The 72,089-nt window shown below is 39.9% G+C and overlaps 1 protein-coding gene across 2 annotated transcripts; it reads right to left on the bottom strand.

Annotated features, from left to right (window-relative positions):
• Positions 1–21,026: 21,026 nt before the first annotated feature.
• SP3 (Sp3 transcription factor) lies at positions 21,027–56,950 on the bottom strand. Of its 2 annotated transcripts, XM_034065208.1 has the most exons (8): positions 56,678–56,950; positions 56,226–56,350; positions 55,929–56,045; positions 45,710–45,821; positions 44,459–45,625; positions 32,299–32,491; positions 25,314–25,510; positions 21,027–22,787 (listed from the first exon to the last, which is right to left on the bottom strand). In XM_034065208.1, exons 1-8 carry the CDS (start codon positions 56,682–56,684, stop codon positions 22,471–22,473), a joined length of 2,235 nt encoding a protein of 744 aa, XP_033921099.1. In that variant the 5' UTR covers positions 56,685–56,950; the 3' UTR covers positions 21,027–22,470. The 2 variants fall into 2 exon arrangements, with proteins under 2 accessions (XP_033921099.1, XP_033921098.1); XM_034065207.1 differs by having other exon boundaries at positions 44,459–45,821.
• Positions 56,951–72,089: the final 15,139 nt, after the last annotated feature.

Here is a 72,089-nt window from a genome sequence, read left to right as displayed (position 1 = left end):
AAGATCCTTCTACGATGCGTAAAATAAGAACAGTAAAACCCATCATCCTACCCTTATAGCTATCTTTTCCTCAACATCATGAAGACGTAGTAAATATTTACATCCTCATACTTCATTCCACTCCCCTGTATAATGATATGCTGCCATACCTACACTGTCTTTATCTAAAGTCTGATTCATTAATGATTGTAAGGCACAATGAGGCTCACTTAAAAGCGTAATATCAGAAACAGCTTTTGCAAAGAGCATCATAAATGAAGTGTCATAATAAAATTCAACTTTTCTATAAGAAAAGGTACAACTACATCCATATGTATTTCTAAACACTAGACAGAAGAATACCAAAAGTTTTTGATCAACAAAATTGCACTGCTATCTATGTTTAAGTACAGAAGTGATCATTCAGTAATGATTCTATTTTTACCATCTCATATTCGTGATCTGGAACCCAAGCATAAGAATAGGCTGAAGCAGATCCTTATCAGACACCAGACAACTGAGGGTTAAAATCTGCATCTCTGCTTTGTTCCTGCTCTCCTATGGCAAGGTGCAAAAAAGAGGCCCAGCTCCAGGTGATTCAATGTGCCATATGTGCCGCATTTCCTGCACGCTCTAGGAGTTGAGAACAGCATTTCCAGGTTTACAGCTAGTCTGATTTTCTTGCTTTTCATCAGTTTAAGCCTGCCCTCTCCTGTTGTTTGTACATTTTATTTAATTTGTGCTCTTTTCTTTTTCTTTTTTTTTTTAATACCAAGGACAATTAAAAACATACAACAAAAAGGCACAGGAAAGGAAAATGGAAGTATTCCCTGAATGACTTACAGCCAAATTCAGCCCTTTGGAGAATCTGCTCACAGAAGCATGAAATTTTCACAGATGTCTGTGTAGTGCAAGGGTAGCATGACTGATATGTTCTGCTGCCCTTGCTATTCAGAATATTTTTGTGGGTGGCTTGGGGTGTAGGAGGGGCTTCTCTTTCACTGTGTTTCAAAAGACAAATCAGCATAGCCATTTTCTAAAGGGGAAGACATATACTAAAAATGCTGAGCTTTAGCCCCTGTGAGTGGTCCTGCTGACTTTGAAGGGGCCATTCACATGCAAAAGGTACAGCATTTGGCATGGGCTCAGTTGTATGGTCAGATTTTAGGATGTATGCCAGCTTTGTTGAGGTACCTCAGACCACTAACTGATTTTGAGCTCTGTCATGGAGGGCAACAACAAACACAGGAGGCAGAGACACTGTAGTTCGTGCTGCAGCCGTGCTGCTACAAACCTTCAACAGCATTGATTGCTTGCTAAGGCAAGAAAAAGAACAGGGAAACAAGACCATTCAGACGACAGTTTTGAGGTCATTATTATAGCTGCCAGGAAGTGTATCTTCTACTAGAACACCCTACTGCAAAAGTAGTTCCTCACACATAGACTCTTAATGGAGCAAGCATATTCACCCAGGTTTGCAGAGGTAGAGTACTGCAATCACTGGCAGTAATTGTCCTCCAGCCACCACTTCTCCTTGGGATTTGGCACAGTGATGGTCTAAGCATTGCCAGAAACAACAGAACAATGAGATTAGTCCAACGCTGCAGACTAATCACGTCTCAAAATAATTTGGAAACTAAAAGTCTACAAAAGCAGCTAACATTGGTAAACATTTTGCATTTGTTACAAGTACTGTGAACCAGATTTCCCCTCTCCAAATAACTCTATTCAAGCCTCCCGCAAAAAAGACCAAAAAAATTTAAATAAATTCCATGCATAAGCCTATTTTTAGCAACCAAGTGATATATCTACAAAAACAGGACTTAGGGTCAACAGTACTAATCCAAAAAACACTGCTTACAGCAAAACCATATACTTAATATCACAATCCTATTCTAGTTCTGCATTCTGTTTTCTGACCACATTCATGTAATTACATAACAATGAATCTCTTATTAAATACGAGGCCTGATTCTCATCCCACAGGAATTGATGGCAAAGTTCCTAGCTGAAGTTTGGAACTGATCACACTATTTATATCTAATATATATAACATGCTAAGTTTTTGTTCATTTGGGGTTTTTTGTTTTGTTTTTTTTTTCTCTACAGGAAAAGCTCTGGCATCATACATCTGTTTCACAGTAAAAACAAGTTATTAATATTACCCAGTAATTCAGCTGCTTCCCAGCCTTTGGGCAAACTTTGGTGAAGTAAGCAGACTCCCTGTTTTCATACTTGTTAATTCTGCCAACTTCCTCATGAGGAATTTACATGAGAATATGTTCATTTTCATGCAAGTTAAAGTCTGGGGTTATTTTTTTTCCAAATAGCTTTCCAGAGTAATAAATATCATATGGTTTTAAAGCTACACCCTGCACTAAGAGTTAGCTGCTGAGTGCCTGTTTGGTAAAGAAAATGTAGTAAACCAATATCGTAATTGCATAAAACGGAATCCAGATACAATACCAGTAGGTTATATTAAATGTCGATCACTAAGGGGGAAAAAATAAAATCTTTCAGATAGTGTATCAGTAACTCACAGCAACACTGGAAAAAAAATAATAAACTGTAAATTGCTTTCTGTATTGAACACATTCACCACCAAAAGAGGACGAAGAACTTTCTTTTTATAGAAACTTACATTGCTGTAGGAAATGTACCTTCTGGAATTCCAACTGAAAGGCAGAAAATGAATTATATTTTCTATTTCTCCTGGGAGACATCTTTAAATTATCAAGGTAGGGACTCAGCAGGAAGCTATTTAACATATGAGTTTTATTGATCCTATCTGCCCTTGGAGTGAAATTTTTATCCTCAGCTGCCTTGATTTCAGCCACTCCTGGCTCTCTTTTTGCCACTTCTCAACCATTCTTTCAGTGTATCAGCACAAGTCGAAAGATGAACACAGGTTTACATGCACTACTCCCAGAATTCTAGTTCAGAACAGGCTAAGCAAATGCAACATTTGTACTGCCAGGGCACTGGAAAGGGGCCTCTGTGGAAACGAAATTCACGTCTTTAAGTTATGGCCTAGGGAAGACTTAAATAGCGGCTGACACCTCTGAGATAGCCTCCAACTGTTGACTGAACTCTCAATGTCTTGTCCCAGCATGCACAGGATTCGGAGCTGGCTGCCTGAGAAAACAGTTGTTTCAATCTTCTAGTCAACAGTTTGGAAGTGACTCTGACACAGCAATAGATCCAGATTCACTCTTTCAGTTGAATGAATGAAAATCACTTCTTGAAACAAGAACTACAGATAAGCTAAAACATTCATCTCTCTCAAAAAGAAAAAAATAGTGTTCTCCTTTAAATGTGATGGTGCATACAATAGCAAAGAAAAAAGGGGGGCAGGGAGAAAGTTTGCATGTGAGAGATTCTGGAATACACAGAGTTAATCGCTCGACAAGAAATTCTATCACTGTTCAGAGATGATCTACATAGTTCAGAGTATAATGTAATATGCTCCTCTTAAAGGAAGTTGTCAGTGTCTGATGGGTTTTTATTACAATTGCTCACTATAAAACGCACTATTTAATTACTAGCATGAAAGTGATTCTAGCATAAAGGAAGAAGGGGAAATGAGACCTCTTCACCTTTTCAACAGTTAATGCACTTGTGCACATAAAAATACAATGCTTTTTCATACTTATTTTTAATGATGCATTGCACTTTTTTACATCTATGGGATATAATTTCTCTGTTGATGTCTTTAGATATGATGCAATACCCAAAGCAATATATTATTACAATAGATATTTAAAATAAATCTAAAATTCTTAAGATATTCGCCAGGAAGAGATTAGTGATTTTGCACCCCACTTGACAGTCCAGTAAACGGCACATGGCTAAGTGCTCAGCTTCTAAAATACGCCATCTTTCCCAAGACATTTCATGTTGAACTTCTAAGATCAGACAACTTTCCAAAAGGCTGAATTAATATCTCTGCAATGTGTAGAATCTGGAACTCGACTTTCTTTTTTTTTAACCAGCCAACCAGATTTCAAAAAATCCCTTCTTGGAGATGATACAGATACTGTAACAAGGTAATTGTCAAAATAAACAAACTAACACAGAACATAATGACAGAAAACACAAATATTTTCAACTGTGAACACCAGGTTCTAAGCAAAGCAGAGCACAAATCACAGTTTCTGACGAACAGAGGTTTTCTGTTGTGCATTCTGGAATCTACAAACTGTAAGTGTACACGGCCATTCAACATGTGGATGCACTCTCAAAGAAGTAACTGATCACAACATGAATTTTCCTTACCCTGACTGAAAACTCTTGTACCAGGGCAACCATATCCATTGGGAAAGCAGTATTATTTGGAAGGAGGCCAAATCAGACAGATGGCAGAGAAAAGGGGATCAGTGAGATGTTCAGCATTTGGAAAGTTTCAGTAGCAGTGTAATATTTTAAAGGACAAAGAAACTGGTCAGTCTCTTTGGCTTCTGATATTACTGAAAACAAAAATGTATGGCATAAACAAAACACATTTTTCTAGATTAAACCAAATAAATATAATCACCTGTGGTTTTGAGAAAACGATGTGAAATATTTCTCAAAACAAGGTGTAAAAATGTATATATTTTATATAATATATAATTCATATATAATAAAAAATATTTTCTTGTGCTTTCTAAATGAGTATACACTGTATTAAGAAAATTTTACCTCTTAGCTTCCTTGATTTTAAAGATTAATTTTGAAACTAGGACAATCTGATTACTATTTTCATGCTCTGTATGACCATCTGTAACTTATAACATTTTAACTATGATAAAAACGTGACAGATACAGCTCAGGTATGTGATCAGCAGGCTATTCACTTCAGGTCACTGCTCTTTATCTGATGTAGTGCTGCTCACCAAAATCTGAGATAAACAGACACTGTCTTCATGTTTCATGCACTCAGTTTATAGATACCCAGTGAAACCCTAAAGATTTAACCAGATCTAATCAAGCTATTAAACAATGATTTGAGCAGATCTGTGTCTGTTGCCAACAATCAAAACATTGCTGATGTGGTTCTATAATCCAGTCAATCTGACTCCCACCTGAGTGACTCTGGGAGATCAATAAACTCGGGAGTGAAACTCTGACTCCTACAACTACATCCATAGTGCTCAGGGAAATAGGTGGCAGCTAATAACGCAAGAAACATCTGCTCAGACATTGGGAGAATCCTGGTGAACTACAGCGAAATCTTTTACAGACCCTCTGAACAATTCAGAAAATAATTTAGATAGCTACATTATCAGGTCTCTTGCAAACATTTTTGTATTAAACCCAAGTCATGTATATTTACATATTTTTTGTATTGGCTCCTATCCACCTCAAACACATGGGCAATATAGAACCCACTGTGACAGCCATCATGCTATACAAATCATGCTATACAATTATTTTCACTTGTGCTGCCACAGATAAAGGATTAAAGATAGAAGTGGTACCTCTGGTATGAAATCTAGCTTTTGTTGTTAAGATTATTTCCTTGCCCAGTGACATAAAAGTGATCAGTATGCCATTATGTGGATAAAACAATTAAAAAGTTTCTCAGAACTAACTCTGTCATCTTGGACAACAAAATTACTGCTGCAAGGAGCCACCAGCACATTTGTTTTCATTATTACCAAATGTACCATCCTCATCAAAATGATAATTTGACAGGGTTTTTTTTGTTCAACTCATGACAATTTATCCATGTCAGTGTTTATTATCTTACTGTCATGAAAGCTCCTCTACAGACTGCTAGTTCATTATCTATACATGAGTTTAAAGCAGTATTTTGCCTGATCAGAAATGCCAAGCAAGTTCTTATTTTTCATTTGCCAAAATTATTTTGTAACAGGCCACTGTTTTTTCTTAGAAAGCAATCTATACTGAATCATTTCTTAAAACATCAGGTAGCAAATACATATACTAGATTAGTATAGTTTCATTGGAGTACAATGCCATAGTTTCAATGGGATGTATCTTGAAAAAAAAATTTGCCTAGTTGTAATGAAAATACATATCAAATCTTAACCATATTTTCTATTAAATTCTTTAATCAATTCTTAGATGTCATGCGTTTTGTCCACTTAGAAGAATATAAAGCTGGGATTAAAAAAACAGGTTTACTACTAGCAAAACAGAAAGATTCATAAATGCAGAGTCTCAGCACAAATTTGGACATTTTAAATACTACTCTGGAAAATCTACAAAGACATAGCAAAATACAACTACAGGATATAGCCATGTAAAGAAATACAGAAGACTACGTTAGTGACCAGTGCTCAGTTATGAGGGAATTTGATTTCTGTCTGCAACTTGTTCCTTTGAATTTTAAGATCCCCTGTCTTTAAAAAAAAACTCTTATAATCTCTGTTGAACATTTCCTAATCACCACCAACCCTCAGTATGTTCACCTTCATATGGTGTTGCTATGTACTCTCTAAAGTTGTTTTCATTTCTTCTGCCTGATTTTTTTTTTTCTGAGGTACACCAGCCCCTGACTCAGTTGGCCTCAGCTGTCAGCAAGACTTTTCTTGATGCCCTATTCTTTCTTGACTTGAGGTTTAACATTTTCTTTTACTTCTAATATCTGCTTGCCTTTGCAGCGTCTGTATGGAGAAATCCCTGTGACTGTGCCCTCCATCTTGCCAGCCCTCTATCAGGCATTTTGTTTCTTTGTACTCCCCCATTCATGCCCGAAATCTCTAACCTTACACCTATGGTGCAGCTTCTTTGGGCCTCTGTCCTTGGTTAGTATTCCCCCTGAAAACTTCAAACATTACCTCCTTTGACTTCAAACAGAAATTCCTCTAGTGCACACTCCCAACACAAATTACCTCAGTTTTCCAGCACCTGCATCTTTCTGAACATACATTTTCATCTACTCTGAAAGCTTCCTCTGAATTACTAGTGGATGATCACTGTGGCTGAAATAGAGCTGTCACTCTCCCCACCCTCTCTCTCTTCAAGTTAACCTTGCACATCTTCTGTCATAGACACAGTGAATAATACTTCCATCCTGCCCATCACTCAAACACATAATCCAGACATATCTTCAACTTAGACTTCTCTATAGGTCTATAGAGCCTTGATGGTTAGTGCTTGAGAGAGTTTTCCCACCTGTCCATATAAATAAAAGTCTTCTCAAAATTCTCATCATCTTGCATCTTGGCTAGTCCAGTATTGTTTCTTCCAATCCTGCGAAGTGCCACCTTGTTAGACTGTCAAATGAGAACACATGCACTTTATCCTACACCTGGGAGAAGCTTTCCAGAAATACGTGTGCAGGATTCTATCTTCAAATTACCCCCTCAAACTCTCTTTTAGCACAGTGCCAGTTAAATACTGAGAAAACTGCCATGCTATGCTCCCAGACTTGCATTGTCACTGAGTCCTTCTGTTTGCCTGTCTCCATGTCCACTTGCTGTCACCTCATTTTACACCTTCACTGCAAGGTCTTTGGGCCAGGGACAGCCTCTTGTGTTTGTATAGTGCCACCCAGAGCAAAGCCCACTTTATGATTAAGAATTCTGCAGAACACAAACCAGAACTGCAAATCGCAGCAAAGTGTCACTGTGGTGAGAGCAGCTGTCTCTGTCAACATAGCTTTCCTTACCACAGAAGGGAGAGAAACCCCAGCAGACCTTTCTTCCCACACTTGTCTGCTTGCATCTTTTCTTAACAAAACCGTGTCTGCTTGACTCTAAGGCAGTTTCTCCAAGGGACACATCAGTGTTTCACACTCTGAAGCCTGTCTCGAAGTCAACCAGTCCCTTTTTCCTGTTCAGAGAAGGAATAAGGTAAATCTTTAAGAGATACAGCAAACAAAAACAACATCAAAACAAGCAGGAGCCATATCCAGAACCTGTTATATTTAAAAAAATGTTAAATTTACTTTAATGGGCTTCAACAAAGGTCTGATGTTATATAGAAAAACAGGGTTTTGCTGAAATTAGTCAAGTCATCACAGTAAGAAGCAGAGTCCCACCACTTCCAGTCCCACCACTAAGTTATTCAGCCATTCCCAGCCACCTGCTGGCAAGTCACATTGCCTCTCTGGGCTGCCTTCCTGTAAAGCTAACATATCCCAGCTGTTCTGTGGTCCCAGGCCTTAACCCTTGCCTCCTCTTACTAAGTACTTACTGTCTTCTTTTGCATCTTCCCTTTTCCCAAGCAACTTCAAGTCTCACTCTTTATTCAACTCTGTGATGAGGCCTAAAAGAAAGGGGAGCCATTTAGATTGCAAAGTAGAAAAAACAAGCAAATGAGACCCAAATTGGGAACTTCTTGCTTTGAATTCAAGCACTCTAATTCCGTAGGGGTGAATAAGATAAAAAATTATCTCTGTTCTGGATCTGAATATTTTGCAACCATTTGGTATTCTAATGGGAACATAAAAATAAATTATAAAAAGGTCTTTAGTATTGCCCTTTCCAATTAATATTTTGGGAAACAAAATTAGTCCTTGACACCCAAGCTTATATACATACTCTATATATACTTTTCATATATGCATGAATATACACTTCCTTGTTCTAGTTCTATAGGAAAACTGCTGCCTTGGTATATTTATAATATGATATTAAAGCAGATACAGCCTTAGTGCTGTTGCTATGTGTTACTGGTCATCATGACAAAAAAGTCAAAGAAAAAACCCTACAGTTTCTTTATGGAAAAAAAAAATCTTATTTTGCTTTCACTAACCTAAAAAAAAAGCATGACAAGAATTTTATATGTGCCTTCTTGTCACACACTTCTGTTCCCAAACACTATGGTTTATACTGATAATCAGATACAGCACACAGAATGAGTACTAATTCTTCAGCTCCATCCGTGGTTCCCACTTACTAGGGGAAGGGTAAATAAGTTCTTGCTGCCATTAATTCTTCAAGAAGATTGCCTTACTTTGTTGCTTTTAAAATACATTTTCACATCCTCAGGCACTGTGTGTGGCCAGCCATCATAACTGTTTCAGTTGAAAGGAACATGAAGAATCTGTCAATAAGTCAAACACAAGGAAATAATTGGGGTTCTAAAATGTGAATCTGGGAGATGGTAGGGAGAGAATGCTTATACTTCTGAAAGAAACCTCTCAGGAATAAGATATACTGTACAGAAACTAAAATAACATGGTAACATACATTTATATGTATAAATATACCCACTCACATTCCAGCTGTTCACATATGAAGAATCAATTTATGTTCTGCCTGTTCTGTCTGTTTTGTGGCAGGACATACACAGTTCATATTACAAAGTCATTAGCTGATATACCTTATTGCAGAACTATTGTACTCTGTCAAATTCCTACAGACAGAAACACTTAAGGCTGTAGTAAATAAAATATCTGTGACTGCTAGCATTGAGGATGTAGAAGTCAATCTTTAAAAATACTTTTTAAATTATATATTACTTCTAATGGCAACAAGAACTGTAGAGCATGGAAAGTAATTAGAGCATTGCATACCCATAGGAAATACTTTAACAGATATAGAAATACAGGGATAAAATGGATTACCCTAAAGCATGCAGGAATTGCTTCAGAGACGTCACAAAATTTCACAATTGAATTCTGAAAGAAGCAATGAGCAAATATGGGAAATCCTATGCAAACCACATAAGCAATTCTGTGGATGAGGACTCCTCTACTGAGCTCATATCCACAGGCTTTTCCCGGCCCTTAAGGAAGATAATCAGTGAGATATGGAATCTATTTTGGATATTTATTTCCAGATTAAATATAAATTATTCCTTGGTTCCTTTCACTTTTTGTAATTTGGGAGCTTTGGGTCCTGCATTTTAAGCTCTCAAAACTCAAGAGTCCATTTGAAATTTTTTGCTGTGATATGAGTATCTTTTGAAAGAAGAAAGACAGTAGTGTTTACCAACCTAAACAGCAACCGACTTTCAAGACAGTTAAAATGGCAGTCACATGGGTTTTGGTACATGCTTCATTTGAAGATGCTGAAATCATGTCTCAAAAGTGGGAATTTGAGGAGAAATACTGATTTTAACCCAGAGTTACCTATCTCTCTGATTTATTTTTCTGTTTGACTCTTAGGAAGATTTATAGGGAAACTGAATACATTAATTTTTTTACTAGAACTTTTTTTTATGGAAATTGGCATCTTAGCAAAATAGCCTTCAATTGCCACACTCTTAAAATGACTGCAGGAAGTCCAAGGTATGGGGACACAGGGCAAGAGGCCTAACTTTGCATGTTTTCTTTACCATTTTTAGTAAATGGTGCCCTTACTATAAGTAAGCTTGATATATAATGATGATTACATTACATGAATACAACAATGAAGTTTAACAGAGATGCTTTAGCAAGCTCTTGCAAAGCAATGTATCAACTTCTAAAAGCAGAAGCTGACCAGTCTATAAAAGCACAAACTGCTACTACAAGTTGCCAAGGGAGGTGTTTAAAAGAGTTTAAAAGTCCTGCTCTCTGGGCTAGCTGGCATTTTTTCTGAAGATATTTTCTAATATTTTTCTTACTCAGATGGCTTCAAATGGTGATTTGGGCAGCTGGAACCTGGGGGCATATTTGCTTCATTACATACATTATTTTGTCAGCTGGAGCTGATTTTTTGTTAATATACAGATGGACACAGAAAACCTTCAAAGACTTTACAAATATACTTTGTTTAAAATGTAAATACCACTCTGGTATCATTAATAGCCAAGCTAGCTTGTTTCTCTTTGCATTCTATGCCTTATATGCCAATAATCTCAGGGCTTTATTTTGCCTGATATAAATTTTCATTAAGCCTGAGGAGGGCTCTTTCTGTCTTTCCTGACTGATTCAGGTTTAATTGGCCTCTAAGGATAGTAAGCTGCTTGAGGGTTCTTTCAGAATCTGTGTTCCTCTGCTGCTTTGCCAAATCTTTTTTTCTTCCTTTTTTTTTTAATTTCATCCAGCAATTTGTTTCTATCAGGTTCTTTTCCCCATTTTCCCTGCAACAGACAAAGCTGCTACATTTTTTTCTGTCATTATATTTTATAAGCATTCTCCCCCATCAGTGTTCTCAGAAGAAATGCCGTTTTCCAGGTAGCTCCACCTTTTATTTTAGAGTCTATTATGATATGTCCTAAAAAAAGGTTTAGTCAGGAAAATTTGTTATCTGTCTCTACTCCAGTCTAACTGAATCTCCATAATAGATGTGTGGGCTGATCATAGAATCATAGAATAGTTAGGAATGGAAAGGACCTCAAGATCATCTAGTTCCAACCCCCCTGCCATGGGCAGGGACATCCCACACTAAACCATATCACCCAAGGCTTCATCCAACCTGGCCTTGAACACTGCCAGGGATGGAGCATTCACAACTTCCCTGTGCAACCCATTCCAGTATCTCACCACCCTAACAGTAAAAAATTTTTTCCTTATATCCAGTCTAAACCTCTTTCCAGCTAAGCAAAACCGACTGTAAGGAAGTCAGAACATAACTGAATTTAAGATAGAGGCAGTATGAAAAATATGGAAAACCAAAAACCCCCTCATACATAAAGAATTGAAAAATACATAGAAAAGCACTTTCTTTTCAGCTCTCTTTCTCTTTCTTAATAATCACGTAGAATTCTTGGAGCTTTTTTCCCTTCTTTTTAACAGTGATGATTAGGTTTCTTACACAATTTCCTTTAAACTAAGAGGTTTGCTATCATTGTGTGCTTTCCTCACTTTTCCTTCTCTTCTGTATAGATACAGAAGTCTCCATTTCAGCAACATATTATTTCCATAAGCAGTACTGGATCATTGTTTGCTTGCTGTACCTTTAATTTTGCTTTCACAGTTTCAGAAATAGTTCCATTCTGCAACTTAAGTAGCAGATTTCGAAGCTCATAGCTCACAATTTTCTTTCTCAGGCTGTCTTTGCAGCCAGTAATCCTCAATTCCTCTATGAAGCTTGCTTTATTTAACAAATTTCCAACCATAAAGTTTGTGACAGCCAAAGCCATCTCTCTTTTCATATGGCTGAATACTCAGAGAGTCAAGCTTAGCCTGAGATGGATTTTGATCTCTCACTAAAGATACTTGGGTTTTCAGTAGTGTAACCTACAAATCTTTAACTATGATATTCTCAAATATACTCTCATGTCTGCATCATTTTCATTGTGTTCAAGAGCCTTTAAAAATGGAAAAGACAACTATTACAGAATTTGGTGAAATTCTGAATACTGACAGCAGAAACTGTAACAAGAGGAGTCTAGTAAAAGTCAGTAATTTACTGTACAACATTTTTTATGTCTACGAACTAAAAACTGCACAGAGAAGCTAAAAACATATACGAAGTACTTTCTGTAACATGGAGAGAGGGTAGAGGAAAGACTCTGGAGAGATAAAGAGAATAGGAGATAAATAATATAGAGGGGATAGAGAAATTTAACATTAAGACAGAGAGAATGACAGAAGCCCTCTGCTTCTGACCCGAATTAAGCAGATGCTTCCCATTAAAGCAGCCATCTCAAATTAACACCTTGAATTAAATTTTCCATCCACTGAACATCAAGGAAGACATGATTCCATTACAATCTTTGAGCTAAAACCAAATAACTGGACAGATGTTTAAGACTGCTGTTAGAAATGTTTTCTGTAGTCTTTCTTGAAATTAAAAGAATGAGAGAGACAAACACAGAAGTAGTTAAACAGTTTCATGCAAGTACTTATGTTTACCTGGCTGAAGAGGAGCAGGAAAGCATGTTCTCCTAACTCAAATGCTTACTTGTTAATAGCCTTAGACCCTTTCACTACCTTTGTCTTCCTAAAAACATGCAAAATTTTCATGCTCCAAGAAAAAAGAATCTAAGAAAGCAAACAATATTTCATTGCCTTCAAATGATTGCATATACAAAGGGTATCTAACAAAGGATACAAGATCTCTTTTATAAACAGTGAAGCCACACATTACCCAATAGCATCAAATGCTGTACCTGTATCTCAGCCTGTTTGGGAAGTCTTGGGGTTGTAGGATCACAACATCTCACTTGTCTGCTATGCACAGATCTTCTGCACACACTAAACTGACAGATCACAAACTGTGTTGCCAGACAGAGAAACTAAACAAGAAAAAAGCAGAAAACTTTTGGCCTCTGTGGTCTTTTCCAGTTATTGCTACTTCAAGCATTTCCTTAGACTAAGCACAGGTTAAAATATGCTCAAAGAGAAATGTCATCTTAAATTGCAGGGATCCCTAAGATGTACTGAACAGTGCACTTGAAAAACAAATCACATTTTGTGTGCACACACCAGTCTTTTAGCATTCAGGTTGCAAACTGTTTCTATTTGACATTTCAAATGTGTGGGGGTTTTGGTGTCATTGGTTTGGGTTTATCCATTTTTTAAAATGATTCTGTTGTAATCTTTTACAGCTGTTCACATGCTCTGGTCCCAAAATCTGCAATTTTCTCACAGTGGTGCTGAATTTCAAAACTAGCCTGATTTTAAAGTATTAAAAAGTCATGAACACTGGGAGAAATTAATTCAAAATACTTACTCAATAAGAGTTTCACCTGATTAAATTTTTGTTGCTTTACACTGAACTGAGCTTTACCGTGGTGATCACCCACTCTTATCATAAAAGTAGATGTAAGCCTTACCATAACAAAAGCATAAAACTTGTTCGTAAGCAATGAATTATTTATGAATTTGCACACTTAATTGTATTTTTTATAAAAGGGGTTTTTCTAATTGTATAGGCTTTATTGCATGAAATTATGGTTTATGACAATTTCATAATTATATCATATCATATATGATGACTGGACAAGAGACATCCACAAATAGCTCTTTTACCTTACTTAACATTGGCAGATGTAAAGGTCCCTCAAAGTGACATCAGGCCACAGTTAACTCTTTTGCCCCTTTTATGTGTTCAACATTCAAGAGCAGGGTCCTCATTTTCTTCACACTGCTCCTCCCATAAGCAGGACAGAATAAAGTTATGAGCATTTCTACCCCAGAGCTTTCTGCCTCCCACAAATAAACAGACAGGAAACATCTGTTGCTCTTGCTCATAAGAGGCAGTAGGAGCAAAGGGGCTTCTTTGGAGAGCTGTAGAAGAGGCACATGTTAAGTGAGGCTGAAAATGAATGCAGTGGGAGGTTTAACGCTGGAAGTGGCAGTTCACCTCCCTCACTCTGCTCCAGAAGTCGGACCTCATCCACAATTGCTCTGTATTCCTGTTGGACATCATACACATACCAAGAGGGAAAACTGTCAAATACGCCAGGTCCCTCAATTCTCCCACATCTGAAATACCTCCCATTGCTATTCCTTCCCCTGAGTCCCAAAATGGCATTAAGTATTGATATAATTTTAAAAGGTGTGCTATTTACAGGAAAGACTTGAATGGCTGCTTTGGAAGCATTTCAAGCTGTCAAACAATTATATATTTAGGGCAAATTACATTTAGTAAAAACAGCTACAGACATGCATGGAAAAATTATGAATAAATCCCATTATCTCAGACAGCAGCTTTGCCACAAATAACCCTAGATAGAGTTACACATTTAAGCCCAAAACACGGGCACTGGCCTGCACATGACACCCCCTCACAGCCACAGTGACCCTCCTCACTGCCATGGCAGCACTCTGACCAAACACCACTTAAAAACAAAGCCCAGCACTGACCAAAGGTCACTTCAAAACAACACCCAACACCACATGTTCACACCCTTGGCCTGCACCCCCACCAGACACATCCCACCCTCAGCCCCACATGCTGCCTGATGAGGGCGATGGGGCAGCCAGGGGGAGCTTGAAGGCCACAGTGCCTGCCCCACCGCTAGGCCATGGATCCCCTGCTGCAGGCGGGACCAGGGCCAGCCCTTTGGACCAGTCTCCAAAATAAATAATGTTACTCAGTTTGTGCTGTCTGTGTGTGTGTGTGCCTGTGGAGGTGGATGCAGCACAGCTGTGGCAGTGTGCGGAGGTCTGTAGGTCCTTTGTCAGGCACAAGCATCCCTGTGGTGTCTGGGCCTATGCTGCTGTCACTGGCCAGCTATGGCCTTACACGGCAAGAGAGATGCAGAAACCAGCTCTAACCACAGCAGGCAACCAAAGCTTTTGTGGTGGAGGGAACTGAGAAACAGCCTTCTCAGACAACAAATGAAGCCAACATGCAAAAGAGCCATAAAAGCCAAGAGGCAAACATTGATTTTGCCACAGGACCAAGTCCCTCTCTCGTATTTAGTTTCCAATCCAGTTCCTAAATGCTGCTATCCCTGCATTTAAAATGAAAGGACAGGATTACCTCATAGCAGCCTTCCAGTATCTGAAGGGGGCTTGAAAGGATGCTGGGGAGGGACACTTCCTTAGGGACTGTAGTGGCAGGACAAGGAGTAACGGGTTAAAACTTAAACAGGGGAAGTTTAGATTGGATACAAGGAGGAAGTTCGTTACTGTAAGGGTGGTGAGGCACTAGAATGGGTTGCCCAGGGAAGCTGTGAATGCTCCATCCCTGGTGATGTTCAAGGCCAGGCAGGACAGAGCCTTGGGTGACATGGTTTAGTGTGAGGTGTCCCTGCCCATGGCAGGGGGGTTGGAACCAGATGATCTTAAGGTCCTTTCCAACCCTAACTATTCTGTGATTCTATGGTTCAGCCAGACACCACCCAAGCAACAGCCCACGGTTCAATCTTCAGCACATAGCCGTTCTTCTCCATCATAAATCGCCTTCAATTGTGTATATTACCAGATACAAGCTTTATTAGTCCTCAAGCAATAACCATATCTGTGGCAAGCCTCCATCAAGCATGTGCTCTCTTGCTGGGTTTATGGCATATGGTGACCTGTCAGGAGAACTACGACAGGAAAGGGAGGTGCACAACAGCAGTATAGAGACAAAAAGCAGTAAAGACCGCTATGGAAACTTTACAAATGCCAGAAAGCTCTTATGTAGCACTCCAAGTTTGCCTTCTGGCCCCTTTCCTCGCTTTATCACATCTCATCTGATCCATCTACAGCTCTCACACTTGTCTGGAACCTGGACCCCAGAAGCAGAGTGTTCAAGGATTAGGAACCATAAACTATACGAACTCTCACTGTTGTGTGTCTCCACAACCTTCTGCAGTCCTACTCCAAATCCCTTGTCTAACACATCTGTTTATAGCTCTTTGCTGCCATCCTCACTTGGTCCTAATGTTTCCCAAGCCTTCCTACCAGCCCATAAGCTGTGCCACAGGAGCACTGCTTTACTAACTTCTTGTTCAGTGGCTGGTACTAACAAGCCCACTTAGCTCTTACCGACTCCCCAGTGCTGCTCTTGACAAACATGGTGGTGCTGCCACACAGACCTGTATCTGCTGCAGCAGGGGTCCCAGCCGGGGTCCAAGGCTTACACAGTAAGGGATACAGACGTGTCAGATTAGCCTGTGCTCAGCACCTCCAAAACAGGCAGAGTGTGACCTGAAAGGAGCTCAGGGCTGGTAGAAGGTCCCAGTACAGGCTGCAGCCAACCTAACAAGACAAGACATCTCTTCTTCCCTTTCAGGAGCCATCATTTTCGCCACTAAATTTTCCAGTAGTACCATCTGCAGTATTAGAACCAGACTCTAATACCATAGGAAAGAAGGGTTCACAGAATGCACACACACAGAGAAAAAGTCTCCAAAACCCACAGAAAGTAGAAGCAATAGGATTTTGTTGCATTCAGCCACCTTCCCTACGTACTGACAATGACTCACTCATGCAGTGGCCTAGACAGAGAGGATAGAAAGCATGAACCAATTTAACCAGTAAACGTAGATGATTCTCATCAGAAACATCACCATGATGTCTCCACCATAGGGTGAGCAGATGCACAGAATCCAAGTGATTTTCCCTGCAAACCTATACTAGGGTGTCACTTCTTAACACAGCAGCCATGGGGCTCGCAACATGATGGAGTAGACTGTTACTCTCCCAAGTGTTTGACTGCCAAATCAAAACACAATCCGATGGAGGGGAAAAAAAAATCCACTTAGGAAGTATCTGTGATGAAGCAATCATTTGTGGGCTTTGTGCATAAATTACGAATAAAGTTCTGTGAATATCTTGCATAGGGGAGTAAGTTCTAAAAAAACAGAAGGGAGAACTTAAAAATGTGGGTGGCCCAACATATGTGAAAGTCAGAGACTCCTTTGAATAACATAACGTTTCAGAGGTATTTTATCCATGCCTGGAACCCAGCTGAATCATCTCTCTGAGGGCTGTTTTCCTGTCAGGGTCCTTATTTGAAAGACCTTTCTGGAGAAAGGTGTGCTGGAATATGATACCACTTATCAATTAATTATTAGTGCTTGAAAATTACTTGCTACAATGATCTAGCAGCCTACAATCCTTAGTATTGTTCAAGTAGTTTTGTGGAAAATGCATGTGTTTTAAGATACATAGAGAAGTAAGTCTTGTTCTATCTGTTAGGCAGGTCACTAGCATGAGATTTGAGCTTTCAAAGGGAGCTGAAAAGCTGTGCACAAACAATAGTTACAAATCTTGCTTTGGAACCTTTTCCTCCTGGCGTCCCCCTCATGTTGAGTTCAAACTCTGCGCAACTGGTCTGAGAAAGCATAATAGGGGAGGGAAAGTTATTTCCTTGCAGATAATTTTCAGAGCATTCTTCTGCCAACTTAGCAATGATAGGGCTTGAGAATGTGTACCAACTTGTCTGGACAGGGGCTTGGCCAGCCTCAGGATGCAAGTCAGTTCTGGAGTTAACAGAGTCTCTGGTTTGAGTCAGAAATGCCTTTTATCATTAAGAAAACCCATGTAGAACCCCTTTTATAAAATATTTCCTTTTGATACAATCTTTCAGAAAACAGAGCACAGAACAACCTGATACAAACCAGCAATACCCCTCTGGTGTGGAAAACAGGTGTGATTCCTCTCTAGTAGAGACACTAAGAGTAGCACAGGGTCTCTCTCTACTGTGTTATCAGAGAAAAGCAGCAGACATTGTTTTGCGTGTTCTTTCAAAATAAGGAAACCTTAAACCTTCTTTGTATGGGCAATTTTAGATCCTAATAAACATTAAACTATGGGATTTACCATACAAAGTTTGCAGCTAACTATAACTGTTAGAGAAGACTTACCACTAAAGTGAAAAAACACTGGCAGACACGTTTCTGACTTCTGAGTGAACAATCTTCAAATAACATACTACCTCCCTACATACACAAAACATATAGAAAATCTTGTATCCAACACGATGCATCCTGTATGGTGAATCTAAAAATCAAGTTATGTTCACATTTTATACAGTTATTTTCCAAACACAGAGTCTGAGGTACTGCAAAAAGCACAATTATAAGCTAGGGGACAACTTGAATCTTTCAACTGCTACAAAACCCGAACATCACACTGAAGAACTTTTTTACTCTTACCTTTTTTTCTTTGCCTATGGTCTGTTGGTGATCTCAGGAACCAGGAAGGACTGATGAATCTAGACAAGAGGTGAAGGCTCCCACACACCACTGCTTCACTACCAGGAAGTGGTCACAGGTTCTTATGATAAAACTACTGGTCCCATTTGGAGCAATACTGCTAAAAGCACCTACACATCTGACTAAGATCCTAGCAGACATCCTACAGATCATAGATACAGATTACATGAAAGATGTACCAGAATACACTGAAGTAGTAATGAACAACAATTCTGGAGCATCAAAAGGTGGTCTTTTTATAGAAAATATCATTTCCTAGGTAAGATTTGAGTCAACCATGTCAGCTGCTTCTGCCCTGTTCTACAGTGCATGCTCCACACTTCTGGTCATAATAATGGTGGTAAAAAGATGAAGACAGCCACCTGCTCGCTACTTCTTTACATAAAGCAACTAAGAACCACTGAGCAGGTGACTATTAGCTTCATTTCCCAGCACCCACAACAACTAGTTAGATGCACATACAAAAGCTTCCCTGAAGCCATTGGGAAGATTTATCTTACAGATTCCGACATCTCAAAATGCCTCAAACCAAAACCTGGTATTTCTTGTTCAAACAAGCTGAAAAAAGAGCTCTGTGGAGTCCCTTCTGGGGGAAAATCTGAATCTTCAAACCAGAAATCCTGCTCCTCATCAGTGTTTCAATGATTATATCATTCTCCTTAGTCATAGTGCCCCTTGGCCTAACAAATAAACCTCCTGTCTTCTACAAGAATCAGTAGTAGCTTCTAACTTGGAAGGATCAACCCACTAGTACATTCAGGAATGAGGCCAAGAATACTTAAGATTATAGCAAGTTACATAAAGGCCTTGAATTCTGAAAGTAAGTACTCAGACTGTTGAAACTGATAACATGGATTGCTCTCAAGCTCACGCTCCCTTGCAGAACCAGTTTTATTTTCTTAATTTGCAATTACGTCAGACTGCAAGATATACAAACCATCCAAGAATCTAAAGACTACTGTACCAAGAAACCATACACATGAGGAAGTCTGACACAAAAATAAATATGCAAAGTGCAATAGAACCTACCAATAAGAAGCAAGAAGCACACCAAGCAGCCATCATCAGGAACACATGAAGACCTGACCCACAGATAAACTCGGAAAGCCTTCTACAGAAAACACAATTTTGTCTTGGTATCATACAAGTTGCTAGAGTGACAATGAAGAAAGCCATGAGGTAGCAACAACACAGATACACCAAAGTTCTAACACTTTGGATGGTGACCTTTGCCCTGGAGGTAAGCAGAGATCTTTCAAAACTTACTATCCCAGAACACAGACACATGCAGCAGTGTTCTCAAATAACACAAACACTATGGCAATGAGTCATTAGGCAATGGCCCTTAGACCACAGGCTTTCCATCATTTTCCTACATATTTCCAGAGCTACTTTCTTCCAAAATTTCTACCTCCTGAAGCTTTTTAACAACATATCCTACCAAAAAAAAGGTGTCACCTAAACAGTAAAGTTACTACCTGATGCACTGAGCCTTAAGATTCTGAGAAACTCAGAACTTGAATCTCATCTTCAGCAATGAGACATCAAAACCCTTGGCACCAAAACACCTTCATCTACAGATTAGCATGACTGAAAAGTGCCCTTCATAAAACTTTTGAAAAGCAGTTTCATTAAGAAAGTTGCCCCCTTCCCTCCCTCTTAAAATAAAGCACAAATATAGCTATAAATGGCTAATGATATGAGGAACAGAACCCAAGTATTAGCAATTGAAGTAATTTATACTAGCACACTCTGCAAACTAAAACAACTTTCAGAAACCAAGCTTACTCACCTGAGTGAAGGAAGTGGAATTAGAGTATATTAAAACGTTGACAACTTCCATGGAACATTGCAAGACTGTCTTCCCTCCCAGGCTGCTGGTTTTGGAACTTCCCAACCAATTTAATTCTCTATTTTATTGAAGATTAAGCTGATAGTGAATTAACTCCCTTTTCTCTGTACCTGTCAATTCCTGTTGCTCTGAGTCCCAAAAGATTTGCATCACTTTTTTTTTTTCCCATTAAACTGCAAATGCAGGAAATCTTCCCTTTTTTCCAGTTCTCTCTTTTCTAGGCTGAATGCTACCATGTTTACCTTAAATTATTCAGGTCTTTCCTCTGGCCATTTGATACTCCAAGACTTCAGTCTTCACAAATAAAAGCTTTTCACTTTCATTGCAGCATAATACACAACCATTGCCCTCTTCAATCTCACAGTTCTCACTGGTCTTTCTTACTCCATGTACAACATTCCTTTCAGCCACAGTTCTCTATCAAGACTGTCTGTATTGTGGCATATAAGTACCAGAGGACTTAAATGCAACTTTATTTTCATATTCTATAGGATATGGACTATGACTCCTGGCACTGCTTGCTCAGCATAAGGTCAGAAAAGTTACCACTTTATATACCAATGTAGTATACAGCAATGCATGTCTGTGCACATACAAATGGGGTTTTTTTGATAGCGAGGAGGTGGTGTATTACCATTTCCTCACCCACAAGCAAAGGAAACATAATTTTTACTTTCCACCAGCTAATGCAAAATAATAAAACATCTCAGGCTATCAAGAGGTATTATGAAATTACACCTTATTAGTTAACAAGAAGTACAGTAAACATAAGTCAAAAGAAAAAAAAATAGTGTTTTATTAACTACCACACTGTTATAATACACTTTAAACGTACAATAAGGTAGCCTTTAAATTTGAGGTGGTTTTAAGAATAACAAATGAACAGATTTCCAAATGTTTGTAAATAGGTGAACTGCAGTAAGTATCATTGTACATTTTTTGAAAATGGTATAGCACTTACAGACTGGCTATATAACTTCATTTTGTACATTTTTCTATAATTGAAAATATAAACAGTAATTAAAAAATAAAAAGAAAATTCAGCATAATAAAAAACATATATGTTTATCAGTTAAATGTACTGGATACATACAATTTTTAAGGGAAGAAGCAAAAAACGAAAGATGGCTGATATTTAAATGCAGATTGACTAACCAAAAACTAAACAACAAACAAATAAAAACCTCATAAACCCCCTAGTTCACTATGACTATATCCATATGTTTGGGAGTACTGTCAATATGGAAGTGATTTTTCTGTTGTATTTGCATATGTTATATTTTACTGGTAATTTACATAATGGCTTTTAAGGCCCTGGCAGACAGATGTTTTTTGGAAAAAAGATTTGATAAAAATCACTGCTGAGACATAATACACCTTATTTTTGGTCCTCCAATGTTCAAAAGAAGGGATATACTTCACTATAACATTTGCCTTACCACCCAAATGCCTCAACCTATACATATTTATTTCTTTAACATTTTAAGCTTTTCAAACATTGGTTATATTGCCCACCTTGGTTATTGAAAGAATATTAACAAGACATCATTTTGGCAAATTAAATCTTAAACATGGCTTTTCAATAGGATTTAAAAGGTGACTATCCCTAGAGTTCCATGTTAAAATGTAGTTTTCAAAATCTTACAAGAGTAATGCTTAAAATATTGTACATAGTTAACCTAATTAAAATAATTAGCTTCAAAATGACAAGTTGATGAGCTAAGTAAAGCCTACACTATGTAACATTTGCTTGGAAACTTGATTTGTCAGTTATGCATAATAAAAATTCCAGTCATCAAGAAAATTACAAAATTTCTTTTATCATAACATGATTTCTTTTCACCCATCAACTTCTTTTATCTTACAATAGATAAATACCAACATGTTCTCATTTTTTACACTAAACCACACAGGATTGATGCATTTGGTTAGACTACCATTTCCATCTTTAAATTCCTTTTTTTTTTTAATATAACTTGGTAAAATTTCATCTCTTCTAGATTCCAAAAGTACCTACAAAACCCATGCAATTTTACCATTTTAATATACTATGGAATATCATACAAAGTAAGGCATTTCAGTGTCATGTATAACCAAGTTACTGTCAATCCAAAAATTTTTGCACATCAATAAAAAGATATCTAAGAACTTAGGAACAATATTCTTCTCACTACTGTATAAAAATAACCACAATTAATAGGTATCTTGTGTAATATTTACTCCATTGTCTCGTTTCCCGAAACTGTGACAAGCTGTAAAGGTATTTCAGTGTTGGTAAGAATATCCTGATTGCTGGTGCCAGATGTATTAACAGTTCCTATTCCTGAAACAGAACCTTGTTGAATATTTGCAAGGATAAGTGTTGTTCCTCCTGCAGTAATCAAAGTATCATCAGGTGTTGCTTCTACTGATGCCAGCACTGTACTGCTAGAGTGAATACCTTTTTTATTCTGATGTGTTTTAATGTGTTTGGCAAGGTGGTCACTTCTCATAAAGCGTTTTGAACATTCTGGACAGACAAATTTCTTCTCACCTGTCACGGAAGATAAGAAAAAATACGTTTTCAAGAACATTAAAAATATCACACATGCATCAAAAGGTGGGATAACTTACTGCACCCTTAAGAGTCAGAATTCTAACAACATCTCTACTGAAGAAAAAAACAATCCGATATGACAAACTTGTATGTTAAATTTCTAGACACCCATACTTTAAAAGAATTGATTTATTTTTCTGTCTCACCAAGCTTGGAGAGATCTTTCAGACAAGCTAAAGACAACTGCCATTTCACATCTTTAAGCTACTAGGTTTCACTGCAATTATTACCAATAAACAATTTTTAAGAAGAGAACAAACCAGGGGAGACTGTATGAGTTCCTGCAGAATCACACTTGAGACTGATGGATAAGATTACAGAATTGTTTGCATTGGAAGGGACCTTTAAGATCACCTAGTTCCAGCTCCCCTGCCACAAGCAGGGACACCTTCCACTACATCAGGTTGCTCAAAGCCCTGTTAAACACTTCCAGGATGGGGCATCCACAACTTCTTTGGGCAATCTGTTCCAGTGTTTCACCACCGTCACAGGTCGTACCACTACATGCCCTTCTAAAAAGTCCCTCTCCATCTTTTTTGTAGGCTGCTGTAAGATATCTGTGAGTCTTCCCCAGACTACCAGCTCCAACTCTCTCAGCCTGTCTTCATAGGAAAGGTGCTCCAGCCCTCTGAGCGTCGGTAATTCAGGGCTGAAGGGTCATGTATAGGTCTATAGTCTGATCTCTCATTAAGCAGGGTCAGCTATGAGGTCAGACCTGGTTGCTCAGGAACTTATCCAGTTTTATCTTGAAAATCTTTAAGGATGGAGACCACATACTCTCTGGGCCTCCCATTCTAGTACCTGATGGTCCTCTGGTCTGAAACTCTCTTGTTTCAACATGCATCTGTTGCCTCTCATCCTCCACAATGCACCATCGTGGAAAGTCTGACATCTTATTAATGGTAGCCTTGCAGGTATTAAAAGGTTGCTATTAAGTTTGCCCCTGCCCTTATTGTTCTCTTTTTACAGCTGAATAATCCCAGTTCCTACAGCCTCTCCTCGTAATGCAAATGTTCCAGCTTCCTGATCATCTTGGTTGCCCTTAAGTGAGCTCAATCCTTGACTGAGTTGATCAATGCCTTTCGTCTACTGGGGGCTGAAAACTACATGAAATACTCTAGATGCCATCTAACCAGTGCTGAGAAGAGGATAATTGCCTCCCTAGAACTAGTGTCCCTGCTTTTGCTCATAAAAGCTCAGGCCATCTTTGTTACTGGCTGTTGTTCATGTTCTGGTTGTCCATCAAGACTTCCAGGTACTTTTCAGCAGACACGATTCCAAACTCAGTGTTTAGCCTGTGTTGCTGCAAAAGTTAATTCCCTCCCATGAACAGTACTTTGTGTTTATCCTTGCTGAATTTCATATGATTGCTCTCAGCCCATTCATTCAGCCTCAGTCCTCCAAAGAGCAGCCTTGCCCTCAACTGCATGGACCAGTTGTCCCAGTTTGATGTCATCTGCAAACCTAAGAAAAATGCACTCTGTTGCTTCTGCCAGGTCAGTGATAAAGATGTTAAAACAGGTCAAAGGATAGATCCCTGCAGTTCTCTACTTTTTACTAGTATGCAGGTACACTAGGAACCACTAATCACACCTCAAAGCTGGATCATTCAACCCATCTCTTTTTTTTTTTAACCCATCTGGCTGTCCATACACATGGAATATAATATCTTGAACACTGGGTTCAAGCATACAACATGTATAGCAAAAGCATGCCATTAGATAAAAATGTGAAGTATTTTTTATGGACATTGAAAAGACATTTTTCTAAGCAATGTTATGCTGATAAGCACTTAACTTATTTATCTATTGTCCCTGGGTTTTTCAAATTGTCCAATTTTAAAAAGTAAGCATCCTGTAGACTATAATTATGGGTTCAGTTTGTAGGAAAATAGGCAACACAGACAACAAACTGCTCCTTGAAAAGATGGTAAATCTAGACTAATTTATTTTCTTCGTATTAGACAAAAGAAGAAATGTGAACCTGGAGTCCCTAATGGGGGGTATAACCATGAAACTAGAAGATGCAGAATGATACAACACCACATGCTCTTCCTTAATTTTGTTAATGATATCTAATCTCTTCGACATCTAGTCCACTTTTTAATTTTTCTTTTTTAATGAGAGAAAACTATTGAAGTTTTAAGCTGGTACAACAGTTGAATCTGGTTCAAATGAATTAAATGCACTGCTGAACCTGAATCAAAGTATTCTGATTAAGCTGTATTAAATATTAGCTTAAAAGTCAGTTCTGAATCAAATAAAGGTAGCCAGTGTTCTTCCTCAGACCTACCAATGACACCAAAGCATGTGCACAGCTCTAAATATTACCTGATTTTAGAAAAGTCACACAACATTAAAATCAATCCAATACAAAGATCTGTTCTCCCCTTAAAAGTTATTTATCCAGGCCCCCTCAATGACACATCTTTAGTTAAATGCACCAGAAAGAAAGTCTGAAAACCTGTGTGCGTTCTTCGGTGCCGCTGGAGCTCATCGCTGCGAGTGAACCTTTTGCCACAGAACATCCAAGTACAAACGAATGGACGCTCTCCAGAATGCCAGCGGAGATGAGCTCTCAAATGTGAGGTTTTCCCATATACTTTACCACACCCTGGTATGTGACAAATATGTTGCTTCTTTTTTCCCAAATTGGAGCCTCTGCAAATAAGTAAATAAACAAATAGATAAATAAATTCCTCCTAAATAACGGTCACACATATAAGTGAGGTAATATAGTCCAAGAGATCTGCAAACAAACCCGAGCAGCTTCCCATTTTTATTTCTAATACAACCAGAGTCCAGTACACTCCATAAGAAGCTGGAACTAAATTCTATAATGCTATCCCGATTCTGCAACAAGCTATAAATTTATCATCATATGAAATGTAAATGATAGAAGTGTAATCTTTAGCAAGCATACATGAAGTTGGAAATACAGTCGTCACAGCAGTTTGCACCACTTTGATGTTGAAGTGTCCATGTTTTAAATTTCTCCCAGTTTCAGTTTTTACCATACACCAAAGACAGTTTTGGCAAAGAAAAACCACGAATGACGGTAATTGCCAATACGGAAACTGGAGATTTCGGCAACTGAGAACAGATGGGATTTTTGGCATCTTGGGGAAACCTGAGAAGCAGTTTGGGGTTGGAGGACAAGCATACTAACCTGACTATTGCCACTAAAAGGAGTGGCAGTGAAACAGCTCATCTTGCTGAAACTTAAATGAATTCTTTGGTATTTCAAAAAAATAAAAATCCATCAAAATGAACAGGTCATTCACAGTATAATCCAGACCACTGAGCTTGACGCTTACTTTCAGATGCTGTCTCACTGATATGGCAGGTGACTGGTTCAGGGGAAGCACCTAACACAAAAGCCTTTTTGTTTTGTTTTGGGGGTTTTCTTGGTTGGTTGGTTTTGGTTGATTGGTTGGTTAAGTTTTTTTATTTTTTTAAATAAAAACAGATAAAAGCCTCTGAAGACCCAGAGAAAGAGCTCAGTCAGGCCAGTGCAGGACATCATGAAGGATTTTAGCCTATTTAAGTGTTTGCTGCTGCTGAAAGAAGCACCCCAGGGAATAGATCTGTCTGACAGCGCAGCTATATGAATGGTGAATGCTGGTACAAGGGAGGAGACTGGAAAATGCAGCCAAGGATTAGGCTATCTTATTCATCAACAATGTTAACTTAAAACAGCTTAAGTGGATTTTGAAATCACAGTCTTGGGAACTCCATTCTCCATGGCTGATTATACAATTTTCAGTTGCTTCCCCAGGGCATTTTTTTGCCTTAAATTGAATGTTCAACTTCTTAACCGTCCAGTGCTGAAAGATTTGCCAAGCAACTATTAGACCTAGATCTGCATCCCTGTATTCAGATCAATTCTGGCTTACATATAATGAGGGTTCAGTGTAAAATGCACATACACTTTTAAGGAGCTAGCACTTGGAACAAGCGTTGCTGAATAGGCACAGAAATTAATTCACTCTAACAAGTCACAGCATCTAAAGGGAATTCCAACCTAAGCACATGTGAACTGAAAACATTACAGACGGTCCAGAAAAGAAGGTAAAATCCAATTAAGTCCTAGAAAATGTTTCTAAGAAGTCTTAATATAGAGTGATCTTCATAGTGCTTCTTTAGTCATTTTGTCTTAGAAGAAAAAACTACTACATAGTAATTATTTGCCATGACAATGTAGGTTTTGACTTCAGAACAGGTTCAATGGCAGTAGAAGTAACAAGTCCAGAAGGCTTTTGATCCTGCTGTGGTAGCAGCAGACTCATATGAGCCTATAGGTATGGTGACATAAGAGATTCTGCTTATCTATCTGTTTCAGTTTGGGTTTTTTATTTTATTGCCACCCCTCAATCCTTAGCTTCACAGACAGTTCACCTGAGCCTGTTTTACCCAGCTTGTTTCTAAATTTCATGCAAACAGTTCTCTGACATCTGACCTGATATGACCTGTTAAGCTATTCCATCATTATTAGTCTTGGCAAGAATACTTTGGACTTAATTTTCCCTTTTCAAATGTCCCAAAAGAAGGTCACTTCTTTGGAATAGCACAAACACTGCCTTTTTCACATCACCTACCTGAGCTGAAACACCCATTATTGGTTAACCTTTGCGACATCTAAACTACCAGATTCACGCTTTTCCATGGCCTTCATTCAACTCAAGGTTAGAAAGCAAAATTAACTGTAATGTCACGCATTTAACTTTGTACTGCGCCACCTACACAAAAGCTCAATATTCGTAAGTTTTGAACATTCAGACAAACTCGGGCACTCAACAAAGCGTTTTCATTCCTCAGCCTCCGCAGATGGCTGGGCCATCACAGAAAACACACTGTATCTATAACAGTTCCTGTGGCATTCATCTACAAGCCCAAAACTCCCAGCTGCTGGGACTCCAAGGAAGTAACTTTCTGTATTCTTCCTTCTGCCCTACTACAACTGTTTCCACAGTTCTCAAGCTCTGTGTTCACCTTCACATAATGATTCAGTTCAGGTCCCCTTATTTGGTGGCTCAAGGCATTCAGCAATTGCAGTGCAAAGCAAAAGAACACCCATGGTCTTTCTCCATTATATAATCTTGGTAACAGAGAGAATTCTCCAGAGGATCCTTCTATTCTGTGTCTTTAATTGCCTGTTCAACTCCATGTGACCCTAAGGAGTGCTCGGCCTTATAACAAAATGTATTTCTGCATTTGAGAATCTATTTCTGTATATAGAATTTTTTTTTATTTGGTGTTTCATCCTCACACCTTCTCCAAACATATTAACTCTTCCTCTCCACAATAATCAGTACAAGGATTTTGTAATTTTTGCATGATGCAGTACATAAATGTAACACTAATGACATGAAATCACATCAAAATTCCCCTAAAATAATTTCATGGCTCTTATGTCCATCACTTGTACTTGTTTAATTGCACCTTTAGTCTAAACTGAAGGAAACCAAGGTTCAACTCATGGTCAGTTTACTGTGCATAGATGGTGTAGCATATGTAGTTCTAAGCACCTCACCTAATTGGTGACAGGAATTCCTTAGTAGACTTCAAAGTTCAAAAAAAACAGAAAGTTAAAGATCCACAGAATGAAATCCACAAGACTAGTGTGAATGAGTAGCTTCATACAGGCATCTGCATGTTTGTTTCATGCGTGCTCTAAACTGACTGGATATGAGCCAAATTCTATCTGGATGCTTTGCAGCTGTGACAGTCTGGCACTATGCCCCAGCACATCATGGTAAGAGGCCTTTCCTGCTGCACTGGCCAATAACCATCATCACTGAGTAAAACAATACAACTCAGGCCTACTCCTCAACTAGAATCTTCAAATTGATTAATATTCAAGTATTTTCATAGGATATTTTAGCTTTATAAAGTTCAGAAACCATGTTTCTCAGTAACCATTCAGAATGCAATGGTTTCAGCAGGAGACGGCTTCATGCACTGAGAAACCAGACTTTCAGTCCAGCAGTACTTCCAGAAGGAACATGAAGTATTTCAAGGGTAAAACACAGCGCTATCAGTTATTTTAAGAATGCGTATTTTAGAGTTACATACCTGAAGTGGTACTGAGAGTACTGTACCTCTATAGGTCCAGACAAGTAGTAGTTACATCTCAATGTAACTCTAGATGTAATTGAGGGAAGGGTGAACTTTCCACCTAACTTCAGACACCTTAACTTAGAAGCTTAACACAGACTGATTAGGATGAGAGTCATTGTCTGAGGTACATACAGCTCTCTCTCCTCTTGCTTATCCCCCATTTACAATATAAGCTTGAGGCTATAATGTTTTAATTTACATATCTAATACATCATCGTCTTCCTTTTCTATCTTCCCCCCTGCCAAGTAAGGTAAAGATAACAGTGGCTTCCTACTTCACAGGACTGGTATAAATAGAAATTCTTTGAAGACTTTAATGTAGTCTAATTCCATATCTAAAATCAAAAAACACCAAGAGAAGCTAACATCAAAAACTAGAAGGAACTGTTCTCAACTCTCCTTTCCATCCAGAAAATAAAAAAGACAAGAAATACCAAAACTAAGGTTACACAAAAGATGAAATTATGAAGAAGACTCTGCATACGCAAAGACATGCACTACCTTTTCCTACCCCATTCAGTGCACAGGAGGTACAGTATTCACTGACTGAAATGCTATATATTTTTTCTGTACTGATTTAATGCGATTTGCTTGTCTTACCTATTACATATTATTTAAGTACTATCTTACTATCTTACAGAATTATTCAAGTTCCCCTGGGTTTTTTTTTATCTCATCACATGCACTTAAAATACTCAGTGCCTAAGCAATTCACAAACACTAATTAATCTATCATGTTGCAACATTCCTACGTAGTGAACTTGAACTAGTACAATCATTTTGTACATCCAAATCTGAGGTAGAAAGAGATTAAGGCCAAGACTGTCAAGCAGATACCAGTTTGAGGTGTTGAGTTCAATACAGAAAAAGCATATTTTCTTAAGAGCACTGCAGATGTTCACAATTCAACTCAATCCACTTCTTTACAGACATAAACTCAGCATTTCTGCAGTGCAAAAGGTGGGATGGATAGACAAACATCCCAGAAACTTCAGAGCCCTGTCGCTGCAGTCCCACATCTCATTTCCTAAATGTCTTCCAGTTTCTGCAATTAGTGAAGCAGGTGCCAGTTGCTACGCAGCCCTGATTCACTCCCTGTGCACCACCCATCCCATCCACTGACCGCCAGTGGGGTCATCTGAAAAAAACAGTCTGTGGTCATGTAATTAGAAACCGAATTATAATGTATATGCACACAGGATTAAAACAGCCCACAATACTTCAATTTTGGCATTCACCAACTTCTAAGTTTTTGACTTTGCAACATTTGCATCATTTTAAGAATTATGAATGCTATCTGAAGAAATTTATAAAAGCAAATGTCCTATTATTCAAAACTTTGCGAGTCATCAGCAGATTTGAAAGACAAAAAAATCTCAGAAATACAGCACTAGAGATACAAGTAACTGCAGCAGCTATGGCATGTGATCAACGTATATCAGAATGAGAAGGAAAATATTTCTCCAAGTGGGCTTACATTTTTTGCTGGAGTCTGAAGGACTTATACATTCTGGTGGGAAAGTTGCTCTAGCAGCTGTAGACACTTTCACTCTTTTTGTTTCCCACCACTGTCTCCTTCATTATCCTGTTTCTATTCTAGTTTTAATTCTTCTCACATCCTGACTTCCTGTCCTACTTTTTCTACTTATTTTGTACACTTGATGAGTTCAGTCCTTCCTTTACAGTGGATTTCAGTTTCTCACCTGTTCTAGCTCTTATTTCAATTCCTTCCCAAATTCCCACATCTGAATTTCAGTCAGACTAAACCCTTCTTCAGACTTTATCATCTCAAAAAGATTCTCTCTTGGGCTTTGATTTTAAAATTTGGTGTTACAGCAACATCGATTAGGAGGAAGAGGATTTTAAAGTAAAGATACCTCTAGGTTAAAGACACTGTAGTTTGGAAGAGAAAGCATGAGGAAGATGGAACATGTGAAATCTCTAAGTTTTCTAAGAGCATGGCCAGTGCAAATAACATTTACAGAGTTCAAATAACATTTTCAGAGTTCTCCTAGACTGAAGCAAGTCTCAACCCATGGTATACTTCGGGCAGATCTTCACAGCAGAGCCAAGGCTCATCAAGAACTTAAAAATGTATGTGCGAGGTTTCACTGAACTATACATAGGGATTTAGGAAGAGGAAACTGACAGACAAAGACACCATATAACCTTAACTGCCGATATCACCACCAGCTTCATCTGTGATATAGATGTTTAGAGAAGTGTTTTGTTTCAAACACTTAATATTTACTCTGTATGGCTACCTAAAGATATTACCTCTCCATACTTGCAAAATGGGTATCTAGGATATACAGCAGAAACCCAGAGTGTTGACACAAAGACATATTCAGTACTATTCAGTACTATTTATTCCTATTAGAACTCTTAAAGCTATAGGACACTCACAGCTTCTTCAAAGAGAACTCACTAATTTGCACTATAGTTCTCACATAAATAAGGATTTCTATTTTAGAGAAGAAACTATTTTCAAAATGACAAATTTCAGTGTACTGGAAAGAAGCCCTACACTATTATATCAAGCACATACACTCCTAAATATTTTCACTTGTATTACGACCGTCTATTATCACTACTTCCTCCCTTATATACATAATAGAAGTGTTTAAAACAAAGAGTTTTGGTATAGAATAAAAGCTTTGTAATAACAACAAAAAGCTGGAGAATACTTTCATGAGATAAAGAATAACAAAATATGGTTTCCTATTCAGCCCTGAAGTTTTATACAAATTGGAACTTAGTATCTCTTTGTTAGCCACTGACCCTCCACTAACTCCACTGACTGAAAACAATCAGCCAATGCAAAATTTGGTATTTCGAGTTATTACACAAACCTTATTTTTCTTTGGAAACCAGTTAATAAGAAAACCAGGATAGCTGTATTTTTATAACACTCTCAAAGCAATCAAACTGTGGAAAAAATGCTCAATCAGTGAGGAAATGCGGGAATACAGGATTTAATCAAGTCCTTGACATGCGATAGGAAGCCAATCACGGATGTGCATATTCCAAAATATTTCATTTTCATATTATTTAGGGCAATGTTCTATTCCCCCTCACTTGTACTAGGTGGCATCTAACTCCATTTTTTTTCTAATTAATCTCAATGGAGTAACTCAGAGAGGATGGAATAATCTGCTCATTCATTTGCAAACTCAGAAACAAGTGTCAGTCCTTTATTGTATACACTCTTTTACATAACCCTCGTTTTCTTTCACTGCAGACAATTGCTGTTAACTAAGGCTCCTTTTTTCCTCACTCAGTTTTTGTTTTCACAGTTACATCATTACATGAAACTGAACATTACGTACCTTCCACCACCTTCTTTGCAGTTAGGACATGTGCAAGCTACCCGTCGCAATCTTTTTGCCTCTTGATGTGGTTGGTCCCCTTCCTCATCTACCACCTGTACTCTCAAATGTGTTAGATCATTGGTATTCAGTGTAGAATCACCACTGAGCTGCCACTCTTCTGGATCTGGCTCCTCTTCTTTAATCCTAATATCTGAGGAAAAGAACAAACACAGATCCATCAGTAGCCCATTAAATAGAGAGAAGGAAACCATAATGATCAAATCTGTTTTAATGTTGAGAGCACTATGGCAGTCAAAAGTCAACATCCTTCAGTGCCTACTGACGTTGCTCCTGTGCCCTTGTAACCTGTAACGTATTTAAAAAGTTTATCTTACTATACATTTCAAAGTTGAAGACAAGCTATAATGAATTATTAAAGTTTAAGTTTGAACTCTTCTTGGTAAGGAAGCTGTCACCAGGAGGATATAGCTTGCTTGAAACTTGGGAAAAACCTGAAGAAAAGAAGTTGGACAAAGGCTGAGAAAAAAAAAATGTAAATGCATGTTTCAAATAATCCTGAGTTTGAAGTAATCATTTATATTTCCTCAGAATTTCTCAATTAGTGTATTGTAGTAGAAAGAGCTTTTCTTTTTCAGAAGTTTTCAGTATGCACAGTGATAAATCAATTATATAAAAGGTTTTGACCCACGAAAGACCAAGATATCTAAAGAAGACAAAAAAAAATCATGCTTTTGTTCCATTTTCCCCTTCTCACCTCAAATTTATGCCTTTTCCACCACACACAGAGAAGAAAACATTTAGGGAATAACATTATACAGCATTAGAGAGAGGTGAGCAACACACAATGTACTTCATTCTGATGAGCTAGTAGTTAAAATACGTCTTTGCCGTTTCATGGATGCAAAGAACGCTCTTAAGTTATCCTTGTAGGATGGACATTTACAAGTATATATACCCTCTCCCCACAGAGTATTCATTCAACCTAATCCAAGAACCACAGCATCATAGCAAACTGCAAAACAACAACTATTTTAACAAATATACATATTAATAGGATTTTAAAATACAGTTTCTATGTATCATTTCAGAAAGCTGAACCCCAGCCCCTTCTTTGATTCAGCAGAGGAGCTGTGTGTCTTTCTGGATATATTTAAGAGGCTGCTTTCTCTGCAGAAGAAAACTTAGTTACCACGTATATTTTTATCCTTAACTCAAATCTCACTGCAACACCAAAACCTTAACTGAGCACTGTGGCCACTCTAAATTCTTTCTGGGAGTCTGTGCATAAACTATTATGTGTGTAATGAAGACAAATTGCATGAAGAAAACTTAACCTGCTGTGTCAGATCACAAACAGCAACTTGTCCCATTAGAGGTCAGGAAAGAAATTAATGATAAAATATGTAAAGAGTAGTAGTTACCTGGTCTACCTTCCTAATCAGCATTCATCAAAGTGTGTAGCTACACACAAAAAAATTGCTTGCTATTAATAAAGTCTCAGTCCAGTCTCTCTCAACACCACAGTCTGCCCTCCTTTTACTTGCACATGTATAACCATTTGCAGGACTGTGCTGTAAACTACATTACTGATGTGACTAAAGTTAAAATAATTCTCTAGGAAGTCACTGCACTGGGAAGAGAATTCCAAGTTAGAAACAGGGAAGTCTAGAATATTTATCTGGTTTGTCTACAAAAGTCAGCGCTAGGAAATTATTTGCATTAGAATGACAGGCTCTGAGCTGTGGAATTCCAGGACCTAGCACACTCACTTTTGCTGACTCTTTGCACATGTGGCAACATCCAGCAGAATTATAGTGGTAAGCCTGTTCAAAGCCACCTACATGCTGAGCTCCACTGTTACCATAAATTCACAATTTCACACAGCAACTTAACTAGTATCTTCCACGTGAAGACGTAGAAACCTGTGGTGACCTCTAAACAGCAAACTGTCTTTCCTACCGAATTAAGTCATCTTCTGAGACTCACCTACAAAACCATTTTATTATCTGTAACAATTTGTATATACATGTCATATATTAAATTTATTTTACATAAACCAAGACTAAAACACTGTACAACATACAATGACTTACAGTATTAACCTTTTAAATTTGATACTATTAAGCATACTAATACATTCACATACAGCGACTTTTAGAAAAAGGCAAAATCCTGATTTACCCTTCTACAACAGGGCACATAATTCAAATGCAGCAAAGTGGCAAGGCTGCCAGCACAGGCCAATTCAAGCCTCCAAGTAGTTCTTAAGGACTGGGATACATTACGCATGATACTCCAAGTTCTTTTACCAATCAACTGCTCCACAAAACGTACACTGCATAAATTTGGGGGTTATTTAAAAGAAGAATTAATGTTAATAAAACACTGTATTAAGAAGTTAATTTCTTATGATTAGTTAATTTTATTATGATCTTACTAACATTAGACACAGGCATATAATGAGTTTGTAATGTCCGTAGCTGAATCCAGTTACCACTGCACATGCATACTATATGAGATATCAACATGTCCCAGCAAAGATGAATAGATCAAATTAGAGTATGGATCTGCATTCCCAAGAATCAACTCCACTACTGAAGTCAAGCATTCCACATCACATATGATTTCTCCTGTTATACTGACACACCCAAGTCACACTCTAATAACAGAGATACACCTAACAATAGAAACATCTCCAGAATGTCTGCTACTGCACACTACCTAGGAACTTCTCCCTTCAACTCATGCAATGTTTGTTTCACTTTGCAAACTTTCATCATTACTTCCTCCCACTTTTTTCATCAGTATCTCTCTATTCCCAGTCACCTCCAAACATCACCACTATTGCAGCAGCACAAAGGCCCATAATAGCTTTACAATGGTGGAGGAATGAGAAAACTGGAACAAGAAAAAAAAAAAGGGCAGGTAAAACCCCTAAGAGTTGAAGATACTGGAGAAAATAACAATTTGCATAGACATACAATAGTTTACAGTACTATTTGAAAAAATGCAAAACTGAAATGAAATTGCTGTGTTTGTAATTTTATGCTGTTTCCTGGTTATCTTGGTAGGGCAGAAAGTGTAGCTATTTCTTTCAGTATTGCTCAGACGGACCATCTTCTACTCCAGGCACAAAGAAAAGTACAAATGTAAACTGGCAATTTACAGACAGAACTTTTTAATAATTATGTAATTATATTTTAAATAGAACAAAATTAAAAGAAACGTCAAGAGATTAAGTGTTTATCTAGCCTCCCCAGGATGTACTATAGCAGAGAGTGGACTGTATCAAATCCCATAGTGAACGTGATTGCCTATTTTGGGGGGGTGCCACTGTAATTTAGAGAACAGTATGAAAATTAAGGAGTAGAAGGGACAAACCATGGAGAAAAGCAAAAGGTAAGAGTAATCTCCAGTGTAACAGAACTGGAGATTATGCAAAATCATACAGATGGCACCAACTCTGCATTTCTCCATCGGTGGTCCTCTGGATGTGCTCCATTCTAATTCAGCCTCAGCTGACAGAACACTAGGTTTTACTCACACTCTGCAAAAAATTTGGCATAAAAAAAAGAAAAAATAATTCTGTAATCCCTAAAGCTATGGCAAGCTGCAAGCTACAAACACCAGCAAACTGCAAGCAACTTTTTTTCCTACAAACTAAACAGAGGCTAGATGAAGGTTACATTTTTGTTACTATTTTATTTCCATGCTTTCAAATTTTTATATGCCCATTCTTAATTAAGTTCAAAACTTAGTACTAGTTCAGCATGAAGGAGAAATTTTGACAAAAATAGTGTTTCAAACTGCCTACAGTATGAAAATCATATCTTCTGTTCAAGCTGGTTTTGGTATCTAGTGAGCTAGATTTGTTTTAAGTTTTGCTTTCCTCTGAAGGATGGAAATTGGGATTTTTGTGTACAACTTCGTTCCAAAGGTAGTATTTCATAGGCACAGAAAGCCCAGAGCTGGCTACAATATGGAGCAAATTTAAGTGTATATGGCAAATAAAAACAATAACTAGGATATTTGTTTAAAACGCTTCAGAGAATAATAACTAAACTGACAAGATGATACTATGCAGATGTAAATGGAGTTTAAACTGTTCTTGAGTACATTTCAACTATAATCTAGTGTAGACAGAATTACTGCTGCCCACTAACAAACCCAGGTCATTTACCTTCTTGATCGACAAATGCATCAGTAAGGTTTCACCTTCTATCTTGGGTCTGTTTCAACTAGGACTTTAAAAAAATGCTGTTTTCTTCATCTATGAGAAAAGTTATTAGCTTACCCAACAGCCATAGAAATAGGGGTAAACTGAGAATGGAGGAAGATGCTGTGCAAAAACACTTCCTTTGAGGACTATGCCACCACTTTGGGTTTTTTTATATCTGCCTCTGCAGAATATCACGTAAAGGCACTCTCAGCATTGCCTGTAACTTCTCCAAACTGCAGGCTTCTAGTTTAACTGCTTTTCCCAGATGCTGAAAGCCATCCTGCCTTTTTACTCAGCTAAGCTTTACAGGTTCCTGATCTGCAAAGCAAAAATAAAGTCTTTCAACTGAACAGATCCACAGCAGCACCTCACACCAATTTCCTGACAGAATCACAAATGGACCAACTACAGTTTTAATGTCTTGTAATCAGTCATGCTTATTCATTTATTTTCGCAAACAGATGCTTCCCTTCCCATCCCTCACAAGAAAACCAATGTGAATTTCCATCCCCTATCTTTTCTTGTTAATTTTCAGTCTTCTGTACAGTGCAACTCACATTCCCTCAGTGTCTTGACTTACCTTGCCTTAATCTCTGTATGTCAGGACACTATAATAAAGATGTTCAAATTTCTTGGACACTGTCCTTGTTCATTCCCATCCAAATTAAATTTCTTAAACTAAAATATGTAAATTAAACCCTCCCTATTAGTTGGCCAGCTGTGCAAGTCTTTTAGACATGAAACTCTGTTAATTTCTACTCTGATTAGCCCCCTAAAACTTTTAAATGTAGATTTAGGCATTTTTATTATAAATTACACGGCAACAGAAGATACACTACAGAATGTCATCTTGAAATATCTGTGAACCTCAGTTCAGAAGACTGTCATTTAATTTCAACAGTTCTAAATCAGATTTTAAGTTTCGGAAGAAAACTACTGTTGTGTATGAGTCTAAGCGCAGGATCTCACAGTGTTGAATATTTAAGCAATAGCACCAAAGAGATTGAAAATAGGGTTACAGATTTTTTTCTCACAAGTAACGCCACATTCCGTATTTCCAACTGACCCTATGCATTGTCTAAGCTAATTATTTAAAATTTGAACCACAAAAGTATTTAAGCTAATGTTACAACACGTATAATGCATCAAAGAACAGTTACTTACCCTACAGTAACTGTAGTTCTTTGAGATGTGTTATCTACAGATTCACAAGATCTTAAGATTCTTATGGACAGTGATGCCCTTATTTTTTCCTTTCTTTTTTTCCATAACTGAAAATATTAGAGGGGATAACCAGAAATGGGGAAGAAGAGTTATCATGCTTGATACAGAAGCAGCCAGGAACTGCTGAAATAGGTAATGAAAGCAAGATGACACAGAGAAGTCTGTGACCAGCAGGGTTAACTATGCGTACATAAAGGAGTGTTAGATTGCTGCTAAGGTCAAACAACAGAATTGTCAGCAGTAATTCAAGAAGGCAGAGCTGTTCAATAAGTATTTCTGGTCTGTATTTATGTACAAGCCAAATAATGGTCCTATCACTAGATGAGAATGAAAAGATTCCCACTGACAGAAGACAGGAAGATGTAAAAACAGCTGCTGAAATAAACAATAAATCAACAGATTAGGAGAATTTTCATTGAGTAATTTTAAGAAAAGGCTGAAGAGCTCTCTGCAGTTTTAAGGCTGCAAGCCTTTGGGCCTTTGAATGCTCCAGTGAATAAGAAAAAAGCTTGTACTGTGATAATACTGAAAAAGGGTAAACAAAGATACAAAGAAGTAAGGCAAGAATTAACAACATTCAAAAAGGGATTATGGGAACAATTTGATTTAGAAGTTGTTTGTTTGGGATTTTTAAAAAAACAATATGACCTCATTGTTGCTATAATATACTTGAGAGTTCTGCAAGCGACTTATTGGGTTACAGTAACACATTCAGACTAAGAAAAATGAAATACAATATATATGTGGAACACATGGATTAAAAAACTGACATGAAGTTTAAATGCAGATTGAGAACTATCTTTTCTATATGATAAACAATGATGACATGTCACTGACAACGTCCTTAAAAGTTACTACCACTTAAAAAAATGTGCTTTCTACAAGCAGTGAAAGACTACTCAGCCTTATCTTCAAGAGGGCAATCACAACTAGGATCCTGGTGAACATTCCTGGCATTATGAAAAGACTGCCATTGTCCTTGGTAGAAATTTCAGATACTTTTTATGAGCCAGATGCACTGAGAATTTAGCTTGAGAGATCAGAACCAAAAGACATGACCCTGCCAAGAGGTTCAAAAGGCAAGAAAACTGCACAGAACCTGAAACAATGGACCTAAAGTGCCGAGACTGCAAAAGACAGAAGATGAGCTTCTTCCACACTTCTTTTTTAAGTTGAAGCAGTACTGGAAATAAAATCCCTTGCCTCTTTCACTTCACAGATACTTGCTATACACCCCCACAGATGTAAGAGAGTCTTCCTTTTGGTTCAGGAGTATCTTGTAAAAAAGGGTATTTGAAAAATGAAAAAGGAAGGAGTACCTGAAACTGAGTAATATATTCTTTTGTGAACATCCTGAGGGTATCTGAGCCTGAGATAAGACAGGCTACCTACCCTCTTTAACCTCGACAGTCTAAATTGCAGCACCAGACACTCAGCATACATGACCAAATACTTAAGAGAAACGCACATACAACAGAATTACAACTCACCACCATGGGCTGTAAGAAAATGAATTAGAGTCTGAGCTGTTTTGGAACACAGAGCAGAAAGCACATGAAGTACAGACACAGAGGAAGGATGCAACAATTCCATTTTTTCTCAAGAACTTTAAAAGCCAATTCTATTCCACAGCAACAGATACTGCACTAAAAACGCATGATCAGACTAAAGTTATGCAAACTTTCTTCCACTTTAAGTGAGATAACTTACTATATGCTGTTACAAGCAAGATTGTGAAACACATACAAGCATAATGGTCTAATTCTTCCACAATTTATTAATTTGCTTTGAAAATTATGAGAAAATAAGGACTATAATTTAAGCACACTGAAATCAAACTATTTACAGAAGATTGGTACATAAATAGCTCTAATTCCTGCACTAACTTAAGTCTGCAGTTTCCAATTTAATTTTTCATATAAAACAGTGGGGGAATTGTTTTAAAACTATTTTAATTTTATGACATGCAAACTAAATGCCTCAAATGTACATGGGATAGCCCAAAACAGATGTTGCTAGATGAAAATATTTACTTAACATCACTGCTTCAGTTTACCTCATGCATTCAAAAGCCTTTTTTTAATAATCAGATACAATTTCATAATAATACCATGCCCTTCTCTCGAAACCTCAGTATAAAGAATGCCTCAGAAGGAAAAACTGGGTAACTGAAAGTAAAAATAAATATGGTTAAAAACTGGAACTTAAAGAGAAAAACCTAAGTTGTTTAATACTGAAAACCAGACAGAGCTTTCAATAAAGTTCTAGATGCCAGAAGAAAGCTATGCTCTAAGTGGTACTACTTCACCAGAAACACTAAAACACTGAAACAACCATCCCTGCAAGTAAAAGTGTAAATACTCCGCTTTTAAATTTCTTTGTTTGGGGGTTTAGACTGCTTTACCTAACAGAAGTTAAACCAAAGCCTCACAAGACACCAGCAGATGAAAGACAAGTTATCACCTGGGCAACTATTTACCTTGAAAATTGTCAGCCAGCTTTTTGGCCAAATTTTGAATAGTTAAATTACTGCAGCATGATAAAGACTTCAGGTTCAGGCAGGACTGGAAAGAAGTCCCCACCACAAACAGCCAACCATTCCCACTCACTATCAACTGACGTAAGCTGATCAGCAGGCATGACTGTAAGCTTCAATGGCAGCAAGCACATGAGTCCATTCAGTAACTGGGTATACCCCTGCAGAGGAGGAACTGGGAAGAAATGCAGAGCTCAGTTTTGCAGTGGCACTTTAAGCCAACTCTTGAAAGGATTCTTTTCGACTTGGTTCCACTTGTAGACCAACATGGAAAACTCTTTGTAGGACTTTTGATTTTTAAATACATAAATCTTCCAGCTGACTGTGGCTGGGTTGATAAGCAGCAAAGTCCCTTCTCAAGCCAATGCTACTTTCTTTCAGGTCACTTGCTAGTTTCTTCAGATGCTACTGGAATTGTCAAAACAAGTATTAAAAAAAAAGAAAAAAAGAAAAAAGAAAAAAAGGAAAAAAAAAAGAAAAAAAATGCATTTTTATAAAAAGTTAAGCAACCCAGATAAGACCTGGTAAATCAGCTTTCTTTTCAGGAAATAACAAATCCAATACTGTGATTCAGTACATTATAAATTAGCTGAGACAATATTACAACTAGATTTTCATTAGCACTGTTAAGTCTGGACAGTGGCTTGGGGGGAATCCAGTAACTTAAAAATTCTTTCAAATTGACAAAACTTAGAGGTTCAGAAACACAAAAATCAAGCTGGTACATTTCAGTATCATCTTTTTTTCCACAAGGAAGGCTACTCTATATGAAACGTGTGAAGAAGAAATCTATAAACGTGCTAACAGAAATAAATACTTTAACATGTAAGGTGCTAAAGAGCAATGGGAACTGTGAGTGCAATAGCTCTTTTTGTTACACACAATGCAGTATTTTATTACAAACTGCTAACAAAAGTAGACTGCTAGAGAGCTTTCTCAGATGTAACTCCATCTCAAGCCCAGAAGACTAAAGCCAGGACACAAGTGACAAAGACACCCCTTTGCCAGTGTTTAACATGTAGATACTATTTGAAACAGCTTTTTCTTCTGAAAAAAGTCATGTAACCAATATCCTTCTCTTCCCCACTGCAAGACACCAGTAAACACAATGAGAAGGAACATGAGCTCTAATAAACATTCTAACACACTCAGCCAAGACTTTTCAGTGCACAGAACTTTCTGCTTATGTACACCCAGCAAAGCAGATGTTTTGGCAGAAGCATAATTACTGGTCATTTTTCTAAGAAAATTGTACATTTACTGCACAAAGCTATAGCTTTGCATTAAGGTTGTGGTGTCTTTCCATTACATAACCAAAATGTAGGACCCAGGTAAAGACATTGTTTCACCTCACACAGGCTGTTGCTTACCTGGGAAGGGAGGCTTGGAAGACCAGCTCTCACACAGTGGGTTGTAGCTACCAATTTTCCAAAACCTCAGCCATGGTTCTCACAGCTACATGGCTAACAGAGCAATCTATGTTATCTGGACTTCAGATAATTACCAACCATCTGTGACCCGAGACCAGGAATATGTTCTTTTTATTTTTTGCCTCAGGTAGAAAAGTTTTGTTAAATGAAAAGAGAAAAATACAGCCTGATTGTATTTGTTATGGAAGGAAGAGGGGGAAAATACAGGGAAACCCTTCTAAACTTGCTCAAAGCTTGTCAGTAGTGTGCAGAAAAGAGGAATCACAAAGCCTCTCACCCTTTTAACTTCAGTTTCTCTCATTCTGCTGTCCCTTTCCCATATTTTCCTCTTTCAGTTTAGAACTAAACTGGTTTTCCTCACTGCAGATCAGAACAACAACATATTTTTGACCTGCAAAAAAATGTTATAATTTCATTATCTGCTTCTAATTGCATATTTATACTTCAGCCTGAAAAAGGGTGCCACACTTATTGTGAAGGGTTATAAATGAGGAACATCACTGAAAAAGATTCAGATAACTTTGATGTAGACAAAATATTAGATGCATATGGAAAAGACACTGAAGGTCAATCAAGATAACTCAGTCTGATTCTATTACTTAGAAGCAGTTTCGCGTTCGTTGTTACTTTGGAAAAGTGAGTTTCTTGTAATATAAAGGATGGACCAATTCTCCCCAAATTTAGGAGACAGCTGTTTAACAACTTCCAGTCCATTTTTTATTCCTAGACAAGTAGGAAAAACGTCACTATAAATCTCCACCTTATCTTTCATATAGCCAGGTGTTCATAGCTATTCACTTCAGGCAATAGTTTCTATTCATCTACTGCTTCTGCCCATTTAACCACATTTAATCACTATTACTCTTTTCCCTTCCCGTGTGAAATTTCTCACAGGAAAATACCATTAAGGAAAGCTTACATTTTATTATGAACTACCATTAAAACACTCTCAAGGACTGCAATAGACAAACTAATGTACACAGCAAGCTCAACTTTTTTTCATGTGCCTCTTCATTTGGTTCCTTCCTCCTTTCCCTGTCTTCTAAAGTTTCTGCTGTGCCACTCCACAAGAAATAACATTAGCTGCATGATCCCATACCAAATATAAGTATCAGAAATAAAAAGGTTCTCAGCCTCCTTGTATCTTACATTAAGCCAAAGAGCCCTTATTGCACAAGCTAGATTTCAGCATCTGGGTTTAGCTGTATTATCATGCATCATACATGCTCTTTGTTACTGATGTCTATACCCCATGTAGGTAACAAGGTGTGATGGAGACAAGACCAAGACTTTCTGTGGTCACTGGAAACGGAAAATTTAAGAATCAAGATTGTGTCGTCCCCCCCCGAACAAAGGCTGTGAGCAGTACACTCGTCAACAGTTTGGTGCTGCTCTCTACAAGCCAGTGAAGAGTAGGCTTACCTAAGCGTAGGTAATTTTGTCTTGTTAATATACAACTCACTTTCAAAACAAAATGAACAAAAAAACCCATCCCAGCTTCTTATTTTAAATTCAAATTTTAGATTACAAAGGAAAAGCAAATTTTCTGATGTAGAATATACCAATATCAATAACTACGTATGATAATCCGTAGGCTTTTGAAATAAAGCAACTTCTGCAGCTCCTCTAGGCATTTTTCATGTAATACTGCATTCTTCTCACATGCTTAAATACAGATACAATGCAAAATATTTATGTTTTACTTAAACATTGATGTTTCAGTATCTTAATGAATCAGTCTTGGATCACATGATTATAGTAAAGCAGTTATTCCCAAGCTACTTTGTGCAACAGTGTTCCCTCCCAACTTACCTCTACTGCTCACTCTTCCCCTCATAACTAGCCTGGGCACAACCCTGCAATGATGAGATTAAATGGCTTCTGGTACAGCAAAATGTCTGAACCTCAATCATATCTTATCCTTTCTTTTAGGTAGCTACACCCTGAAATTTGGAATGCACCGTATCAAATTTAACAAAAATAAACAGGCATGTTTATTTTTTCCCACATTAAGAAACACCTATTTTAAGAAAACATCCTTTCTCTACTTACAGAGATAAAACACATTGTGAAGTTTATCGTTAACAATCGCACAGTCTGAAACATAAGGTAAATAAATAGTACTGGAAATTCACATATGTTCTTAAGAACAGCTTCCATTTTGATTATTACATGCTTGTTTCACTTCTGCTATGTGAGTTTTGTACACTGTAGTTACACCAATATGAAACCACTAGGAAATGAATTTAACAAAACAGCAGATGTATAACAGCACCTCAGGGGGCCTGAAAATTTTCAGGGGAAAAAAAATTCTATCAAGGGAAATGTTGGGATTTTCCATGAAAATTTCATCTATTCAGGACTGGGAAGAACAGGGTATGCTAATGATACTGCTGATAGTCAGATGAGAGTCAGATTTCCCCTTTTCCAATTTAGCACACAGGTCTTCTCCATGGTAAGACTTTTAAGCACCAATAAACATTGTATTAGAACTGCTGTTAACCAATATGACCAGCTGGGAGTTACAGGGGCTTATACTAAAAGCAGCAAGGTGGGGCCATATTCTACCATTACAGGAGTTTCTAAAGGAACATTAATTTCAAATAAAAACTGCCATCACTACCTTTAACTCACTGTCTTTAGTAAGCTTCTGCAGCAAGACAATAATGTTATTTCCATTATAAGCATTTAAACCAACCACACACAATAACAAAAAACAACTTTCTTCAAATAGAGTAAAATAAATACCTGCAGGACTGCCAGCATTTTCTCCTTGATGCAGCTGAATACCAGCAGAATCTATAGAGTTTACTGTAACTGTCTGTAGATTTGGCAATTGAGCAGTGCTTAGACTAACTGGAGTTGACGTCAACGCCCCACCTGCTGCAACTTGACCAAGAGTGAGAGTCTGCACAGGGGTTAAAGTTATTTGTTGACCAGGTGCATTCTGAATTTGCAAATTCTGCAAGTTCTGAACTCCTTGCACTTGAAATGTTTGCCAGGTTATCTGCCCAGAAGGGGTCACTGTTTGTGCCTGAATTAAAAAGGTTCCAGGATTCAGCTGCAGCTGAAGATTTTGAAGAGCCTGTTGAGATATACTTTGACTTGCTTGCACACCGTGGATTGTCTGTTGCGCAATACCTTGTACAATCTGGGCTTGACTGGTTGGCTGCTGAGACTCTTGAAGCTGTATGTGTTGTACAATTGGCTGTGCTGTGGAGACCTGAATATTTTGAGCCTGCGTGTCATCAGAGACTGATGTCTGGATGTAATTTCCCTGAAGATCAGAACTATGAACTTGACCACTAGTTGTGGTCAAGTTGTTTGCATTTTGTTCCAATATACTTGAACTGTCTATGGTAACGGGCAACTGTGATGAAGATGATGTTGGCACAAATAAGTCATTATCAGTGGCGGTTTCTGTGATTTCAGGAGAAACTTGCTCACCAGTCCTTTCAGAAGTTTCTGAATTATCCATGGCTTGTCCAGTATTTATCAAGTGCCCATCTGCATTAATGCCTGCTGTCATGGTTTGAGAACCACTGCCAAGTCCCAGAGAATCTAGATCAACACTATTGATGGGTACAAAAGTAATATTTCCTGGCAGTCCAAGAGGGACGTTAGCAACTACTTGTGCTTGGCCAGGGAAAGACGAACCACCAATTGCAACTCCCTGAACCTGGACTTGACCAGACTGTGATAAGATATTCTGAATATTAGCTGAAGGTGTTCCAGAGGCAATGATGGTTTGATTAGAGCCAGGAATTATCTGGATTTGACCAGTTTCTTGATTTATACTGCCATTATCAGAAGAGGCTGCAAAGCCAAGTTGAACCTGCTGGCCATCCGCTGTCTGGATCTGGGGTATTACTTGGTATTGCACGTTAGACACTGTACCATTCGACGAATCTGATCCTGGTGCAACAGAAAAGATTTGTTGATTTTGCAAACTCTGAATAGGAAGGACATACTGCCCACTTGAAGTTACTGTGGCCGCACCTGGTATCTGTACTATATTACCAGCTTCATCCTTTATAGTGGCAGGAGCTGCAGACAAGACCTCCCATCTATGTGGAGCTCCTGTTAATTGCACAGAAGCCAAATCCCCTGTCTGAATAAAAAGAAAAAAGAAAACACAAAATTAAAACAAGAGAGGTACAGACTACCTGCTAGCACAGTCATGCAATTCAACACTAGAGATTGATACACTACTGGGAAACATGCAGCGCAGCCCATATGAACAACAGCAACATGATTAGAACTATGAAGTACAGATATTGTAAGTGAGCTAATGCCTAGTCCAGGGTAACCAACCTGTGGGTTGTGAGCTGCGTGTTGCTCATGAGCAGGTGAAAAGCAGCTCCTGTGCCATGGCTATGTCTGGTGACCAGCAGCAGGGTTATTCTGGTATGGGGGCTGCTGGGTAATCCAAATCCCTGGTTGTGGGAAGAAGGGAGCTGGCAGGGGCTGCTGGAGCTCTCATCACCAGGTTGCCCTGGGACTCAGCTACAATCCTTACCTAGCCCAGCATCTATTGCACAGAAGTGAAGAAATCGCCATGAAACCAGTGTTGCCTGTTATCTCCTGGAGCTCCACTGCCTTTTGACTGACTCCGTGTAATATACGGCATAGATGTGCATGTTGTGACTCTCAGGAGTACAGAGAGTGTTAAGAAGTGACTTAGTCACACAGTTGGAAAGACTGAGTAGTCTCAGTTTAAGTTACACATAACACAAAGTCCTAGTATTTATAAGCTTGTATGAGTTACTGTTTCACTAGGGAAGAAGGCCTCTAAACTAAGGACTTTTACACTGAAATCATAGTTGCATTATTATATGTATCTGTTAGGAGGCACACAGAAAAAAATCTATCTTCATTAAGCTGGAACAATAGGAAAGGTCAGTGTTTCAGAACAGACCCCGAATGGCTAAAGAACCAAAAGACTGATGAAGTATGCTTTTGTTTCTTATTCAGTAAAGGTAAATTGCACTTACCTTTTTTTACCAAAGCAAGCTTTTTCAGAATAGAGTATTAAGAATTAGGTTTAACATCCTGCAATGCTCAGGACAGATCTGTGTAGTCAACCAACTTGGTAAGTAACCACCAATCTAAAAAAAGATGTAGTTAAGTTTCTCCTTATCTGTTTTATGGCACTACAGTAAATCAATGGAGTAACTTTTTATTTAGCAACAAATAAACAACTTGTCTTACAACTCATTCAGCTCCGTGAAAAAAAAAATTTTGGCTCTTTGTCAGAGTCCACAGGACACAAAGCTCTAATCTGTCCTTCTACACTGATCCTGTGATCACTCCTGGTAAGAAAATTACGAGAGCATACCGCAGCTTCCTTCTGATGTTGCACTCTGACTTCCTTTAGAAAAAAACTTGGATATGCAAATTACAAGACACAGCTTATTCTTCTGTAACATCACACTGAGGCTTAGCCAGCCTGAATGAATCTTGTGGCATGCATCCGAGTGAATTTAGTCCACAGTGTAGGCTGGGACTTTCCTAGTTTCACTTTCTTACCCTGTTCCAAGCTGCAACACTAAAATGTTTACGCATACAAGAAAAACTACTTTATTTAAGCCTGAGTATTTAATAAATAGTTTTATTATGCTTGGTAAACTTAATTTCCAATAAGAAAACACACATCTTGGTTCCAAATTCCTCTGTACACATAATAATTGTGAATAAAAAAAAAAAAAGAATTCTAGCTTTCTTTTGCCCTCAAAGATACATCTAATCTTTCAGGTAGTTTATGAGTAAATAGATACAGCATCACCAGAACAAAACTAATTTTATGGCCTTAGTGCTTGAAGGATCAGAAAAAGGAGTAATGGTAATTTCATTTTACCATTTTCCTCTTACACTGATCAGTCTTTCAGTTAAACAACATATTTGAATCCTTTATTTTTTCACGCTTGTAATTGATGAGATTAGGAAAAAAATATGCAATACTCCGTATCACACCATTTTTTTAGAAAAAGGGCAAAAAAGATCATTTTCCTCTACTACCATATTAGCTTTATACTTTTATATTTACACATAGGTACCAGCTGCTGAAATGCTGCTAAGGTTGTAACTACTCAGTTCACCCATATAGAAATACTTATTAATTGAAGGGTTTATAAAGTAGCAAAAGACACAGAAAATTCATAGATAAACAATGTCAGAAAATACCAAAAGCAAAAATAAGACTGTTGTATGTTTAATGTTTTTCATTATAAAATAAATGTATAATATAATGTGCTTATAGTATCCATTAGAACAAGAGAGAAAAAAATAATGGGAACCATTACAAGCCCAATATAATTTCTCACTAATTTTGGACTACGTACAAGCAAATGTTGAATATTTAGGCTATAGGTGGACTGACCTAATAGGCCACCGTATGTCTATCTCTAGTCACACATAATACATAAGAGTATCCTCCACAGAAATACATCAGAGAACCCATTTCCTTCATGAGATGCAAATGACCTGCCTTATTCTTCTCCTCCTCAAACATATGTTAATTTCCACATCACCATCCAATGGCTTTTGCTTTTTTCATGTTGGGCACACATCCCTCCTCACCTTTCCATGATCTGGTGAAATAGTCCCTCAAATCCTACTCTGTAAGGGTTTTAGCTCAACAGAGACATTCTTTTAGTAGATGCACTTGTCAGTCCCTCGAGGCGTTCAGGGTAGCCGTGGACATGGACACGAAGCTATTGCTACACATAGTGCATGAAATGCCTGTTATTCACATGTTGCTCTTATGGCTGGCTTTATCAGACACTACCAGATGAATCATGAGGAGGGAGGGGCAAAAAGAGGGTGAGGCTTTCAAGAAGTTATCTGGCAGCTATTAAAATTACTAATTTTGAAGCATGAAAAAAACCTGTATAGTAAAGAGTATTTGAGGATTATCTGTAACCTCAACTGGTTATCAACCTGTCATAACAAGCTTGACTTATACCCTTTCTCAAAGTCTGCTGAGCTAGAAAGATATTTCTTGGGCTCCTTTTTCCTACTGAAAAGAGTAGTAACTTCGCACTGCATACTCAGCAATAAAGCATTGTTTCAGTAACTCCAAGTTCTACCACTGATGTATGAGCAGCAACATCTGCAGCCCACTCACTGATCTTTACAGCGCAGTCATAGTAGACCTGATTTTGTTTGCTATTATCCATCCATCAAAAATACTGGAAAATTCTACTAGAGTAGAAATAAAGCAACAGCCCTCTTTCTTACCAACTGATACTCAGAGAACAGTTACATGAAAACCGCTCCTTTAAGAGAAGGCTAGACGGTTGCAATCCAAAGGCTATGTGTCAAGAGGAAGGGACAAAGATCTGAGGGAAGTTCAGCATTAGCACTACTCTGCCAAGGAGGACAGAACAGGAAGCAACGGGGTGTTCACTGGAAGCAGTATCAGGAAATGAGAGAAAGAGACAGGAACAGAGCAAAGAGTGGCTGGCACAAGGTATGGGAAGAATTAAAATCAAATGACAGGTCCACCTGGAGAAAGGTCAAGTACCACCAAAGAGTGGAAGCAACAACTGCTGTTCAGCCTGTCTTTTGATTCTTTAACAAGCCTTGTAAAATTTCCAGTGGGTAAAATAAAAAGATCTCCCTGAGCCAAAATTCTCATCCCTGAAGAATGAGGGGTAATAATAAATAAAAATCTAGTAATTGTCTTGTTCAAGTTGTTTAGAGAAAATTAAAACAACATTAAGTCAAATGTGGAAGGAAATAAAAGAAACATATACAAAAGATAAGATACTTTTAAAAAGCAATCTAAACCAAATACATTTAAAAAGCCATCAAAACCATGCTGACGGATGGGACTTGGGGAAAAAAAAAGATCCTTCACCAAATTAAAACTGAAAAGGGGAGAAACACCCCTGTAAGAATGGGTATATGTGGTAGGCACCTGCATCTCCACGTATTAAATTATATCAACTGGACACATGCCAATACACGTTAGTGTTTTACTGCTAAAGAACTTCAAAACCTTTATCTGTGCTGCTCTATTGCGAAGTGCTTTTTGCTGTGCTTTTAAGAAAGTCACTTTTACCCATTTAGTCCTGGAGCAAAAGCATCAGCAAAATGAGCAGAGGTTGACAGATAATGAGTCACGAGCTCCTAAACATTTAAAAATCACACACCTAATGAAGAAGATTGGCCACTGCCTCATCCAAATTGTTGTTTTATGAAAGAGCTACGGCTCTAATGCATAAGCTTAATACCATGTGTTTACCAAGCTACAGTAAACTATCTGTGCATTCTTAGGTCATTACAAATGTAAGATAAAACGCACTTGCTTCAACTCTTTCATTAAGGTATGAGCTAATACATTCTATCTTGTATTTGCCATAGGTTAAACACATGTTCAACATCAGTCACTGTGGTTCAGATGACACAAAGCTGCTTGTTAACGCAAATTAATTCTGTTGCATGTTTCAGCCATCTTACAACGAAGCCACTCAATTCAGAGAAACGCATTTTCCCAAATCAGAAATTTAGAGAATTTCAGGGGAAAAAAATATTATCTGGGGCTGCTTCAAATGTTATTTTAAAAGCCAATTCCAATCTGGTGAAATGTATCTAACATTTAATTGTGTCTCATTTAAGGAACATCTACATCTTTTTGCTTGAGATGGACAACTGGACCCAAATCTTTTATAGCTTGTTTTTAATCAGCAGAACTTCAGGACCCATTTAAACTAAAACAACATGGCATCCTTGACACCAGAAGACCCGTAACAGCTGCAGTATCAACAAATGAGCAACAAGGAGGCATTTCTAACTAGACTGTATTTAACTTCATTTGTTTATCAATTATTAATCTATATATGTGTTATTCTCTATATAACTCCACGCCAAAATAGAATTTTGCATAGAAGTTTGTGTGAAATGGTTCATTTTCCTCATGCCTTCAAGTCAGGTGCTGAAGGCTCTACCAAATAATCAAGGACAAGAACGATGACCTGGGGGCCAGTCATTCTCATCTTTGGGAAGGGAATGAAGCAAATAACCTTGAAAATAACCTTGGGAAAAAAAGAATTACCTTCAAATAACCTTGGGGGGAGGGAGGAGATGATCAGAAGTAGTCAGCCTAGACTTAGGAAGGGGAAACAATGATTAACTAACCTGACAACTTTTTATGATGAGACAACTGGATTGGTAGATGGAATTAGGCAGGGGGTATTATTTATTAGAAATACCCCCTGACCGTGCTTTAAACAATCTCCAGAGACCCTTACCAGACTCAATTGTTCTACTGAAATCTTAACGCTTCTTAATAAATGTTCAAATGCCAGAGACAGAACTTTTTGGTTTATGCCACCTTTAAAAATATAAATGTTTTAAAATATGTATTTTCATACTTCTACACTTGGTTCTGATCCAGCCCTAGGAAGATGCAACTGGAATGCAAAAATCAAAGAACATTTAAAAAGGTGAGCTTTTGGGAAGGATACTATTAGGCACTACAGTCTACCCGACACTTGTCTGCTTTGCAAAAGCATAAAACGGAGAGAAGCAAGACAATCCCAGGAAGACTTTTCTACCGTGGCTGAAAACATTGTATATAAAAACACTGAAAACATGGTGCACCTGTTCACATCCAGAAGCTTAGCATCAGGAACCCATAAAGGAGAAAACGGATGTCAGAATAACTTCGAGCTTCCTCAAAACCATCATATAAGCCAGAAAACTGAGAAGTACGGATAACTCAAACACATGGCATTCATCCATACTTTTGCCTAGCAGGAAACATGAAATTTAAAATGCCTTCATATTTCTGTGTCCTATCAGCACTATTACTATTTCCACCTAAACTGAGGTTAAGCTGTTTTCATCTCAGATGGCTAAAGTAATGTTCTGAGGCATAAACAAACTGGAATTCCAGATTTTTGTTAAGTTCTGTGAAGTACAGATACTCTATTCTAAAGCTCAAGATATGCCAAAGCAATCTTACAACACTCCAACACTCTTTGTAAAAGATACAAACAAATGCTTTGTCTACAGCAGAGAGCGATACTCATCTTCTCCACTTCCCCCATAATTGCTAATCATTAACCTCTCCAAATGTTTTCCACATACTGTTGGTAAGCAACAACACAAATAAATCATTCCTCCTGCCTTTTTTTTTTAACTAAATAATCAGTGTAGCCTGCTGCACACTAGCTGCAGCTACATACCATAACCGGGGCAGCCATCTCTGACAGCTCCCATTCTTTGCGGCTGAGAAAGCCAAGAGTGCTCTCATCCAGCCTGCCTCTTTCCTCAATTCATCCACCTTTCAGTTATCCCACCTCACACTCCCATCATAGAATCAACTAGGTAGGAAACGAGTTCCATGATCATCGAGTCCAACCACTAACCCCAGGACTGCCAGCCTTGCATTGTATCCTCACCTATCTCAGTTATGGCCAGCACGGCCAGAAAAATGGCACTTGACAGCATGACAGTTCAAGAGGATGTCTTCAGCTTTGTGTTGCAATGAGGTAAGAGAACATAAAGAACTGGTTATCAACTCAACTCTGTAACTTCTTAACCAATCACCTGATCATACAACAACCACACAACTGGCCATGAAGGCTTTGTTGGAACTGAATTTTAGAATCTGTTTCCTCTTTTGTTTTTTTCTCCTATGCACAGCTCTGCCGCCACAGCTTTGCTTCTCCTTTTCACCTAATGCTAAGGTTTTCATAGAGCTTTAAACTGGAATTAAACTAGAGTATTTATAACTCAATGAAAAAGAATCTGAAACTGAAAGTTTAAAGTAGAATTACTAGTTAGCAATAAACAGTGAAAAAGCAAGACCCAAACTAAAACTTCTCAGACATTAAATTCTTAAGAGAGGAAAAGACATCCATAGAGGTCAAAACATACAATCTGTCATTCTAGGTCAGGCAGTAGTGCATACCATCCCAGCAAGGCTTTCACATACACCTGTAGGTAGCAATCAATATTCAAGGGGAAGTTTTCACAGCAAGCATTTGAACCAGCCATGGATGCAGCAGTATGGCAACTGAGGAAAAGATTTTCAGGTAAGCAAGCCACAAGGTCAAGGCCATCTACATAAAACCAAACAGCAGCAGACACTGGTGTAGGATGATTGTAGGCAGAAAAAATATCATGGTGTCAAAGCCTAAGTTGAAAGGCTGCAATCTCCATCAATATATAAAGATGAGATTAGCAGTAATGCCTGCTAGTATTTTGTCATCCAAAAGCAAGTAGAGCTCTAACCAGAATCCTGGGCCAAGCCGAAAACCTTGTGGACTAGAGAAAGACTGTCTAGTTCATTGACAGAATGGAATACAAAGACAGTTTAGTTCTGTCAACTGCCTTCTTCACTCACGTTCCATACCAAGCAGTTGTCACTCTCATTAGTATTTTCTATTTCCACATTAATCCTTTCAGTGTCATAGAAGTGGCGTCCACTCAAACTGCAGGCTTGGATTCAGATACCAACATAGAATAATTTCAGTTGGAAAGGTCCTCTGAAGGTCATTTGGTCCAACCTCTGTGCTCAAAGCAGGGCTATCCAGATCACAGCAAATACAATCACATTTGCTTCAGCTCTTCCCTAAATCCCAGACACGCAATATTCCTTGCATTCCTATGGGAGTTTTGTTGTTGCTGTTGCTTTTAAATCATACTGCTGGGCTCTTAGGGAGCAGCTGCAGCATGCCATTTCAGCCAGGAAAGCAGTGTGCAGTAACGGGCTAGCCTAGTACAGTGGCTCCAGCCCTGCCAGCTCCTACCCAAGCAAATGTCAGTAAGGCATTAACAAAATACCCCCAAAGAGAACTGCTCTCCTTACACATGCAAGCTCTTCAAAAGCTTCTAAAAGGAAAGACCTAGTTTAACTTTTCCTATCCATTTGTATGGATTGAGAGTTCTAACAGACATTCAGCAGTCAGAACTGCAGTCCAGGTATAGGAAATACTGAGAAAGGACTGCCTCCCCATTACTGCATTAGGTACCATTACTCATACACAGGTATCAAACTGATTCATCTATACTCCTGAGAAAGGGATGAGCATCACAAACACCAGGATGACAATTATGTCTGTGTCCATGCATACAGATATAATTTTCCATAGAAATTATGAGTTACCTACAGTCTAAGCCTTTTCAGCTTCTCCCTCCCTCTTCTACCCCCCAACAAGATAGACTCGGGGCCCCCCCAGAGAGGGGGGCAGGGGCATGCAGATCTTTATTGCACTAAATCCCTTTCAGCATTCTGTTTTTCATAAGGAATATCTTTCAGGGACTTCAGTCTCTCCCCTCCCTTTATTAAGGTCATCTTAATTAACTCCAGTCTAGTTCAGCTACTGTAGGTATCTCCTCCAATTTATATTTAGTTTCCACCCAAAATATTCTGAATCATTCAAAAGCTATGTGGTAGGAGTGTAAAAATTACCAGAATGCTATAACCTACCTCACAGCAGATATGTAGGAGGGGCCTATCTTCATGTATGGAAAGTAGTGAGTTTATATTCAGATTTAGTTTTAACTAAGATTTTGGCTTCTCTTGAATTACTTCTGCCTTGTCCTGAAAATTACCTTATATATAAACATAACAACAGACAAATTAAACAGGAATAAAGTACTCCTTCAAAGCCGCTTTGCCCATTTTGACCTATCAGGAACCATTGTATCACTAGCACTAGCACTTCAGTAGCCTGTCAGACCCAGCACAGCTCATACCAAAGCAATCAACCTATCCTCAAGATGCACAATTCCAGCTTGAAAATGAGAACAACCTTAAGGTAGATAGAGAAAAGCAAGCTATCATTTCAGCATCACTTATTTTTCAATATGTATGTTTATGCAAGAGGCAGATCCAACATTCAATTTTTCAACACTGTATGCATCTGGCATCATGAAACAAAACTTAAAGGTATCAGGCACTTAACATTGTCTAGAAGTATTTTTAAAACATGTTGCTTAAGAAAATAAACAGGTTCAGCAGAAAGAACATTTGAAACAGGGTCAGAATCTTATTATATTATTTTCGAGCTCTGTCATTAGTCTACAAACTGCTCTGTGACCTCAGACAACTACTCTGCTCAGCTTCCTTTTATGTAAAGTAAGTTGAAATGCACAGATGAAAAGTATTTTAAAGTTCAGCACTATTTAGTAAACTTAACGTTATGGTTAACATTTTGACATCTGTTAAAAGCTTGCCAAAGCCACTTCATCCATGAGTACAATGCTCTGCAGTTTTATTTCCTACTTGCAGAATCCTAAGAACACACATGGCTATTGCACAGCAGGTATAAAAAATAAGAATCACTTTAAAAGCAAAAGAAAACCAGATAATTTTTTGTCCAAGGACTAAGGCCAAAAAAGGCTTAATCATGTCATTTTAGAAGGTATTTTGGAACTCCCTTTTAATAGACCGATATTTTTAGGCATCAGTTATTGAAAAACACACCATCTCTTTTAACTTCAAGAGCATTATGTCAACAAGAGAGTTTGGCTAGACCAATTAAGGAACACGCGTGTTTCCATTAGGCTTTTGTTCTGAAGACTGTTAAACTGGCTTCAACAAGAACACGTTTCTAGTCTGCAAGATCCATCTTGCCACACAAGGTCTCAAGGTCATCAAGGCTCCTTTCAGAGCCGACAGTGCATGAGAGATAAGGACAGAAATTCGGTTTGCAATACGAGGGACTGCATGATAACTGCGCCTAGAAAAAACAGCGTCGATACAGGAAGCAGCTTTCCACCACCGCGTTCGCTTCTAAACAGCCATTTTACTTCTAACTACATCCTTCCCTACAGCCAGCCTTCATTTTGTGTTCCTGCCTGGGTGCGCGGCTCCAGGCTGACAGCCGAGGACAGAGTACCGGCTGCGCTCAGGTGGAGGTGAGATGCCTCCCAGCCTCGCCGGATGCCGAGCGAGCCGCTCCGGTGCCAGGGGCAGGGGACGGAGGTTTCCCGCCTCCCCCCGTGTTTGAAAGTAAATGAAGGCGCCGCTCCCAATGGCGGGGGAGGGGGGAGCTAGGCTCCCTCCTCCTCCCGGGAGCCCGGCTCCTCCTGGAGAGGCAGGGGAGCCCGGGGACCCCTCTCCTGGCAGGTCGGCCCTGCTATCGTCCCTCCCCCCGGGCGGGCAGTGCCGTGTGTCCCGTCCCTCCCCCCGGGCGGGCGGGCTGGCTGTGCTGTCTCTCCCCCCGGCAGGCCGTGCGAGAGCGGCGGGGCGGGCACTCACCGCTCCGGCAGCGTGAGAAGCAGCGGTGGCGGCGGCGGCCTCATCCTCCTCCGGCGACGGCGGGCCGATCTTGCTGCAGGTGGCCGCCAGCAGAGCGAGCGGTGACGGCTGAGCGTCCTACCCACAATGGGCGGGTTCAGGGAGAGAAAGTGGGTGGCGGTTAGTGCGGGACAGCGACCGGGCTCCTCGCAGACGCGCACACAGGAAGCGGCGGCGGCGGCACCGGCTCCCGCACCCGCTCACAACGTGTCACCCGGGGGAGGGGGGGGGAAGGGGCCCAGCCAGGCCTGCGCTTACCTGGGGGGCTGCCGCCCCGGCGGAGGCCGAGGCGGCGCCGTTGCCGTGCTGGAGATACTCGCTGTGGCTGCTGCTGTCCACGTCTAAGGCAGCCATTTCCTCTTGTTTCACGGGCTTCTCGGGAGCTGCGGGCACAGGGGGAGGGGGAGGGGAGAGTCACTGACGGGAGCGATCACCCCCCTCCCTCCCTCTCCCTCCCTCCCTCTCCCCCCCCCCTAACCCCAGCGCTCCCCCCGCCCTCCCGCACGGAGCCCTCCTCCTCCTCCTCCTCCTCCTCCCCGTGCTGCTGCCCCTGCCCCTCTTCTCCCTCCTCCCCCTGCTCCTCCTGCTGCTGCTCTCAGTGCCGCTCTCGCCTCGCTCGCACACGGACGCTCCGGGGCCGAAGCGGGGAAGCGCAGGGCCGGAGCAGGAGCAGGGAGCCCCGCGGGGCGGCTCGGTCGGTGCGTACGTACCGGTCATGGTGTGAGTGCGAGCGGCCGGCTGGCTGGCTTGGCTGGGCGGGAGGCAGGCAAGGCAGGCTGGCTGGCTCGCACACAGGCCCTGCTGGCTGGGGCTAGGCGGCTGTCGCCGGGGACATGCTTATTGTGCTCACGGCGGGCTGAAGCGGCGGCGGCGGCCCGAGCCTACTCCGGGTTTTTTTTTCCTATTTTGATTGACGGTGCGGGAAAGCCGAAAGGTGGGGCTTGCAGCGGGAGAGGGGGCCCGGCCGACACCGCCGCCCGCCCGCCCGCCTGCCAGCCCGGAACTCCCGCCTACGTCAGCGCTCATTGGCTGCGTATCGCCGCCGTCGCCGCTCTCAATGGCCGCCCGGCCTGCCAGTCACCCGCCATGGGCGGTGGAGCGGGGGGGGGGGAGCCCCATGCCGAGGCGGCTTCCTGTTTGCCTGGGCTTGTGCGAGGAACAATGAGCGGGACCCGCCGAGAGTTAGCGGCCTGCTCCGGCCGCGGGCCTGCGCGGGCCCTGCGCTGCGGGGAGGCGGCCCTGCCACGGCTGCAGCTCCGCTCTAGCGCGGGGCCGCGGCCCGCGGGGCCTGGCCGTGAGCCCGCGCCGCAGGGGTCAGCGCAGAGGCACAGCTGCGCGGCGGCGGCGCTGCTTCCCCCCGCCGCAGCCCCCCCCCCCCCCCGCGCTCCGTTCCCCCGCCGCGCAGGAGGCGCGGGTCTGGAGCCGCGCTCGTTTGAAATCTGCTGTCGGGGCTGTCAGTGAGGGCTGGCGGCGGCTTCGGGAGCCGGCTGAGCCGTGCCTCACGACGCTTTGTCCCCGCCGGCACTAAGATGTCGGCGCTGTCCCAGGGGAGCCGGCCCGCCCGGGCAGACCCTCCCTGCCGGCGGCCCTGCGCTGTGCCCGCTGCCGGAGCCCGCAGGACCGGCAGCCCCTTGCTGTGGGACGGGGTGCCGGGTCAGCGCCGGCCTGTGGCCGGTGGAGGCGCGCCCGGCAGCCACACCTCAATGGCTGACCCGCGGGCCGTTGCATAAGCTTTGTGGCCGTGAGGGGCTCGCACCTGGTTGACCCGGTCAGCCTGGAACTAAAATCTCCTCTGCCTCTTCCTTATAATAAAACCCATTGAGGATAAGGCCGCGAGTTAAGATTTTAATGTGACAGGAGTGTCGGCAGTAGCAAGATGCTGTGCTCTGAACTGCGGAGCCAAGCCTAAGCACAGAGTGAGCGCTTATACCAGCAGGTTTTACTTAAGTCACGTTAAGGACAATTAATAGATGCCCCTCAGTGCCAGCTTGGTACGCTGTCCCTCACGTGCAACACAAAGGAAACTGGGAGCACTCGGAATGCTGAACTAAGGCAGGAAATATGTTTAAAGTGTTGTATAAGTATATGATGATACAGAAATGATTACTGGTGGGGCCTGTTTCTGTGTTGCACCATATGAAGGATTCCTGTAAAGGAGCAAGTTCACCTTGGCCTTGCCTCACGTCCAGGTGCACATGCTGGGTGGTAGGACAGTGCATACATTTAGGCAGTGAGTTTGACCCTTGGCTTGTAAACTTCCCTGAAGAATTAATTTTTCTTAGTTACCTTTCATGTGGTGTTCCAGGGACTCTGTGAGTAAGGCTGAAAAGCATTGGACTGAAGAACTCTAACTTAAGTGTAGTTATCACGGGGAATTACCTGAGAGGTACAGTGAGCACAGTCTCATCTGTCCATAGCTGTGTGGAGTATTTGAAGTCGCAAGCTACACGGATAAACACATGGAAAAGTTGGTAACTAGGAAACCTAAAAATATGGTCCATATTTTCAACAGCCTCTCCAAGCAGAGAATAAACAGTGCTTTTATTCAGTCCAGCACTATGACCTTGCAGGAACTGCCCAGGCTTAGCCTACAAACTATTGAAGAACAGGAAAAAATACACTGAGAAAATGTACGTTTAATATCAGGAAGTTACGATAGGGGAACACTGCAGAATTTTCCCTGTCAGTGGAAGATTGCTCTTACTGCATGATGTGTAGTCTTATTTTAAGCCCCTTTAGTTTTGCTGGTATGTTTAGAGTGTGACGTAATAGTAAGTTGTAAATTAATCCAAAAGCTGTTTGTCACAATTCATTTTTTCCAGGGTAGTTAGAAAAGCCAACCCCAACTTCTGTTTTTAAAACATCTGTATTTCTTTACATAGATTTTTGTGATTCTACTTTGGAATCAGTTGTTGGCAATTTAAATAACATAGCCATAGAGGAAAATAACCTTTTTCTTGCAGTTCATGCTTTTTTCTTTAATAACAGAACACTCTGAGAATGAGAAGTTGTAACTAGGAACAGATGCCGCATTTATTTTGGCATAAAATAATAATATACGTCAGAAATAATTTTAAGCCAATAAAAGCTAACATACACAACCTTTAAAATGAGTCAGTATATACACATCAGCAAATTTTAGGGGAAATATTAAAATGTGAGATTACATGATCCACAAGACTATTGTAGTATCTAAAAATATGGCTGGTGTAAAAAACCGCAACTTGTTTTGCAATATCAGAAGTTGTTAATGAAATGCATGATAGCCTGTCATCCTGGAACCAGAACTACTAGAGATGACTGGACTTCTGATAACCTAGGAAGTAGTTCATTTGGAGTTTGATTTGTAAAAGAAGTAATTCCTGATCATATGCTGGGAAGATGGGAATGATATTATAAAGCTGCCCCTTACTTATTAGGAGGGTATTGCTGAACATTATCTATAGTGTTTTGTGTTAGGAAGGTTATGTGGTCTGGGACTGAAACTAAACAGGAAAGTTGGTCTTTCTTCTGTGATTGGATGTACACTGAGAGCTCGTGACTTCAGTGAGATGTTGTCAGTAGAGTAGTTTACCTGTATGGATCTGATTGCAGGTATGACTGCAATGCTTTAGGACAGAAGGATTTCAAATATAAATAATAAGGGGTTTGGTGCTTTATGCATAGAGTTTTTCAGAGCAGTAAAACTTGGATGTAAATAGGCTTTACAACATTAGTTGAGGACTAAGTTTTTCCACACAAATTAGAGGGGCACTGTGATGATAATACTAAATTCAGATAGAGAAGCAACAAAAGAGTAACAGAACATCAACAGACCATTAAAATGAGATAAATTACAGGAAAGTTTAAAAAAAGGTATGCTATTATGAAAATGAGGTGTAAAGAAGAGGGACAGAAAAGTTAAATAGAAAACTGAGTGGTAATAAAATTGAAGTGTGTTTATTTACTGCTTCCCAGTGGAGGATAAGAACACATAGAAAGAAAAAAGGAAATGAGAAAAGACATATTTAGCTTCTTGCTTATCAATGTACTAGCATGAAGACATTCACTAGAAAAATGCTGGGTGCATCAGGGAGATCATTGTATCTGTACTGGATGGAAGTTCTTGTAGGTGGTGGTCTTCCTGCCGAGTTAGCACTGTGCCGATATCCCCACACAGATTGAGCTCCATGGCCAATTAGAGGAGCCATTGTTTCCTCTTTCTTAAGATTACCCACCAGATGTACTGTATCAGTATGTGATCTGAATAAACTAGCCATGACCAGTTTCTTATTGAAGAGCCTTGCCTCTTTAAGCCCTTGCCTGCTGCTTCTAGGCTGCTTGTGGTAAACTACAGGTCCTGGGATGAGTTCTCAATCCATGTGTTGAAAATGGTGCATTGTAATTTCAGCTGTGTACATGGAGAGAAAGCAACACTGCTCTGTACATAATGAGAATACCTCCACCAGATACCAAAATGCAGCTATTTCAGAACTGAGATGCAGCCTTTGTGGCAAGCAGCAATACACTTCAGGAGAGGAAGTGATGCCTACCAGCTTCTGATGAAACTTCAGAGAAGGCTTTGAAAGATCACATAAGATGCAAATTGGAAAGAACACTAAAAGTTACCATCTACCCTTTTGTTTGGTTGTACGCTCAATGCTGCATTTGGCCACTGTAACTTAACAGCTCATTGGTTTAAGATTTGGAGCTCAATCTGTGGGGATATCAGTTCAGTGGAAATTCAGAAGGAAGTGCACCACCTAATGCAATTTCCATCCAGTACAGTGCCTGCTATACTAGGAAATGTCTTTTCTGACTGTATACTCTATTGAAACTTCTGAGTTATGACATATTTCTGGTTTTAATAGTCCCTTCTATTGGTGACCCTGCATTTATTTAAAGGCACATAGTATTTAAAGGTTGTTGGTATATGGTCAAGTTTAGTTTTCACATCTGTGGTACTCTGTTCCTCTGTAAAATGGTGATTTTGCCATGCTGAACTCTTGAATGCAATTGGACAAGCAGGGCAGGAATGTGTTTTACTATGGTGTGTTCTGTGCCACTGGGAAAACTCAGGCTGGGGTTGCATTATAGTTTGAAAGGCTGGATTTAAAATGGCATTGAAGAATCAGTAGGGGTTCGATTCAACAAGCTACCTTAAAACACAGTCTTTACTAGAGAGACAACAAGCAGAATTATCTGTAAATCTCATGCCTGAAAAAGTAACTAGGACACAAAAATCAACAATTCAGAGGAAGTATCCTTTTGAATTTGAGATACCTCTTTTCCTTTAGTCATCTGTTTAAAATTTCAGTAGAATCTGGAGGGCCATATGTTTTGGTTTCTAAGTGCCAAACATTTGCTTTGTAGTACAAAAACCAGGATAATTACAAGGTAAATTCAGACCTATTAAACTTATGAGAGTTCAATTTCATTCTGAATTTTGGCCTTCCTTTCCAATTTGTATAAGTGTTAGCAGACAGGAAAAAGAATCTAGCTACTAGTCTAGACATCACACTTTTAACGTCTGTGTCACGTATGGGGCCATTTGCTTAAGAATATTGGGTGATCTTTACACAGAGCCACAGGCAGGGCTGACAGGAGTTTCCCTTGTGAGGATTCTTGAGTCAGCACGTTGTAGTTGGAGATAGTTGCATGACTTGAGGTCATCCCTTTAGACACCAACAGAGAAAAGAGTCCTTGCTTGGGTGTACAGTCAGCAAGGAAGCAGCAGTGGTCAGAGAAAGGTGTTGGCTGTCATTGTGTTGTCATCTCCCAGAAAGCACCTCCCTATTCCAAGATGAGTGGCTACAAGAGCACAAATTTTGCAAGGCGGGAGCAGGCTTGAGCAGTAGGTGTGGTTTGACCAGAAGAAGGTGGGCCAACGTAATAGCGCATTGACCTCACCATAGTTTAATCAACTTACGCAATTGCCAGAAAACAAGCCCTGCAAAAGTACTGTTCCCCACATTGCTAGTTAAACTGAATCAAACTAGACCCAGTGGGGGACAGGGTCAGTGGGTAGAAGCAGATGAGGAGAGCTAAGACTACCATCAGCAGCAGCAAGTAGATCAATTGAGGGTGTCAAGCTTGCTAGACAGCCCAGAAACCTGGTTTTGGCTATGTTTGTATGAAGTACCTGTCAGTAGCCCAGGATTTCTAGCCTCTAGAGGGGCACAAACAGTACTCGAGAGTATCTGAAATATGAAGCTGTTTGCATGGTCCACTGCACAAGTGTGATGGTATCGCAAGTGTAACCATACAAAAGACAAATAACATTTGTTAAAAGTGAAATTGAATTTTAAAAGAGCAATTATCTGTTTTAAATGGGAAAGCAATTCTGAAAACACTAGTTTTATGCCTGAAACAACTCCATTAAAATATAGTCAAAGAGAAGTCTGTGATACCTGAATCCAGCTGTTAGCAGGGGAGATGTTTGATTCCACTGATCTGCACACATCCAGTGGAAGCTGTTGATGGGATAAAGAAAGGCCTAAAAACTAATGGACAGCACAGTAGGAACAAGGTAGCTCCAGACACTTTCCGCATGTGGCCTGAGACACGCAACCTAGCCACAGTAAGAGGAAGAACCTGTGAGTAAGTAGCTTAACAACCCAGTCTGCACACAAATCGGAAGGCTGTGACTCTTCATCAGCACAGATGACAGATCTTCAAGGAATGAGGCCAACAGAAAGTCTGTCCAAGCTCTACACATGCCAATGTGTGAGGATAGTCCTCTGGAACATTGTTTCTAGCCTAGTCATTGTATTTATGAATTTTTTTAAGCAATTGGAACAAAATAAGTCATGTTCCTCTTTAGTCAGAAGTTCTTCCTTGATTGTTACAGCTGCAGCTCTCTCTGGGTGATAATGTTTTTGTATATTCTGCAAATTGTCACATTGCATGGGACATATAATATGTGACTGGTAAACAGGCTCTGTCCTTAATAACATGTTGGAGAAAGCTAATTGTCCTGGGTTTTTCTTTCTTGTGTTAAACTATGTGACCAAAACAGGGGAAGAATTTCAGTGTATTTGCACAAGGTTTTTTTGTCCCCATTAATTGTATTGTCTTGTTTTCATTTGTGTTTACAAATAAATAAAGGGTATATTAGTTATATCTTCCCTGTAAAATCTGAGTGTTTTTTATTCAATTGGCAGCTTATCCCATCTAAGAACTTTTTTCAGTAACAAAGTTCTGGTTTTTACACAGAGGAAGACAATTCATCTAATCTCTCTCCCAGTTGGAGAGAGGTGGCAGGAAAAAGCAGATACATACACAGCTGAAAGCTTAGCCTTTAGCAGGAAGATCACTGTAGACAGCTCTTTCATTTTACCTCGCTTAAATGAGAAATACAGATCTCTTTTTTCAAGCTTCCTTAAAGTTACTGCCTTTGGGCCCCATCATTATGCTGTTTGTTTATGCTTAATTCCCACCCTTCAAGGTTATCACAACAGATGCAATTTAATTACAGAAATAATTGGAAAAATCATAGATCCTTTAGGTAAGGTTAGAAAAATTGTTCAGAGGAAGGCGCCCATAACCATGACTTGCAGAATCAGTAATACAGCATCTAAGAATCCTTCTCTGTAGCCTGTCACAAAATTGGAATGGAAATAAATAAATAGATACATAGATAAATTCACTTGGAAGAAAAAAAAACAAGTGTCTTGTTAAGTACTTCTTGTCTAGCATAATTCTGTCTTTCTCCCAGTTTGGCATTTGAATAGTACTAACAGAAAAGTAGGCCGTTGTGGAAATGAAAGAGACCAGTAAATTATATACATGCACGTGTGTTTACTGCAAAATTGATAATAACAGGAGTTACCTGTTCTGAAAGGAAGCATTTTTAGAGGGATGGAAGTGACTTTGTTTTCAGGAATCTCAGTTTGAATTCCAGAGCCAAGAGCAAGCAGAACTCTGTGGCTCCCTCTAGGAGAGGGAAGTCAGGGGCTACAGTTCAAACCACATCCTGTGCTCTCTGTCAAGTCTCAGTCTGGCAGCAGGAAGGCCACAGGTTTAAGGTGGTCTGAAAACTGAGATATCAAGTGGATGTCCATTGAGGGAGATCCATAAACCTGGACAATAGCTCTAAATCCGTACATACATTTAGGTGAGGGAGGGTTTCTTTCTTTCTTAATAAATCCTTGAAAGGATCTTTAAAAGATTTCTATGCAGGGACTTTGAGAAGAAAGCTGGGGGCCATGTATGGCAGGAAAACTTTCCCCAGGAGGTGTCTGATGCAGGAATGACCTGACCCCACAGCAAGTCTCAGCATTTTGTTTTGTCTGGCACTCGGGGAGTGCATGCAGCCTGTGCCATCTCTAGACTGGCTGACTTGGATGCTCTCAAGGTACCTGGTCCATTCTCACTGCCCTGTGAGGAACCCCAGTTGTTGAATTGAGTTCTGGCATGTCCACGTTGGCATAGAAAGCTTTTGTGGCTTTTTCTACAAGCATGATTTCATTAAAGTAGACAAAAGCATTGAGAACAACAGAACAAATGAGGTTTGTGCCTTTCTACTCATTAACTTTGAAAGAGGAGGTGGAAAGTCCTAGGGTTCATTTCAGGTTTTTCTGTGTCTACATTGCAGAGAAGACAAAATTTACAATTTGGACAAGAGTGTGGTAACAGATGTGTTCACTTCACCTTCCAGCGACAGCCCAGACAAGTGGTGCATCACAAATACCAAGGAAGAAAAGCTGAGTGAGGTCTGAAGTTCCAGTTCTGGTCATAGGGGAAAAAAAAAAACCCCAACAAACAAACCTGGTTTGGGGGAGGAGGTGGAAGGGAAGGGAAAAAAGAACATTTTAATTAGTTTGGGATTTTTTAAAAGAAATGCCTCCATGAAAGAATCACCAATCTATTTCAGCTTAAGTCAGAACGAGGTGTATTTGAGGCTTGAAAATTACAGTAATAAATACACTGATGGTGCTGACAAACCACCAGTAAACTTTTTTCAACTGCTAATTAACCTCTGGCTGCTACAGACCTCTTTAAAAAATGCACATCTTCATCACCTTTGTTGCAGTTCACTATCAGTCGCCGTTCATGCTACTTCTCACACCAGGCTGCAGATCGGTCTCAGTCCTTTTGACCTGTTTTCATTTCCGAATTACAGCACAGCCTTCCCAATCTAATGACACTTGCAAACGTCTGCACTTGGCTGCAGGTGTCCTTCCTATTTCTAAAAATTAATTAACGAAAGTTAATTATTTTTAATATATTGTTTCTCTCTCTCATGTCAATTAATATCTGAATTATTGAAGTGGATCATTGCTATTAGTTTGTTTTTACAAAGTTGGAAAACTCAGAAACTCCACTGTCATCTTAATTACTTACAAATGAAGGGTAAAATGCCTTCCTTTCCATGGCAAAACTCCAAGAGATGTAATGGAGACAAGGCAAGCCTACCTTCCACAGCCGTTCCTCCCGTCTCAGCAGGACCACTTGAGCACTGGAGGCAAAGCATGCTTGCCGTGCATAAACACAAGTATGCAGTCCCAGGACGAGAATCCCACTACATCTTTTACTTTACAATAGCAGTGCCAGATTTTTAGCAACACGTGTTATGTTTAAACAGAATAGTAACCCAATACTCTCTCTGCTGCATAGGAAAAAAATGAATCAGTTCATCCTCCCTTTCCTCTCCCAAAAAAACAGCATTACAACACTTTTTTTCCTAGCCTGGATTCCTACAGAAATTAAAAGGGTTTTGAGATCATTATCTCTTCACATGCATAATAAATCTCCATGTGTGCATGTGTACACACATACATGCATGAACATACTTGCATGTTGTGCAAGAGAGCAGAAACAAGAACGAACAGTAGCCAACTTTAACCACATCTGACAGCGATAAATGGCTAAAAATGTTACATTCCTATACATTTCATGAAAACAGGCTGCTAAGTAAAAAGAGAGCCACTACAGCTTGAGTTAAACCCTTATTACATACCAAGAAAGCTGCAAAGATAAAAGATGTTATGAATACCCACACACAGGAGATGTAGTTGGAGCTTCCAGCTATGCAGACCAAACAAGATTGCCCAAGAGAAACCAAGCTCCATCAGATCTGTAGTTCATGGGACTACTGTTTTGTAATGGATTTATAATCCATCGCTGTCCAGCTCTGAAGATGACATACTCATTCTTTGGCCTTTGACTCTGGGGGGAAAAAAAGACTTCTTTTTTTCTGTCTTCCTTCATCACCACCCCCCTCCTATTTTCATAATCACAAAGAACTGAAACCCAGGATGAGAGACCAGAATTTGTTCTTAAAGAAGTTAGCAAGAGCCAGTTCTGTTAAAAAGCCTTTCACACCACTTTCTAACCTGTCTTTCACCCCATTTTCTGTACCTGGTGTGGTACCCATGCAGAATACGCAGATGGAGGAAGGAGTAAGTCAGACTTCTTGGCATTACTGTCCCTTGTCAGTGCAGTGCAGGGTCCCCAGCCCTGCTTGTCTGCTGAAAACAACACATGCAAGTGCCATGTGTATTTGGCATCTCAGTCCAATGCCGAATGAAAACTGAAAGCAAGAGGGGGTCCAAACCGGTGCTACATGATACTACCAGTAAACACACTGTCTTTAAGACACCCTCTCCAGTGCTTGTCTAGGTCAGATTTCCTCCCTATTCAGTAACTGGGGTGCATCTGAAGTTTTGTTTACTTCACCCCAGGCTTGCATATTCATCACCTATCAAGCACATGTCCAGGGACGAACTCTGGTACTCCCAACATTCACAATCCCCTCTGGATGACTGCTTGCCTGTTTATGTCCTAGTCACAGTAATTTATCTTTCAACTCTACCTCCCTCCTGCACTCAACCCTTCAGACCCTCCTTTGCCAGGCACGTTCACATCTAAAAATATAATCCAGGAAATTCTTATTCTTCATGTTGCATAGCAAGGAAACTTGGCTCTCGAGCACAGCAATCCTGCTCCTAGGTGCTGAGGCAATCAGTGCACCTAGGCTGCCTTGGATGCCTGTAGCCATATCTAGCAGTGCTCTGATTCACAGTCCTTCACACCCCACACAAAGGAAAAAGAGATAATGACAGAATTCAGCAGCTACATCCTGCTATTCCCCTCTTCTTCCCAAAAAGGTTAACTCCAGGAAAAACAGAAGTGCCCATTCTTGTCACAGGGTGACAAAGGGATGTGTGTGGCAGTATTGTTATTGTTGTTCTTGCTGCTACACGTGTGTGAGGTTCGCCTGAGATATTTTTAATGAACTTTTTTGTAATCTTTTGTTGCTAAGGGAATAATAATGACCTGGCACAGGAATGAGAATCTCCAAGTCTTGGAGCAATAAAATCAATTTACAGTCTTATAAACTAGCTACATTTTGCAATTTTATGGGAAAATAAATAGCCATTCTCTTCAGTACGCTATACCTGTCAGTCCCTGATTTTCCTGCACTAATATGAAATAAATTAGACAAGCAGCCTTCCTTTTTGTGCTCTAACATTCATTACTTAAGGATATAGAGAGGAAGTTAGAACAGCATGTTTGTCAAATAAGTAAATATTTAACAAATTGACTTTCATTTTAACAGTCTAAGGGAATAGTATCATAAACTTTACACATTTGGCAGTATTCTTATCTTTTATGTGACACTCAAGTTAGTCATTGGAGCCATTTTATGTTCTGGATGAATGATAACTCCTGTAGTGGGACAATTCAATATAAACATCTGCAATAAAACAGGTCGGTTTAAATCTGCAAGTTAATTCTAGGCCAGAGGGAGAAAGCTGCCTTATTCTTATTTACTGTTTCCTAAGGAGTCAAGACCCCAGGGCAGTAGGACTCTACATGGAGTTCAATACTCTTGATTTCTGAGTTTCTGGACCAAGACCCTCGCAGTTCTGTAATTCACAGACTGTAATGCCCATGCTCCTAGCTGGAAGTGCTATAGTCCAAAAACATTTCCTTACTCCCATGGTTTTCAGGCAATGAAGGAGGCAGGATGGTAAACAGGTTTCTAAAGGCCACAGGAGGCAGGAAATAAATAGGTGTCCAAATGATCTGTGAAACTTTCTAATCTGCCTGTTTCCATGGGGAGAAGAAACTTACTGTTCAAAGTCAGCATAAAGAGCCCCAATTTGGTTTCTGTAGAAGCACGAGTCAGATAATACTTTTACAAATAGAAACCAATGGGAATTAAAGTATGTTAATGGTTTCCCACGGGGACAGAGAGGCAGCCACATCAAAAACAAGTGGCGCATCAAAAACAAGTGGCATCCAACAATTTGAGAGCCTCCTTTCTCCCATTTCCTTATCAGTTCATCTACCAGTTGTCCACATTTGATATACAGGACATCAGTATGATGATTATAAGTAGAGACTTCACAGAGAACATAATCTGCTGTACCCAGAGGGAAAAGCCCTCAACCTGCCCAGTATCTGGTGTTCAATTCAACTCCCCTGTCTGTACCAGACTGTTAGGGGTGTATTAACAGAGTACTAAGTGAGTCACCAACTAGTGGCTATGCAAACTATTTTCACTGCTGCAGCTAATCTACAAAGCCAAATATTTTCATGTTTACAGTGTGAGAAACAAAATATCCTTATCTCGCAACATAAAACATTTGCTCTTTGTTGGATACCAACGCTGTTAAACTCCAAAATTGTTTGAAATCCTTACTTGTTGCTTATCTAATGAAGCCGTGCCCATTATAGCAGGAAATCAGAGAACTCCCTCCGATACTGCTCTACCTCCCTGTTTGAGGACTCCGTCCACTGAGGATGTTTTCATAAAATCTCTGGTCATGGAAGAGGTTATCCCTTTCTCACAGTCACAGGTGAGATGTGCAGGAGTATCGAGAGCCTTGACAGAGATCGCACAACCAAGAAATAAACTCCCATTTTTTTTTAATCCAAATCCATCCTCCCTTCCACCATCTTTCCACCTCAAAGAATTAAAATGGAGCAGCATTCTTCCTTGTCCTCTGCTTTGAATAAGAGCCTAATTATTTGACTACTCTATTCTGTTCTTTGGAAAACATTTTTTTCCTTCCTGCTGTAGATTTTCCACATACACATGCCTTCACAAACAGCATCAGTTAACATCCCTGGGAAGCAATAAACCAGCTACAGACTGCTTCCAAGCAGCACCAGACCAGGTTCTGCCTGTACCAACTCAAGGCGTTAATGGTGGGAGTGGCTCTGAATTCAGCAGCAACTCCGTGTCTTCTTGGGTGCTTTAGCATCCAAACAGGGAATCCTGCAAAGCCCAACCAGGCCCAGTCTCTCCGCTTTGAACCATTTCACAAATGCTTGTGCATAGGAAGCGTATCTTTACAGCCCCTGGGCGTTACAGCCATCTTGAGCATTTCTGCCTGGATGTTAAAGGAAGCCATTCCCAACATTTTGTCAATTAGTGCTATTGCCAGTATACTGGCTAGGGGGTTGTTAAATCTGGTTTTACACTTCTTTTTTAAGGTTATGCTGTACTTTAAATCAATTTTTTTCCCCAGGTCTACCCGTGCAGTACTGGTGAGTGTTTCCGTGTGGGACAGTGCTCCTCTCTCAGTCACCTCTGTACCGTTTTCAAGCCCTGCCACCTGCCCATCTAAGTTGTTAATTCTCTCTGACATTTCTCTGTATCTTTCTTCCAGAGAAGAAAGGGTCCATTGAAAAATATCGTGCAGAGTCTCAAGCAGGTCCCGAATTGATCCCTCAAGGCTCAGGCTGGTGAGAGGGCAGCACAGCTCAGAGGCAAAGCCCAGCAGAATCTGCTGAGGATCCTTTGAGCCAGCAGCATGCCACTTGAAAAGCCTTTCTCCTTCAGACACATTTGTGCCTCGAATCACTACCAAATATAGAACGTATTCTTTAAAAGATACTACTTTCCCCACATGAGGTACCTAAAACTGTTGGAAAAAGCAAAGCTGAAAAGCACAATGATACCTCTTGCCATACGAGGGATGTGATTAAATCAAAATGCCCCCACAGCCTGACCTGGTGGCAATCCAGACCTTCACTTGACTCACCCTGGTAGGCAGGTATCAGGTACAACCACACTCCTCAGGAGCATGGAGCCAGGCTCCATGCACACCACCAGCTATGTGAGGGACTACACTTGCATGTTTGCAGTCAAACAGCCTGTTTGCATGTAGGAAGGGACATTCAGCAGGATCATTGTTAATAACACAGCAATAACGTTGTTAACAATGTAACCAAAACAAAGACATGATATTCCCTTGTCCAGGTGTACCGTGGGATTCGCAGTTGCTGCTCTCGCCTCCTCATATCTGGCTGTCACAGAAATGGTCTGTCCAAGTGTTTTGCCTCTGTCACGTGGAAAATAAAATTACCAGCTCCCCTCCCACCAGGGCTCCAGGCACCCAGTGCCCCCACAGCCCCTTTTCCTTTGTGCCTGTCACTCTCTGGCTGCTCTTCCAATGCTGAGCATCATATGGTTGTGGGTAAAGCTAGTGCATGCCTTAGGCACACATCCTTGCCCAGGAAGCCCAGAAAGAGCCTAGAGCTGTAGGTTTATCTCTGAAGTGAAATCGTGATATTAAGAAGATGACTTGCATGGGTTACATGATGTATCCTTCCGTCAGGAAAGGTAAAGTCCTTCCTCCTGCTACTTTTTAACCTCCTCCTTGCTGTTTAAGTTTCCCTTTCCATTCTAGGAAGCAGGCTTGTATTTTAGTGGCAGTTCTTGATCTAAACACTTTCTAGTTTATTTCACACAAAGAAGAAAAAAACATTTCTGATTCAGTGCTTACACTGGATAGTTTAGTCCCAAACACTGTCCAGCAGGACTAAGGAAGTGATCATCCCTCTTGAGCACAATGAGGAGCAGCTGAGGGAACAGTTAGTCTGGAGAAAAGGAGGCTCAAGGGAGACAGCTACCTGAAAGGGGGTTGTAGCAAGGTGGGTGTTGGTCTCTTCTCCCAGGTAACAAGCAATAGGACAAGAAGAATTGGCCTCAATTTGCACCAGGGGAGGTTTAGGTTCGATATTACAAAAAATATCTTCATGGAAAGGGTTGCCAGGTATTGGAACAGGCTACCCAGGGAAGTGGTCAAGTCATTGTCCCTGGAGGTATTTACAAAACACGCACCTGTGGCACTTAGGGATGTGATTTAGTGGTAAACCTGGCAGCATTATGCTAATGGTTGGACTCAATCTCAAAGGTCTTGTCCAACCTAAAAGGTTCTATGATTCTAAAAAAGGAGGGATAACTCTCCCTTCCTTTGTTTCTTTTCCACTTTTGCCCAGTCTCTGGTGTAATTCCCTTGCGACTGATCTCATTTCCGTGTTTTTCTCACATATCTTGTGAGATTACCATTCCATCCACCACCAGTGCATCTGACAGATGTTCATTTTCCACAGTCCTTTACTTCCATGCTGAAGTCCCAAGTGAGCTCTGTCATGTAGCACAAGCCAGCCTGAAGTTGTGGTCACTTACCTTGTGTGCCGGCCCTGCTTGGGCTTCTTTCTTTTCAGGTGTGTCCTCAATGTCCTTCCCTGCTCTCCAGGTAGGGACACAGCTTCTCCTTCTCTAGCTCTTCTTCCAGTCTCCTGCAGAGAGTCTCCTCCAGGAGAGGACACAGGTGTTCTGGGCTGCTCCAGGCTTTGCAGTAGGAGCCCAAACCTTCAGAGCTGGCAGTCCCAGCTGGGCTCCTTTGCTGCTTCTCACCAGTCCTTCAGTGCTGTCCTGAATCACATTAAGGCACAACATTCACCAGGAACCAGTGACCCTGGAGCATATACTCTGCTGTGCAACACAAGGTGTGAAAAGCAAGATCACAAATACTGCTGAGTTAAAGTATCCTGTGTTTTGATGCACATTTGCTTGAATATTCAGCAGTCCAAGCTGAATCTAGCAGGTCTCTGACTCACAGACATTTGTCTCGGTGTTTCTTTCCCTCACATATAAAGACGAACCATATATAAGCCACTATTCTGGCCAGAACTGAAGGCTACACAAGCATTGTGGACATTGAGGAAGTGGGAAGACACAACATTCCTCACTGACACTGCTTTTCTAGAAGGTAAATCTCACCCAGGCAAGCCTCAGCCCCTGCAGAAACTGAGGGGAAAAAAAACCCAGCACATACTCCTAGTTTACACCTTTGATCCACCAGCTCTACACATGGAATTTTGCTGAGGGCTATTTTC

The sequence above is a fragment of the Melopsittacus undulatus genome, chromosome 8 (genome assembly GCF_012275295.1).
Source record: "Melopsittacus undulatus isolate bMelUnd1 chromosome 8, bMelUnd1.mat.Z, whole genome shotgun sequence".
NCBI lineage: Eukaryota > Metazoa > Chordata > Aves > Psittaciformes > Psittaculidae > Melopsittacus > Melopsittacus undulatus.
Note: the sequence above shows the minus strand (reverse complement) of the source record. Positions and strands in the feature narration are given on the sequence as shown.

Excerpts from the sequence above, each read along its gene's own strand:
- SP3 (XM_034065207.1), bottom strand. Across the intron at positions 45,822-55,928 it reads CTTCTCACGCTGCCGGAGCG|ACAGGGGATTTGGCTTCTGT; the intron begins GTGAGTGCCCGC and ends CTTTTTATTCAG. Across the intron at positions 25,511-32,298 it reads TGCAAAGAAGGTGGTGGAAG|AGGCTCCAATTTGGGAAAAA; the intron begins GTACGTAATGTT and ends ACTTATTTGCAG.